At 41.0% G+C, this 67,768-nt stretch overlaps 1 protein-coding gene across 1 annotated transcript; it reads left to right on the top strand.

The window, feature by feature from the left end:
- Positions 1-7,776: 7,776 nt before the first annotated feature.
- On the top strand, positions 7,777-64,110 carry LOC145410610 (uncharacterized). Its single transcript, XM_080280723.1, has 31 exons — positions 7,777-7,794; positions 8,760-8,967; positions 20,374-20,550; positions 21,574-21,836; positions 24,242-24,328; positions 24,571-24,678; positions 25,302-25,397; positions 25,836-26,033; positions 26,905-27,191; positions 28,707-28,929; positions 29,544-29,672; positions 31,005-31,113; positions 31,455-31,600; positions 32,005-32,247; positions 33,270-33,455; positions 36,166-36,348; positions 36,772-36,915; positions 37,282-37,466; positions 38,984-39,170; positions 39,409-39,654; positions 40,950-41,129; positions 42,813-43,004; positions 43,408-43,566; positions 44,672-44,877; positions 48,689-48,818; positions 51,108-51,261; positions 53,948-54,099; positions 56,019-56,297; positions 56,653-59,044; positions 60,996-61,346; positions 63,989-64,110. Exons 1-31 carry the CDS (start codon positions 7,777-7,779, stop codon positions 64,006-64,008), a joined length of 7,638 nt encoding a protein of 2,545 aa, XP_080136849.1. The 3' UTR covers positions 64,009-64,110.
- Positions 64,111-67,768: the final 3,658 nt, after the last annotated feature.

Below are 67,768 nucleotides of genomic sequence, written 5' to 3'. Positions count from 1 at the left end.
CCTGGTGACTGGCTGGATTTTTTTGGTGTGATTCATGAGACAGTAATGTGTGTGTGTGCGTGTGTGTGTGTGTGTGTGTGTGTGTGTGTGTGTGTGTGTGTGCTATAATTTGCGTAAAAACTTGGCTAATTGAGAGGAAAAAATCCATTGTAGATCGACCGAAACGTGAGAGAGAGAGAGAGAGAGAGAGAGAGAGAGAGAGAGAGAGAGAGAAAGAGAGAGAGAATGCATACCAGTCATCATCGTTAGTGTAACAATTTCACAGGGGGACAGAGACAATGTTCGACTTTCTCCACTCCTTCCTGTTGGCTGTTTGGCTATTTTGTGTTCTTGCCTTGTTATTTAAGTTTGAGACTCATTATCGCGATCCATCTCTTTGCTTTCACCCTGTTATTATCTGGTTCATCGAGAGAGAGAGAGAGAGAGAGGGGGGGGAGGGAGGAATTATGGACCTAGTGACCGTAACTGCTAACCATTACGCCTGAATCACCACAAGCCACCCTAAGCTATAGTTTGGTCACATTAACTTGTCGGAGATTTTCGTTCCTTAGCAGCGTCGTTCCCATGGCTCAGTGGCAGAGTAAGATATCATACAGTACTACGGTTGTGCAGCCTTTCCATTGCACTTCTTTGTGTCTAACGTTGTATTTTAATATTAATATCTTGTTACGTCTCAGCGGCAAATTGAGACAGTATGATACTTCTTCAATGCAAAGAAGAAAGAACCAAAGGCTAAAAGCCCTCAAAACGTTGTTCTTTTTCAAAAAAAAAAAAAAAAAAAAAAGCCAGATGCTAGGTTCGCACATTTCAAGAAGCCTGGGCACATTGCGTTTAAAAGACTTGGGGATATAGGCAGGGAGGAATACAGACTGAGGAAGACGGTTTCAGAACTGACCTGTCATGAATGACTGAGAGTATATGTTAATCCTTGCATTGGATAGTAAGAAAATGGGTGAGAGTGTGTTAGCAGACGTGTACAACGTATCCGCAGTAATGGAGAAGGGATACAGGCGAACAGGTCAGTACAGCAGTCGCCAGTGAAATAACGAAAGTAAAGAGATAAAGATGCAGTTGCAACACTGTGGCGAAGAAGGGTGAGGTTGAAGGGAGTCATTAAGGAACGAGAGTTGATGAGACGAAAATCCTTTGACTCCACCCTGAGCGCTCCTATACATGAAAACTGTATCCCGCACAGGCGAAGAAGACCCCAGTACAATATCACCAGCTGTGCGTGGATAAAGAAAACATAGAGTCGGCAAAACACCCCAGTCTCTAGGAAGTGTATTTTGCAAGGGAGTTAATGTGATCTTTCCATGCTAGGTACCAGAAAAAAAGAAACCCGAATATTAAGAGATGACGTTTCAACAGCGTTTCTTCGTAACTAGTGCCATGTTCTAGTATTAATCTGTTGTTACAAATCACATATAAGAGAGAGAGAGAGAGAGATGGTATAGTCAGAGCAAAAAGAGCGTAGCGCCATATTCTAATGTTAATCTCTTCCTACAGCCCGGTGTTGAGGTAGAGAGATGGCCATTTTAGTCCAAGTTAGACAGTTGCCAGACCCACTCACTCCATAGACAACATTTTCTGGATTTTCCCTTTCATTTAGCCCACTGTACTCTTTACATCATTAAGAGGTGAATGTTGCTGCTAAGCCGGCATGATTGGGTGAAAGTAGTTTTCTTTACATTTAGATAATTGAAAGTAAGACAAGTTCTTTTTTATAGCCAGACTGACATTGTTCTAAACTGGTAAAAGTATTCACTGATAAGATGATGGCTGATTGTTCCATCTAACTTTGATCATGTCTCCACCAGCACGAGTTTTTTTTTTTTTTTTTTTTTTTGCCCTCACTAGGTTAGGATAGCTCCCTCGTGGTGAAGGGGTTATTGGAGTTTGTATATAAATTTTGCAGTTCGAAAAGCCTCATAAGCTAAATAAAAATCTCAAGATAGCGAGAATAATATTGAAAAAGACGTCATGATAGTTGAAGAGATTATACATTTTTTTACGCTAGCGACCTAAAATTAATATCTCTCCATCTTGAATGCTGAGTTTTTACACTATAATGAAATGCTAGCCACGAAGAAGTGCTATGGAAAGGATGTGGAGCCTTAGTACTGTCTTTTTCTGCCACTGAACTTCGCGAAACAAGCTACAAAAGGATGAAAATCTGGCCAACTTGAGGTGATAGAACTATGGGTGATGCTGAAGTGGGTGTGGCTGCATTGACTGGTGTAATATCCTTGACGGTATTATCAAACCCCAATATTATCCTTGATGGTAATGATAGTTTGTACCTTGAAGAGTGGGGTCTCAAATTAATATCATAAGTACCGGGTGAGTAGCATCAAATTACTACAGAACGCTTTACCGGGTACATTCCAAATGGTGTCGGTGCCTCAATAATTCTCGAGGTCAGTACTGCGTTATCATCATCATCGTCAGTGTCCTCCTCCTCCTCCTCCTCATCATCATCATCATCATCATCATCATCATCATCATCATCATCACTATCCTCCACCTCCTTCTCCTCCTCCTCCTCCTCATCATCATCGTCATAGAATTATCATCATTATCCTCCTCCTCCTCATCATCATCATCATCATCATAATCATCATCATTTCCGCTCTTACCATATGCACAAGAGGTGGAGAGATCAAACACACGGCTTTAAAATCTAAAAAATAATAATAATAATAATAATAAATAAATAAATATAAGCCGAACCAAAAGAGAAAGGATGTCATACAGTACAGCCTTCATCTCTGCTCTCCACGTCAACAGAAGAGGCTACTAAAGGCATTGGGTAATAAAGTCACTATTTAGTCTAGCTAATAAAAGGATACCGATTCCAAGCCCCCTCCAGCTCCCATACCTCACATTTTACGTTACGGAGGTTTTGTGACTGCTTCCTTGACTGTAACTTGGTCTAAAATTGCCATCCCTCCATCTTGAATGCAGCGTTATAACACTAGGTTAACGCTAGAATGTGACGCTAGTTGAGAAGAAGTGCTATAGAAGGGATGTAGAGCTGTCGTATTGTCTTTTTCTGCGACTGAGCTACGGGAGGTAAATTGCAAAAGGACGAAAATCTCAGCCAAGTTAAGGTGAAAATGGTATAGTACGAAATTTATGTTGTATGGTGTGTGTGTGTGTGTGTGTGTGTGTGTGTGTGTGTGTGTGTGTGTGTGTGTGTGTGTGTGTGTGTGTGTGTGTGTGTGTGTGTGTGTGTTCCCAGATATCCAAGAGTGACGTGGGTGTATGGTGTAAGTGGGTGTGGGATGAGTTATAAAGGGGTAAGGGTCACACTTAAATGTCCTCCTGGGATCATGTCCGTGGGAAGAGTTATAAAGGGGTAAGGGTCACACTTAAATGTCCTCCTGGGATCATGTCCGTGGGAAGCTCTGTTGCCAGCAGTAGTTCCTTTTCCTCTAATAATTTCATAGGCAAGAATTATTTTGCCTACTAGATAATTATAAAAAATCTAATGTATCTTTTTTCTCTGTCACTGTGTAAAGTTAATTAATATCATAAGTCCGTCACGATATTGCAATAACTTCGAAGTAGTAAGTTGCAGATAATAGGCCTGTTTTTTTTTTTTTTTTCAATTAACCCTCTCACTCCGATAACGGAGTGCTTGAGAGACGCCTTCATGTGGTGGCACCAATGTAGACGGTCGGTGGAGTGCCTGGTTATACAAATATCCCTCAACTCCTGTCCTATTAAAGGAGGATCGTGGACTGTAGGAGCAGGGCGACTTCAGCCTGCAGTCCACCGGGTTCACGTCCAGATGAGCCTAGAGTTGCGAATACTACTAGTCACTACTATCACTTACCACCACTACTACTACTGCTAACACCACCACCACTACCACTAGGCTACCGTTATTCATTATCAGTGGAACTAAATACAAGGGAAGTGTTAGTGGAAGCAGTGCCTAACCTCTCCATATCAACGTTTATCTGAAATGAAATAAAAATATATGTAGATAATATTAATAGATGAATGGAATGTCCCCTGATTTAAGGAGTTATCAGAAGGGTCATAAAAACTCAAAATTTATTGATATGTATGTATAAATTTACCACCTTTTCCCTCGATTTTTATTCTCTCTCTCTCTCTCTCTCTCTCTCTCTCTCTCTCTCTCTCTCTCTCTCTCTCTCTCACTCACTCACTCTTTTTATTACAATACTTGACATTTTCAGCGATTATTTTATTTTTAGAACTCATGCAAATTTTATGCTGGGGAAAATACGAGTTAGAAAGCAGGACAGATATACAAGTGCTGCTGTTTAAAGTCAGGGACACCAACTCTCTCTCTCTCTCTTTCTCTCTCTCTCCCTCTCTCTCTCTCTCTCTCTCTCTCTCTCTCTCTCTCTCTCTCTCAACCGGTTCGTATGCTAACCTTGCTCTGATCAAAACCTGATTTTATGCAAGGCTGACTTCATTGTTTCTCACTTGCCCACGCTCTCTCAACTCCCACTCACTTTCAGCGTCTCTCTCTCTCTCTCTCTCTCTCAAACACACACACACACACACACACACACACACACACACACACACACACACACACACACACACACACACACACACACAGACGACCCAGTGACTTCTGCCCGATACTAAGGAGGCCAGATTATAGACCCAAGCTGCATTACATACTCCTTCTGACTGTAATTTAACCCCCTCTCCCCGAGCATGCTTTTATTCATTTTCATTATCTCCAGACGATTTTACTAAGCTTAGGAGGGATTTTTTCTAACTGGGGAGTTATGTATAGCCGTAGTTAACGTTTTTCATCTGGTTATGGATTTTTCATTTTATTTTTGTTATATGTAACTCTCTTTGTTTGGGAAATCTCTACTAAGCTAAAGGAAAATAATATAATAATAAAGGAAATAATATAATAATAATAATAATAAACAGGACAACATAAAATTGTCCAAGGACAATTTTCATAATGAAAAACTTTCCACAGCCACTGCCCAACATTTTGTGCATGTCACCTTAGGTCATCAACAGTCTGTAAGTCCACCAACTGAGGTGGTTCTAACTTTAGTCCGTCATGGAATATTAGATTATAGTTGGAGTATCGGGAAAAGTCCCAATTTTTTAGCCTAAACGATCTCCGAGAATAATCAACCGATTGGAACTATACTCCTTTCCGCAGTGTGGCCGCCGTAAAGCTGTATTGCAGTAAGATTTCAACTTGGTAGCTTAAGCGGTTTCTGAGTTAGCGTCCCGGAATCCGGTTTCTACATCTGAATAATATCCGGTGATCCAGTTGATAGAGTGCCATCATATTTCACCAGAAAAAGTTGCCAGTTGGGCGATTAACCTGAAAAGGCCAGTTGCTTTTGAAGCAGAAAGAATGATAAGAATATTAACAAAAATAAGAAAGTTTCCTACGGGGATGTGAGAAGCTTTAATAATAAAAGAATAAAATAAAAGAACAGTTTAATGTGTAGTTTTTAAAGTAACGGCCTTGTCATCGCATGGGTACGATCCCCCACGCGGTAATTGGTGGTGTTCGATCCAGTAATAACCAAGAAAGAGAGTACCCTTAATTACAGTGGCTGGCAGTAACCCAATAATACAACTGTATTGCGCTTTTCGGGATGTGTTAGTGCTCTGGAACCTGGCTTGATTTCTTGTAGGCTAAGGAAGTCCCCTAACACCTCTCCCTTAGCGAATTATTTTTGGATATGGGGGTTTAATATCCTTTTGCACGTTGATTATGAGGAGTATAGCGATATTGCAAGGATTCAGGTAACAGACGAGTACAGTGAGGTGTAATAAATGAAATAAATTGCTTAGGAAAAGCTGTTACGGAACCTCCTCAGCCGACGAAAATACGGGCCCTACTTGTCGAAACCCAAACAGCGGTGGAGATCGAAACTGGGTGATAGTAGTATGTCCTTTCATATGTTTACACACGATGGGTTTATAATGATTGCATATACTGACTCTGATACACGCAAACACAGTCAAGCCAACATCGATTTCCACATGCGTTATTCTCACTGCAGACACTCCTTTATTGTCCGTACTTCTCCAGAATGGGAAAAAGATCAATCTGGCTGTCACTATCCCCCCGTTCTGGATTGCTTTAGTAGATTTGCCTTGAGCTATGATGTTGATGATGATGAAAAAGATAATGGTGATGATAATGAAGGTAATGGTGATGATGATGATGAAGGTAATGGTGATGATGATGATGATGATGATGAACAAGATAATGGTGATGATGATGATGATGATATTGTCAGTAATCTCTTCAATCCGATGACGCATTTTTAACTATGTTCATGCTATTTTCAGACGATTTTACTCACCTTAGGACAAACTTTTCGAACTAAAGGGGTTGAATTCATCCTTCATTAACCCCTTCAGTACGAGAGATTTTTCCCATGCAATCTAAAATAAAATCGTTCATTGGTAATAAGAACGATATTTAAATATACATCATCGAACTGAAAGGGTTGATTTAATGTTTTTTATTGTGATTGTGTGAGTGTCATTGTTGTCACTTTCACTACACCTGCCTCCACTTCACACCTGTTTGTGGCTGGTGGTGGTTGTGGTGGTGGTGGTTGTGGTGGCCTGAGGGAGGGGACGAAGCGTGGGGAATGGTGGTGTGAGAGAGAGAGAGAGAGAGAGAGAGAGAGAGAGAGAGAGAGAGATCCAGCGGCAGGAGGAGAATTCCACCTTATTGAGGTGTAGGTGTGTGTGGAGATCAGTCCCCCTACACACACACACACACACACACACACACACACACACACACACACACACACACACACACACACACACACACACACACACACACACACACACACACACACACACACACACACACACACACACACACACTTGCTGCTCAGAAATGGTAGTGGAAGATGATAATATTTAATAATGGTAAATGAGAAGGGTATTGCTAAAAAATAATTGTGGTTAATTGTGGTAGGTGAGGAAAAATAAAGATGGCCGATTGTGGTAGATGATGCTGGATTGTGGTAGGAGATGGTGGTGACAGGTGATTGTGGTCGGAGATAGTGGTGATGGTTAGTGGTGGATGATGGAGGTGGTAGTTAATTATGGTAGGTGTGTGTGTGTGTGTGTGTGTGTATGTGTGTGTGTGTGTGTGTGTGTGTGTGTGTGTGTGTGTGTGTGAGTATAATTATCGAAAAGGTTACGTAAAATTGTGCTAAACCCCTTCACTGGTATGATTTGTTTTTATTATTATTATTAGTATTAGTAGTAGTAGTAGTAGTAGTAATAGTTGTAGTAGCAGTAGTAGTAGTAGCAGAAGTAGTAGTAGTAGTAGTAGAAGTAGGAGTAGTACTAGCTGTAATTAACCCCTCCAGTTCGAAAAGTCTCAGCTGAATAAAATCGTTGAAGATAGCAAGAATAAAAATACGACGTCCAGGGGCTTGAAAGGGGTGATGGGGCTCATTCTTACCCCCCCTGAATTCGAGGGATTGATTCTCTGATGAGGAAAATCGTCTGAAGGTAGTAAAAATAAGATAGTAAATTTGTGGCAGTCCCCGATATAAATGTGTAAAGAAATATACGTAAATAAATGTATGTAAAAAAAAAAAAATAGAATTACTGATTGCAAAATAAAATCGTCTGGAGGCAGCAAGATGAAATTTAGTCTAGTCCTTTCACCTTAACTTGGTCCAGATTTTCGTCCTCTTGCAGCTTTTTTCTCGTAGTTACGGCTTTATATCCTTTCCCGTACACTTCATCTTGACTAGTATCATATCCTAGATGGTAATTTTAGGCCAGGTTAGTGTGAAAAGAGTGTAGTTTTGTGTATGTGAAATAGAAAGGTAGGAAGTGGTTACAAGGAAGCTTGGTAATGTTGGTAGTTGTGGTTGAGTTAGTAGTTGCGGCTAGGGGAATCCATAACACACACACACACACACACACACACACACACACACACACACACACACACACACACAACTTATTTTCTGGTATCTTCCTCTTCTCTCTCTCTCTCCACCACCTGTTTGTCATGTATTAATCTCACTCTCATGTGGAAAGCTACTTACTGTCTTGGAGGTAAATCAAACTTTATTTATTTATTTATTTTTCTGAGGAATTGAGCTGAAAAAATCGTAAAATATATAAATAAACGTTGAAGCTACATAATATTTTCACTGATAAAATAAGCGAGTTTTTATTAATAACGTTGAGATTAAGGTAATGTTGATGGCATACTCCTCTCGCTTAATCTTGGCCTAAAATTGCCTTCTGTCTATCACGAGTGCTGCCAAAATAGATTAGCGTTAGAATACGGTACTAGTCAGGAAGAAGTGCTATGGAAAGGACGTAGAGCCATAGCATTGCCTTTCTCTGCCATTGAGCTGTGTTAAATGAGCTGCAAGAGGACGGAAATTTGGGCCAAGTTAAGGTGAAAGAACTGTAGTAAGAATGACCATTATTGAATACCTAATGCCGAGGCTGAATTTAGGCTGTGAAGGATCATGGAGAAAGTATTTTGGGTTTCTGTGTGGTGTCTAATCCATCCCTTTCTTACGTACCGGTCTTAAAGAAGCTGAGACTCTTTTAAGGTGTCTTCTAAGGTACTTCTATTGAGCTGGAGAAAACCCTAAAAGCATCACCATCATCATCATCATCATCATCACCGCCACCACCACCACCACCACCACACCACCACCACCACCACCACCATCTTTCTTTTTAATTATACTTCATTTACACCAACACACTTTCCATATTTGCAGGGAGCCCGAGCTGTGACGTCACCCAAGATGGTGGGAGCGGGGTGGCTGGCCTTTCTTCCCCCCTCATCCTCCCGCTTCTCCCTTCCCCTCCCGCTGCCCCTCCTGTTCCTGGTGACGCTGCTTGGTGCCGGAAGATGCCTGGTGACCGATACATGTGACGGGAAGACGCACCAGGTCACCATCAACCCACAAGCGCAAGTTTTTATTGGTGAGCAGATTTTAGATGGATTGTTACTGTCCTGTTGAGATCTGTGGACAGGTGCTGAGGCAGACATGCCATACACCTGCCTGGGATCACTGTTTACTGTCCTGCCAACATCTCTCCAAAGGTCTTACGGCAGAAATTTCACGTCTCTGCATAGGACCTTTTCTTACTGTCCTGTTGAAGTCTCTCTACACGTCTTAGGACAAGTTACATATCTTTAAATCTCTCTCTCTCTCTCTCTCTCTCTCTCTCTCTCTCTCTCTCTCTCTCTCTCTCTCTCATACTTAAAAGGGTAGGACATCCTGCGGAGCCATGCATAACAAACAGACAGACACGCCAGCAAACATTGAATTATGTAAGTAATTATTAATGATCATAAATTTACACAGAGCATGATAATTTCCCAGTGTTTGCATTTTGATTAACTTCATCAACGTCTTTAGTCTGCTGATGGAAGTTGACGAAGAAGACGATTTTATTCACCTGAAGATTAACTTGAAGGTATTAGATGTAGCCTTAATTAACTCTCGACTTGGTAATTATCGAAATTCTAAATAAAATCATCTGGTTACAGCCAAAGCACAGTAGTGAAAAGATGTCATCGTACTGGAGGGGTTAATTTTCCTGTATATAATATCTTGAGGTAATACAGAAGAGAAACTAATCTTAAGGTGACTGCTGTTCAGTTTCACGAGGCAAAGTCGCAGAAAAAAGTACGTCAAATAGAGACTGGCACACAGCAGAGGGTCACCAGCAGCAGAGAGAGAGAGAGAGAGAGAGAGAGAGAGAGCGCTGTTGAGGCCATATTGTGTTACTGCCCAATGTCATTTCCTCGTACTAACCTTTTACCTCCGGGTGCTTTCCATCCGCTTCAGGTAATCGTTTGCCAGTAGCTATAACAAACTATATTCTGAAGTCGCGAATCGTCTGTTTTATGGAATTACCGTGACGAAAGATTAGTTGACGTTGATTGACTGGGTGACTGATTGATTGATTGATAGGCATAGAGAGAGGGAGGGTTGGCTTCTTCATTTTCATTTTATTTTTTTGACTATTACAGGCTGTCAGATTTGAGTTGTGTGTGTGTGTGTGTGTGTGTGTGTGTGTGTGTGTTTAATAGTCTTATACCTGTCACTTAACCCGTACAGCACTTTTTCACCCTTTACATATTTTTTTTTAAATTATTTCCTAACGATTCATTTCAACTTTGGAAATAATTTTTGAACTGAAATACTTATATATAACCTTCACTAATCCCTTCGTTGCTTGATGTCTGCCCGAAGCTGGATAAAATTTTTGTTGGTACGATAGAAAATAAAAGTAAGACATTGGATTCAAGAGCGTAATGGCTGCAGAAGAGGAAGAGTGTGTGTGTGTGTGTGTGTGTGTGTGTGTGTGTGTGTGTGTGTGTGTGTGTGTGTGTGTGTGTGTGTTTGTGAAGACAAGGAAGAGGTGGAGGAGTGAGTGTTGGAGAGTGGCATTTGAGGGCACGGTAGCCTCTATCTTGAAGCTGTTCTGTCACGGCCATCCCTCGTCACGGCGTTCATAGGAAGGGGGATAAGGTGTCGGAGATGGTGGTGGTGGTGGTGATAGAGTAGTGATGGGAGTGATGATGAGGATGGATGGTGGTGGTGGTGGTGATAGAGTAGTGATGGGAGTGATGATGAGGATGGATGGTGGTGGTGGTGGTATAGATAATAGTGATGACGATGGTGATGGTAATGATACTGATGATGATGATGGTGGTGGTTGTGGTGGTGATACAGATGATAGTGATAATGATGGTGATGGTAATGATACTGAAAATGATGATGATGTTGGTGGTGGTGGTGGTGGTGATGATGATGATGATGATGATAGTGATGTAGATAATAGTGATGACGAAGATGATGGTGGTGGTGGTGGGGTTATAATACAATTAAGAATAAATATAATAGTTCCAGTAAGTTTTCTTCTTTTTCATTTTTTGTAATGCGTGTAAGGTCACAGGATGTACACTATTAGCTTCAAGTATTTACGCACTGAATTAACTCGACTCGTTTCTTATTATTTGGTACTATTATTTTTTTCTTTATTCATGCTTGAGAGACTTTGTACTGTACCTAATAACTGTATAATTTTGGTATATTCATCATTTGTTGTTCTGCCCTAATGAACTGTGAGCCTATTAATTTTTCCATTATCTATCTCATAATTACTCCAATGTTATCGTCCTAAATTGATTATTAATAGACTGAGTTTTTTTTGTTTATGTTTTTTAATATTGTGTCTAATTATCGTCCAACATTAAGTTACTTTGTGGTAGTAATTTTTGAAGTTATTGACGTTTTTCACTACAATGGCAGTTTATTTTTTTCTATTTAATTTTTTTTTTTTAAACCTCCAGACGATTTTAGAGATTTCTCGAATTGGAGGGTTTAGATAAAGCCTTCATGAGCCACTTCACTCCAATGACTAATTTTGCAGTTTGTTATTGGTGCCACTAGACGATTTTATTTTGAAGAGATTTTGCAGTATTAATGAGGTAAGATGCAGCCATGATTAACCCCTTCACTACTAGAGATCTGTCCCGAGTTGAATTACATTATCAGGTGGTAGCGAGAATTTAGAAAAAAGATAATCGTATTTAAAGATTACTATAATTGTTTTTCTGGTCTTTGTATAGTTCTTTTTCTGTTGTCTTTTTTCCGTGTTTGGGGGGGTGTTTCCTTTTTGGGGGTGTTTCCTTTTTTGGGTGTGTTTCCTTTTTGGGTGTGTTTTCTTTTTTGGGGGGTGTTTCCCTATTTGGGAATGTTTCCTTTTTGGGGTAGAGTTTCCTTTTTTGGGAGTGTTTCCTTTTTTGGGGGGTGTTTCCTTTTTGGGGGATGTTTCCATTTTGGGGTTGGTTTCCTTTTCTGGGGATGTTTCCCTTTTTGGGGGTTTCCTATTCTGGGGGTGTTTCCTTCTTGGGGGGTGTTTTCTTTTTGGGAGTGTTTCCTTTTTGGGGGGTGTTTCCTTTTTTGAAGCTTTTCGTTTTGGGGGATTTCCCCCTTTTTTTTTTTTTTTTTTTTTTTTACGGAGTAATAATTTTAGGCATATACCATTATACGATGTGTAAACTTCCGCACTGTTGTTTGAACCCTTATGCCGTATCTCCTTCACCCCTCCCTCTCTCTTTGATCTCTCCTTCACCTTTACTCCCACTCTCTCACTCTCTCTCTCTCTCTCTCTCTCTCTCTCTCTCTCTCTCTCTCTCTCTCTCTCTCTCTCTCTCTCTCTCTCTCTCTCTCTCTCTCTCTCTCTCTCATCCTCTTTATTCTCATCTTTTTCCTTCCATTTCCTTCCCTATCCCTCCTCCTCCTCCTCCTCCTCCTTCTCCTAATTTCTTCAGCTTTGCCTCTCTTTCCTTCATTTTCTTCTTTCCTGTTCTTCTTTCACCTTTTTTCCTCTGCGTCCTTCGTTTGTTTATATTTTTTCTTTACTTCCTTGCTTTTCACTCTTCCCTCTTCCTCCTACCTCCTTCAGTTCTACCTCTTCTTATTCTTCCCCCTTCTTCCTCCTCGGGTCACTTCCTCCTCTTCTTCTCCTCCTCACCTTGGCATTATTCCCTTCTACATGTCATCCCCTGTACTGCATTCCTCTGTCCTGACCTTTGACATTTCACCACGTCACGAGTCATTTCTTCTTGCTGCCGACGAAGGGTTCTCTCTCTCTCTCTCTCTCTCTCTCTCTCTCTCTCTCTCTCTCTCTCTCTCTCTCTCTCTCCAGTCAGTTTCTCACATACTGTCTTTATCTGTGACCTCATTATTACTCCCCCCCTCCTCATTCTGTGACCTCTTTTCTCTCCCTCCCTCCCTCCTGGGTTTCCCTCCGGCTCTCCCTCCTCCGTCTCTCTCTTCCCTTCTTTCCCTCTCTTCACTCCTTCAAAAGTTTCTCTCCTATTTCTCATTTTTATCTCTTATTATCTTTCTTTCTCTAATCTCTCTTTTTCTGTATCTCTTGTTGCCATTTTTCTTTCTCCCTTACCCTCACTTACATAGTCTCTCTCTCTCTCTCTCTCTCTCTCTCTCTCTCTCTCTCTCTCTCTCTCTCTCACTGAAGGCCGGGTAGTGGTATTGTCTGACTCTCTTTGTTCATCCGTTCTGTTTTTGTTATGTTATTTTTTTCACGTGGTCACAACAACAACAGCAACAGCAGGATCGAGACAAACATTATCTCTTTGTGTTTACGTGTTGCTCTCGTTATTAGGAGTGATTGTCTGTCTGTCTGTCTGTCTGTCTGTCTCTCTCTCTCTCTCTCTCTCTCTCTCTCTCTCTCTCTGCCACAAGCAAACCAAATGTAACATACCCTAATCGTCTTCTTTTCCCCTTCCCTCAGGCCTTTTCCCTTCCTTATGTCCTCCCCTTCACTCTTTCCCCTAAATTCATTACCTTCCTCTAACCTCTTCCTGTAACCATTTTCCCAGCCCCTTCAACCCCTTCCCCTCACCTTTCCCCTCTTTCATGGCCCTTTTCCCTTCACTCAGACCCGTTCCCTTTGCACATTACCCTTCCTGTAGTCATTTTCCCACCCCCTTTTAACCCTTTTCCCTCTTTCATATCCTTTTTCCCCTTATTCAAACTCTTCCCCTTGCCCATCACCCCTCTCAAAACCCCTTCCATTATCCCATTCCTCTACCATTCCTCTGCCATTAATTCCTGGCCGCAGTCCATTCCATCCCTCCATCCCTTTCGCTTCCTTCACCCATATCCTGTTCCAGCCTCTCACGTAGCCTGTATTTAAGTGCCCTCCTTACCTCTAACCTTTTTGAAATTCACTAATCCCAGCCTCAACACCTTAACCTCTGCCTCATCCCCGTTTCCTTTATTCCACTGTATCATCTAACTTTAGCTAATTACAACTAGCTTTAATTATTTCACTATGATGATGTCTTCTTAAATATTTGGTCTCTTACCTACAGACGATGCTACAGAAATCTGAAGATATTTTCGAACTGGGAAAGGGGGGAGAGATGCAGCCTTCATTAACCCCTGCACTACTAGGACTGTCTCATAATTTGAATATAATACTCTAGTGACAACGAAATAAAAGAAATACAATATCATACTAAAAGGGTCATTGGACTTTTTACCCATCGACTCTTACTTACTTATTTCTGGCCAGTACAGACTTATAACCTATAGCCCTGTACCATTGTCCCACCCTAACCCCTGTCTCCAACCCCGTCCTCACCCTTACTCTGTGTTTGTGTCCCACCCTTAACCCCTAACACTTATTCCTACCTCAGCCCAGCTCCCTTCCTCGTTTACCTTATCCTTCACTTTTCTCCTGTCCTTCTCCATGGCATCGTCCCACCCCTAACCCCAGGCCCTAATCCTTACCCCAACCCTGCTCCATCCATTCTCCGTCGTCCCAGCGTAACCCCTAACCCTTGCCCCATACCCAAGTACTTTGTTCTTTCTTTATGGAGTATGTTTCCCTCTTCTGATGATAGCCAGAGTAGAATATCTAAGTAGGCTTCAACCACTCACAGGGTTAGCCTTCACTCTTCTAATCTCATTTGACACAGCTGAACCTAACCTATTCCCCTCTAATCTGACCTAACCTTTATATACTTCATTCCTTTATTCCACATCCCTATCATTCCTCGTCCAGTATTTCACTTCGTTCTTTACATTAACTTAACCTAACCTCACCTCCACCCCATCGTTCATGCTGCCGCTGCTCCCTGTCCCTACCTTCTTTGTCCCGTTCTTTGCGACTCCTTGATCCATATTTCCGTACTGTCTGCCATTTCAGAACCGCGCGCTGTGTGATTCTTAAGATGACTCCTCTGTTGGTACACCGGAAACCGTACCCTAAACTAGCCTAACCTAACCTAACCTAACCCAGTCCAGCCTAACTCATTTCTGTAGCCAAATCTAGCCCCAGCAGACTAACTCAGCCTAGTATCGCCCAACCTAACCTAATCTAATCTAACGTTGCCTTACCTGACCCTTACTCCATTCTTAAAATCCACTTCCCATACTCAAGTCTTATTTATGTTGTCCTCTAATATAGTTTGTCCTAACTTAACCTAACCCAGCATTGCATAACCTCTACTCAGTTTCTTAATTCTGCCAAACACGGCGACTCCTTACCCAATATTTCACTTCACCCTCTAAAGTTACTTAACCTAACGTCATTTATACCCTCATCCTTCATGCCGCCCCTGCCCCTTGCCCCCTGCACCCCATTGCCCCGTTCCGCACCACTCCCTGCCCCTAACCCCTGCCCCCACCGTTAGGAGAGAGCCGCCCAGGGAGGCAGTGGGTGGCCTTGAGTCTCTCTTTCTCCCTCTCCCCTCCCCTTCCTAGCTTGCTTCTCTCTCTGTCTCCTCTCCCTCTTTCCCCCTGCCTCCCGTTTCCTTCCCTTCCTTCTCCTCTCCTCTTGTTCTTCCTCTCCCCCCTTTCCTTCTCCCTCTCCCCTCCTTGCACAGACTCGGGGGGAGGGGGGGTGATGTGCACGCCGCTCTCTGGGAACTCGTGTCATGCAGGTTGGAAACGGTGCGTGTTTGATTATTGTGCTGTAATCCTTTGAATATGGCCACGTCTTTTGCAACTAATTTATCCTTGCTCTAGCCAGACGAGTCTATGTATCTTAGGAAATTGCCCTGGCAGTGAAGAAGTTAGTAGAGAGTATATCTAACCCCTGGTGTTGGAAAAATCTCTCCCTGGTTGAATATAATGGTCTTGAGATGGCAAAAATAAATAAGAGAAGACGCCATCGTAGCAAATGAATTAATAATGACCGTCAACACGCGTAATACCCTTTCGCAGTAGCTTTTGGTAAGAGTTCATTGACCCCCGTCCTTCGGAATCCTTATAAACCTTATCAGCATTAAGGACCCTCTCATAAAAATGAATGAGAGCAAGAAATACTGCACGCACATTTACCAAATTGAGATACCTGAGGCTTTCATATGCCCACCCCAATATTGAACTCATTTCTGTGTTGCAATCCATCTGCACGATACTCTGCAGTGTGACCTAGTTTCAGCATGATAACGTTGATAGATATTGTATGGCCATTCACATTTCATTAATACTTTCAGGCTTCTATAACTCACCTTTAACTGAATTAATTCGTTTGGTGTTACCCCAAATAAAACACTGTGGTTTACGCTACCATGAGAGGATTAATGGAGATGATATTAAAACTTTCAAGCTTCTGTGAATCATCCACAACTGAATACTTTCGTCTGGCAAAGAAATACACTAGAGGTAATGCGATCCTGAGACGGTCAGCACAAAAGATAATCACCGTAAGTAACCTCTTTACCGCGAGAAATCTCAGTATTTTTTGGTGGTGCAAAATGAAAATGAATTAAACGTTTGCTAGTGTCGTGAATGAGTGCTAGAGTCGTAAGCATAGACCTAAAATCAAGAAATGGGATGCAGGCCCCCAGATTTTGAGAGTTCAGTTCTCCTATAACTCTCGCACATTACATAATACTGTAGTTGCTTCATTCTTTAAACATAAAAAAAAAACACATCCATTTCTTTAAAAAAAAAAACTGTGGGCTGAAGAACACTGGAGTTTTTATTGCAATTTTATACCGAACATCAAACGACACGATGAAAATTTTTGAAGCGGTGTAAAAAGAATAATTGGTGACTGTGGATAGGTAGTAAAGCTTTTTAATCGTGGTTTTTATATTTTTGGTGTTTTTTATTTCGGTTCCAGTCTCTCTCTCTCTCTCTCTCTCTCTCTCTCTCTCTCTCTGATAGAGGTGTAAAGTTGTTTATTGTGGCCTTTACATTTTTGTTGACGTTTGATCTCTCTCTCTCTCTCTCTCTCTCTCTCTCTCTCTCTCTCTCTCTCTCTCTCTCTCTCTCATAGTATTTTAACTATTTTTTCCCGTTTCTTCCTTAATTCACTTTCCTTTAGTGTTTCTTGTTATACCTCATATTTTATTTTACTTTTGTTTCTTTCCCTTTCAGCTTTTCTTTTTTCTCTTTTCTTTAATCTATTTTCTTTATATGTCTTTGTTTTTTTTTTTACTCCGCTACCCATTCGTCTTGATTAATTTGCATCTTCATTATCTTCTTCACATTCCTCAGCTGTTTCTCATCTCCTCAACTCCCTTTTTCATTTCTCTCATTTTCGTTTCACCTCACATACCTTTCATCCTTCGTACTTCTTCATGTCCCAGTCCTTTATTATTATTATTATTTTTGTTATTATTATTATTATTATTATTATCATCATTGTTATTATTATTATTATTATTATTATTATTATTATTTTCCTTCTTTATGTCCTAGTGCTGTTTTCCTCACGTTATTTATGTTCATCTCTACACTTTACTAAGCATTCTCTCTCTCTCTCTCTCTCTCTCTCTCTCTCTCTCTCTCTCTCTCTCTCTCTCTCTCTCTCTCTCCTTTATTTAATTACTTCATCTGTTTTGTATTTCTCTTCACCTGCCCATCTCCTTTATATCTCTTTCTCCCTTATATTTATGCATCTTTTCACCTCATCCATATTTTCTCCATCTTTCCCTCTCCTTTTCGCCTTTTCATTCCTTTCTATTTCTTCTCCCTTCATTCCTCTTTTCCTTTTATTTCCCCGCTTCGCTTTGCGTCTCTGGTGTTCGCATGTTTTCATCTTCTCGTTTTCTGTGCTTCCCCGTCTTCTTCAGTCCCCCCTTTTTATAGATGTCAGGCGCTTTCCCTTTCACTCCGTCCTGTGTGTGTGTGTGTGTGTGTGTGTGTGTGTGTGTGTGTAAGAGATTGGGGTCAAAATATGAATGTCTGTGTTTGTATGTAGCCTATCTGGGAAAACGTGCTCTCTCTCTCTCTCTCTCTCTCTCTCTCTCTCTCTCTCTCTCTCTCTCTCTCTCTCTCGTACTTATTTTCTCTTCATTTTGGAATCAATTTGTGTGCATGAATATATGTGTGTAGGAATGGATGAGTGTGTGGATGGATGGATGGACTTTTGTATGTACTGTTTATATGTATGTATGTATCTGGTATATATATATATATATATATATATATATATATATATATATATATATATATATAGAGAGAGAGAGAGAGAGAGAGAGAGAGAGAGAGAGAGAGAGAGAGATACACACTATATATATATACAGTATATATCTATATCTATCTATCTATCTATCTATATATACTGTATGTATGTATGTATCTGGTATATATATATATATATATATATATATGTACAGTATGTATGTATGTGCTATGTACGTAATGAACTAATGCTGCCGCCATAACTGTACAAGGATAGAGCTTCCAGTATGACCTCCACCGCCCAGTACACTATCACGTACACACACTACTTCCTCAAGGTCTACACGTGTGCGTTTTAGTCCTGTGTACGTGTGAGAGGTGGGGGTCGGTTATGAATGTGTACCCTACGGGGGGAAAAGTGTGTGAGTGTAGGACGTTGTGTGTGTGTGTGTGTGTGTGTGTGTGTGTGTGTGTGTGTGTGTGTGTGTGTGTGTGTGCGTGTGTGTGTGAGCGCGCGCGCGCGCGCGCAAACCTGCAGCGCACTTATTTGCATATTCGCACCTTTGTGTGTGTGTAAAACTGCAGCTCGCGTATTTGCATATTCTCATATTTATGTGTGTGTGTGTGTGTGTGTGTGTGTGTGTGTGTGTGTGTGTGTGTGTGTGTGTGTGTGTGTGTGTGTGTGGCAGGACGTGACTGCATGAAGGCCGCTTCGAGGGAGTGTGGCGACCTCTCCTTGACTTCCCACCGGGTCATTCAGGAAAGTGGTAAGGCCAGGTGTAGGGTACTGTTAGGCGCTGGGGGGGTGGGGGTGCGGTGATGGGGATTGTGGTAGTGGTGGTATGTGGTAGGTGGGTGCGGTGGTACGGATTGTGGTGGTGGTGGTATGTGGTAGGTGGGTGCGATGGTACGGATTGTGGTGGTGGTGGTATGTGGTAGGTGGGTGCGGTGGTACGGATTGTGGTGGTGGTGGTATGTGGGTGCGGTGGTGGGGATTGTGGTGGTGGTGGTATGTGGTAAGTGGGTGCAGTGGTAGGGATTGTGGTAGTGGTGGTATGTGGTAAGTGGGTGCGGTGGTAGGTGGCTAGGGGTACAGTTAGGTGGTATAGGTAGGTGCAGTGGTAGGTAGGTAGGGTACAGTTAAATGATAGGCATTTCGGTACTGACAGGTGGGTTGTGTGGGAATGGATTAGGGGGTTCTGTTAGGTGGTATTGGTGGGTGAAGTAGTAGGTGGGAGGTATTTGTAGGTGGGTGAAGTGGTAGGTGGATATGGTACTCTTAGGTGGATATAGAGATTTTGGCAGCGTTGGTGTGTGGTAGGTGGGTGCAATGGTAGGTATTTGGGCGTACAGTTAAATAGTGGGCAGGCATGTTCTTATAGCTAACAAGAAACAAGTCAGTGAAGAGTTTGAATGAGATATATGAATTATACTTAAAAAAGGACATTGCTTTGGAAATCGATGCGAATGTGATGGGATGAATATGGGAGCAAGGGATGTGGATATAGTATAAAGGCTAACAGCGGAACAATGCTCACAAAGGAAAGAAAAACAAAGAAGACACAGAAAGGCTATTGTCGAGAAAGTGCGTTGGAGGATATTATTAACGATGGAAATAATGTGATCGAAATAAGTGCAAGAGTTGTTTGTCAAATGTAGTAAGATTGTATATGAATGAATATTTTTTGAGGTAACACACAATCGGTCCTGGGTTGTTCCTTTAAGGTTAGATCACATATTTTAAGTAGGCAGATTATGGCCAAAACATGCAAGAGCGAAAGATATTTAAGGCTTTTATGAAGAAGTATTACATGGCAAGAAAAGCAGGGAGGGATGATGGAATATTATGGCACTGAAAGAAGATGAGCTTATATTTTGTTTCTGTCATAGCAGTCACGCTTGTGCCTTAAGAGTAGGTGGAAATTAAAATGATTGGTGGTCGACAGGTTTTGTATAGCGACCGATTCTGGTAGGTAGTGTTCATGTGGATGGTATTACCTGAGATTTGAGCTGAGAATTGTGATGAATGAAGAGTGACTGGTGGCGTTTTCATCTTTGTTGACTAACCTGATGAGACATTAGTTCATGCGTTGAGTTTTCCGTTTTCCTATTTCTGATCTTACCGACCCCACTTGTAAAGATGACGAATACGCTGATGATGATGATGATGATGATTTATTACTATTATTATTATAAGTAGCAGTAGTGGTAGTAGCAATAGAAGTAGTGGTCTTGGTGGCGGTGGTGGTAGTAGTAGTAGTAGTAGTGACAGCAGCAGCAGCAATGATAATAATATTAGTATTTTTTTTTTCTTTTACCCTCAAGCTACCCCATTTATGGGTGGGAAAAGAGTTGGGTATGATAATGATAGTTTTTGTTTACTTACCCATCTTTTATATACAACAATGTCTTCCGTCAGGCGTGCTGGTGGGTGCTTCAGAACGCGGTGATGGCATGTATGGGTGTGGGGGCTGGCGTGGGCAAGGCGTGGTGGGCTTCGAGGCGCTCAAGTGGTCCCTGGCCCGCGTCAACCTTGGCGCGGGCGGCCTGGGTTCAAGAATTCTCAGCGACACGTTCGTACCCGGTGTCCAGTTCGGTAAGTGGAAGAGTGAGGTCCCGTCCATATTCTGTCGTAACTTGGATTTTTTTTTTTTTTTTTTTTTTCGCAGGAAGGACAAGGAAAGGGAAGTGCTTAATCTTCCCTTGTGTGTTGGTGTTTCTGCACAAACTGATCCTATAGTTCTTTTGCCTTAACTTGGTTCGGTTGTTGAAACAGACAGTAGTCCATTATGGCTCCAGATCCATGCCATAGCACAATTTCGTGACTACCAACTTATTCAAGTGTCAATTTTTAGGTACAAATAAGCACTGAACATAGAAAGATGACAGTTTTAGGCCAAGTTAGAGTAAAGCAAGTGTAGTTACGACAGGGAAGTAGACCGTTATGTGACTGATCGTTTTTATGTTTACTCCGACTGACAGCTTTGATAGCGTGACAGGTATGCTGGCTGAAATTTATGCCAGACCCGGCCCCTTTCCTCCCAAAAAGGATGAACTGACAGAGATAGAGATTTTTTTTTTCTATTCCCCATTTCTTCCCCTCTGCTTTCCTTGTCCCCATCGCCGTGGCTACCCCTCGTGTCTCCTCACACACCTAGTTCCTCTGTCCTCTGTTATCGAGCCGTGTTATCGTTGACTCGGGAGAATTTGTAGCACTTGTTATTTAGCGATTTATATTGATCAGTGCACCTTAATATCCCCCATCTCTCTCTCTCTCTCTCTCTCTCTCTTTCTAATATCGACACAATTTGCTCCAGTAACACACAAGGGGTAAGTAAGTTGTGATCAGTAAAAATACATCGCCGAGGTGTTACAAAATTACCTGTGCGAGCAAGAGTACGACACTATCACCAGCCATTCTGTTTCCCACAGTTCTTGTAATTGGTTTCCCACTTGCTGTTGATGTGCCACGTTCCGCACTTCTCAGTCTCTACCCGTATTTCTCACACACACACACACACACACACACATTCTTCTTTTTTTTCCACACAGCTCCTGATCAACACGTTTTCCACCATTTTCCCCAACAGTACGAAGCTGATAACCAATGTACCGGCAGGCCTCCGAGTGTACGATACCTGTTTGAGAGAGGAGCGGGCAGGAGCCAGCTTGGGCGATCTCTTCCCTATCTTGAGAGAGGGAAAATCATGCTTCTCTACCTCCAATTCCTCAACTTCCTCCTCCTCCTCTCTACTGGGCATCCTGGACCTGACGGGAGCCACCACCAAACACGCCAACCTCGCCAGTCTGATCAGAAAGTACGAGATACCTGTATTGGACATGGAGGCATCAGGCTTGGTTCCACCCGAACAGCGTGGTGAGGTGAGCATTGCGAAAGATGAACATAATGAGGTCTGGATTAAATACGAGTAAGTATAGTCAGCAATCTTCATCCATTATCATTCACGAGAAATCTGAAGACCGTGAAATTTTCCGCCGCTTAAGAACCTTCACTTGTACTTGTGAATTGGAGGTGAGGCAGCCGAATGGCAGAGGATAGGGTGGCTAGGATGCTAATTGCCTCTGGCCACTCCTTACGGGATTAAGACCTCTGCCAACAGATTATACACACTCACTTGCATATGTCAGTGTCACGTTATATACCGGTTCCTGGCCCATTCTCCTCGCAGATGGAATGAAAATGTATGTTGTTGCAGTATCTGATTACTAGCCAGAGGTATAGAAATTCAAACATGGCTACTTTATGTGGGGCAAGACTCATTTTTTTTTTTTTTTAATTCCTTTGAATATGGGAGAAAACTGTCGGTGTGAACTAGATTATGATAATCTTTGTTGGTGGGCTATACTCAGTTATGGTTGTGGTAGCCATGGTTATGTGAATTAATGAAAACAAATGATTTGCAGTGATAGCCAAACGATCAGTAACAACACAGACCATCAAAAGTGACAAATTATTTGTTGCCACACACTCGATCTAAACACTTATGCACAAAAAGTCAATACACTGACACACAAGGCATCTACAGTACATTGTTGCACAACCATCTACAAAGATAGACATATCATCTGCAAGAATAGAAAAAAAAACATTACAATGACACAGAACCATCTAGAGTGATAAACAGCCATTTAGTTACACAAACCATCTACAGTAACATAAACCATATGCTATATAGTGACAGTGATTTGAAGTAACAGAAAACATCTTCATAATACATATAACCATCTGTTTCATGTTCGTTTTTTTTTTTTTTTTTTTTTTTTTTTTTTTAAATAATAATAATGTGTCCGACTCGTGGGCACTGGCTTCACAGCCCGCTCCGAAGGCCCAGTAGTCCTCCTACATGCCATACACCTCTACATTTCGCCACTTCACACATAGCTGTCTGTAATGATACGCAATATCCACAATTACTTAGTGATAAATGATCATGCACAACCATCCAATCATACACAATCACACAGTCTACCAAATACCAGTACCATGCAAAACTACATAGCCATCCACAGCGACACAACATTTCACAACCAAAGTAGCTATACAGATACAGAATTACATACATCCACACTACCATGCACATTCATACATCCATACAGTCACTAATAGGCAGAAAGTCATCCACATGTACAGAGTCATGCCATGACACACATTCAGAACCTCATACCTTCATCTAGTCATCAGGAACCATCCAGAATCATTACCCACATCCAGACATACAACCATACACATCCCCAAGTATAGTCCATGGCACCATATATATTAACTTATTAAGTATTATCTTTCTTAAAATTTTCATCACTAACGATGAATATTCACAGTCTGCCCATTATCACCTTCTTTGCTGTTCTCAAGGCCCTGGAGTATACTGGCATGTTTCCAGTCCCAGAGGATGGTTATCTACATGAACTGGATGGTGGTATTCCACCTTAACATCTCTCCCAGGCCTCCCTCAATATGGCATTTGGTCTGTGATATTCAGGCCGTGTTCAGGCATCTTATCCAAAGTGGCTGGTTTGTCCACCTTCAGAGGATCCACTCCCACATAAGGATATGTGGTAGTGAGGTTTTTGACACCGCAACATGATGTCTTTGTCATCATCAGCCTCAGAGCCCATACCCATCACAGAACCAATCACCATCGACTCTTGGCCATAGTCTGCCAGGCAGCCTGGGATGCAGACATTGAAACTTACCTCCCTGCCACTACTTTGAGGTCATACTGATTAGACTCTGACTCACCTTCAGGCTCACACAACCTCCCGTGTCCTGAATCTGGCCCTCATCTGCCTGGATGTTGGACACACCATTCCATATCCACTGTCTGCGTCTAGTTCCAGATGTGTACTGTCAGTGGTACAAAGCCCAGGAGGAGACTGTGCCCCACTTCTGCATTGCCCACAGTTCTAAGCATACACTTTCTTATGGAATTTTCTAGTATACCTTGGAATCATAGACTTCTTACTTCCTTCTCCACTTGGAGGAGTGGACCAAAATCCACCAATGCCTCATCATGTCCTACTCCTTCTGAGTCTTCCTCAGAAGATTTGGGCAGCTCCTCTGCATGTAGCTGATATGTTCTCATCATGAGCCTTATGGAGGACAGATACAGAATCATTATCAGTATTGCCCTTGACACAACACCAAGAACCATAATCTTTCTCAGGCACTATCATCCCTGCCATACAAAACTTATTGTAAATAATGTTAAGAGCCCACACTAACCAAAATCTTGTGGTTATTTGGTAATACCTCTGATGTTTTACAGGCATTGGTGGAGTTCTTGGCCAAGCTGGGGTGGGAGGCAGTGAGCATCTTATCTGCAGATGACAATTATTCCATGCAGGTGGCCAAGGTAGGATGCATTTGATCTACCGAAATGGTTAATACAAGCTGGACAGATTCTGGCTAGATAGTACAGAAAATGCAATACTCATTGCACAGTTCATATAGAAGCTAAAGATGAGCACATATTTATACTGTAGTCACTTTTACTATTACTACATACTGTATGAGGTTTTTCAGGTGCTACTTAATCACTTACCATACATCAGATCATATCCTATTATGTGATATAATGATAATGTGGATGCATAGGTGATGAGTGAGGTGGCAGTTGGGCGGAATGTATGCATCAGTGGCGTGGTAAAAGTGCCGGCACTCTCAGAGGAAGACCTTATTGCCAGCCAGCAGCACCCAACACAGGTAAGGTCAGGTGTACTTTACTGTATTCTAAGTAAAAGCTGGAAATGTGTGCTATGGTCTTACATCATTACATTCGTCCACCGAATCAGTACAGTATTTCCAGTTCCGGCTCTCATATCTATTTAGTCTCGTAATAAACTTCAGAAAACATTTCAAAATAATTCTGTAAGCAAAGTGGAGTTACAGCACTTTTCTGTTCAGCTGTTGACAGTATCTGGAACAATCTTTCACACCGTCTGCACCTGTGTGTAGCAGCGGTGGGAAGGCAGTGACAAGAAAGATTTGTGTGTGTGTGTGTGTGTGTGTGTGTGTGAATCCTAGTTTTACCATTCAGTATTTAGATTTTCAAACAATATTTTGATACATATTTAATGTAGAATTTTCTTACATCATCCACAGTTTGATAAGCACGTAATAAGCAAATCAGTGAAAGTTTCAGGATTTCTTGCCCTTTTGACCTTACATCAGTATGGTCATAATGCCCCCAGAGCCTGGTAATATGAATTACGTGTATTTTAGCAAATACTCTTAGCTGTGTATAGTATTTAGGACAAAGTTGAGTTGTTTTGCACTCAACCGTTTTTCTAGTACTCATTCTTTTCCTTTTCCCTCCTTGATGGTAGGTGAATCTACAGTATCGTAACCTTGTACGTGTGGCTCTGGGCGAAGGACGGGTGGCAGGTGTGGTGGTGGTGGCAGCAGGGGACACCCTTCATCAGGTACACCCTCCCTTTTTAGCTCATGTCTTGCATACCTGGAAGGTAACATGCATTGATGAAATATATGCAGAAATGTTAATGTGTAATGGAGAGAGTGTGGGAAAATGCAGAATGTCAGAAAGCCCGGATGTGTAGAATTGAATCAGTGAAGTGGGACAAGGTTGCACTTATACCTGTAAAGTGGAACTAAAAGTGGCTGAAATGGAATGCAGCAATTATTATAGAAAACCATGTGCATCAGTTTCTTAACTGACTGCAGATACAGTACCTATAGCCAAACCAACAAATTGAAACCTAATAACTATTTACTGTAGTACACTTTAGTAGACAATTTTGTTGGTACATTTTCAATACTGAACTTGTATGGTACTGCTAAATCTGTAAAATGAATACAAGTTATAACACTTCTTCTTCTAACCTTATTCCTCCAATCTTCAGATCCTTTCAGCCATCAAGTCTGAGAGTTCTCTTACCCGTGATTTTCTGTGGGTGCTCTCAGACTTGCCGGAAGGGGACATTAACCAAGTACGTGAGGTGGCACGGGTCACAAAGGGGGTATATATACTGGCTGGGTCACCACGGGAGTATGGCGAGTTTGAGGTGCACTGGAGTGGATTGCAGGATGTCAAGTTGAAGGCAAGTGTCAGTGCTGATGAAAGTTTGGTTACATTACAGGAGATTAGAGTAAGTCAGGTAGATAATGAATGGTTTGGTTGAGTTAAATAAGACTAAATTAGGATAAGCTCATGTAGGTAGTGAAGGTTTACATTGAGTTACATTAGGCAAGGTTATGATAAGTCAGATAGACAGTAAAAGGTTAGCTTAGAGTAAATTAGGCTAGATTAGGATGTCAGATAGGCTTGTGCAATGATGAGGGTTGAGTTTTCAAGAAATCTGAAAAGTCTTACACTGATACTTAAGATATCTTAGTGGATCACAGGATGTATTGAGAAGTAAAATATTGGTATAATTAAGTGGTGTTGATAGTACTGTAAGTTGAAAGACATACTGGTACTAGTGAACACCACTGTTTTTTTACAACAGATACATTCAATTGTTCTTGTTTATGCAGAATTTGCACAGTAATTACACACCCTCATGTCTTCTAAGTAATAGCTGTAGACTGTCATATGTGTCATCTGGCACCAGCTCGAAGAAAACAGTCAGGGGTGACATCACTCCTGAGTAGATTATTTTAATCATTGTGTACCTGTATTCTGAATATTTTCTTTTCCAACTTTGAGAGGCAAAGGATTATTTGAACTGAATGAAAGTGTCCTATACCTGCTAGAAAAGGACACAAAAGGATGACACCACTTCTGAATGGATTAATTTGGGCATCCTTTATTCTGAGTGCAGTATTTTCTCTTCCTGCTGAGCTCCTCCATGATCATAGTTTCTTACATATCCAGTACACTGTACAGTACTGTAGTTATAAGTATTAAATTGGATGAAAAGTGAGCAACAAGAGAAATTTAATTAAATGTAATACTCTCACAATAAACAGGTAACCACAGAAAACAAATGGGCACTGAGCTACCTTCAGCAAGAACAAGGATGCCATTTAGAAGGCCTTCCAGCTCCCATTACCACCACTACCACACCCTCCACACCCACTGCCAACACCACTGATGAGACAGCACCTAGGCTTCTGCCTGTCTGTCGCTCATTTCGTATGAGGGACGATGATCTGGATGTGTTGTCTCGTACACACTCAGCTCTCCCTTCAATTCATGGCTTGTTTTCATTCTTCTCTGCCATGAAGAATGCCTGGAGGCTCAAGTGTAGAAACAGGTATGTGGTGATGAATGAGAAGTAATAGCTAGGAGTTGAAAGATGTACAGACAGTAGAATAGAAGAACAAAAATTCTTAGTAAACAGACTGTTTGTAGGAAACAAATTGATATAATTAAGAGTTTGAAGTAGAAACTTTCTTTTTATTTAGTTTCATTTCATTTAGTTTATATACAGTAGGCTCCAACATGCTTGCATGTGTCAGCCCTGGTCACCTAATGGCAGCCCATCATGTTAGTCTCTGGCTGCCTCCCTATTCAGTTCCTTATTCCTGAGATCACATTCTATGACCTCATCCCAAGTCTTTTTTGATCTGCCCATGACAACCCTACCCCCAATATTCACACTTCTCACTTTATTGTTCATCTGTGGAGGTATGGAGATTTCTAAAAAGAAGAATGCCTGTTTGGAGAGCTACAGTATTGTCTTGATGAAGAGAATGTTTAGTTTGTTAAAGTGAAGAAGGCACTAAAGGACAATGTATTCTTTAACTCTTGGTGCTGGAGAGGGATGCCTTCATGTGGTAGCACCAGTATAACCAGGTGGCTCTGTTGCCTGGTTGTAGTGTATATATACCCATCAGCTCTCCTCATCACCTGGAAGGAGGAAAGTAGACTGCAGAAGAAGGTCATGTTGAGCCTGCAATCCACTGGGTTCGCATCAAGATGAGCTTGGAACCTCAATGGCAACAAGTAACTCTTACATGTAGGTGTGACATATAGAAAATGAGTGAGGGAATAATGTCAGAGATTAGATGGTTTGAGATGGGCCTCCTTGGAACAACAGCAGAGGTAAGAGTTATAGACTGAATAAGCAATTGCCAAATACAGTACAGTGTTTAAAAGGTTTGGCCTTGAGGAAAGAACTGAAGGTATGGATGTAGTGTTGTGTAGCAGAAGTGCTTTGTGGTGGAGTGAACATGTAGGTACGTTATTCTTCACTCATGTTATTTTCTATAAAGCTCACATTTAACTGCAGAATTATGAACCATTCTGCAAAGGTGCCATCTTCATTTGATATGCAGCACCACATCATCTGCATGCCTAAGATTTGAAAAATTGTATTTCTCAGCATCCATCTCCATTTTCATTATTAGTTTCCCATGCACTCTTGTGCTGATAGTTGTCATAATCCCATCAATGCATATACACTAAATTGCCATGCGGGTGTAAAGTTGTGTTAATCAAGAAATTGCTGTCTAGGTAGAGCCACTGAAGAAGTCTGAAGTTGGAGAGCAGAGGGTTGAAGAGTGAACTGAATATGAGTGAAAGTGGGCTGTAGGGGAAAAAAAAAATTACCGTAATCACCTTGGAGAGATAAGGGGGAGTGGAAAGAAGGATTTTTGGTAGGTGGGGATTCCATCACAGAACAGTTTTCAAGTTTACTTATACAGTTGGTCCATATTTTTCACTCAGAGTTAGTAATGTTATTTGATTCAGTTCAAGTTGTTAAATTTGTTTGGATTTGTACTTTGTAATATTTAGCAGCCTGATCTAACCTCACCACAACTGACAGACGTGGGGTGTGTCCAGCTCTAGAGGAGATGCGGCCAGAGGAGTTCCTGTCTGATTACTTGGCACCACTTAAGTTCCGCCACAATGGACCAGGTAGCCGCAGCCTTCCAGGCTTGAAGGGTGGGAAGCAACGCAATGACCGTGCTGGTAGGCTGTCTGAATCTCCCTTGGGACTCTATGGTGTTGATACTGACCCAGGCAATACCACTGTAGCTGTTAGACAGGTGAATACAGGAGCCATTTACCCTGCATTGTGTCATATGAATTTTATGAAGTATTTTTATAGTGTAGTGTGCATTTGTCACCTATCTTTTGCAGGGTTTGTGATAAAGTTTAATTACGTATGAGTGTTTGGCTTTGTTAGCAAAGGAAGCCAAAAATTTATCTTAGTTATTTAACTTTTTTGTTTAATGATAATTTTTGTTTTATTTTGACAGTCACCAAGGAATTTTGTTTAGCTTATGGGACACCTTTTATGGTAAACTACCATAAAAGTCTGCCTATCACCCCTTCCCCCCATGTTTTTTTGTAGAACATTTTCAACACAGATCCAGTCATTTACTGAACTGTTTCCTGTGACACAGTAGGTGCAGTTTGTTTTTACTGTACTCGCTCCCTTGTAATTCTACAAACTAATTGCCATCTTTCCATCTTGAATATTGAGCTGTTGCAATAAATTAACACTATAATATGGTTCTAGTCATGAAGAGGGGCTGTGGAAAGAAAAGAAAGTTATAGTACTGTTTTATTCTGCCAGAGCTATGGGAGATTTGCTGTAAAAGAATGAAATCTCTGCCAAGTTAAGGTGGATGAATTATAGCCATTTCCCTTCCTACAGATGCTTGCTGTGGACAATGCGACCTTGACTGTGACTGACACCTCATTACTTCGGCATGCCACCTCTGCCACTGCCTGTCACCATGCCTCCTGTCACACCTGCACCAAATTGCCAGGTGCCCAGATACAGGTGAGATAGGCTTGGAAACAGCAAAGAACCAGAAATTCTCCTTATGAGCCAAAAGCTGAATAAGAGGCTTTGTAACCTGATAGGCTGGTGGAGTACTCTTTTTTGCTCATTGGATATGTCACAGATTGAGATCTTGCAGGAATCAGGTTCAGTTCCCACCCCTGAATGTGACTAGTATATCATGTTACTTTTTAATTATTTACATTGATTGCCAGTGGTGTGGGATGCGAGATAAGGCTCAGTTATTGGCAATATCTCTCAGCAGTAAATTCCTAGGGTAAACTGGCCAGAGTCTTTTTACCTACATCCAGGGGATAGGCTGTTGGTTCCCTCACCAGGAATGAGTATCCTTAGTAGTGGCTTTCCATTGCTGTACTGCCATCACGAGGACCACGTTCCAAAATATCAAAAAATGTTCTGTATCCGGGACTAAGAGTTGTTGAAGCTTACAGTTCAGCATTAAAAGTAACAATTGAACTTCCATCTGCACTATTTCTGTATTGTAATGTAGACTTAAAAGAAAAAAATGCAACTTATAGCATAGACTTGCTGTAGAGGAAAAGGGAGTTAGGGGAAACATAAGATGATAAACTGCTTGGAGAGAGGTCAGAAAGGATAAGGGAACTTGGGAAGAGAGGGATGCAGAAAGAGAGGCATATCACTTTTATAGTTCCCCACACATTTGCTATAGTTGTATACAAAAAAATTTAAATGTTGTGACTACTCATTTTGTAATTGTACCTAAATCATTTGTAAGATCATCATGCCAATCCAATTTTTCCACATTCTCACATGGTGTGGAGATTGAGAACATTTTGTTTTCATAAATATCATTGAGGATGTAGATCACTCTCATCTTAAATGCCAGGACCAACTTTCCTAGCCCCAGGCTCCTATGCTCCTCATGGGGCAACGTAGGATTAGATGATGGATGGATGGATGTAGAGCAAAGTTAGCTTCATGTGCACTCCCCCTTCCTGCCTCAATCTGTATGAGATATGGGGTTGCTTTCAATTCAGATGCTGAATAATGGAGTTACATCTTTATACCATTACAAAGAGAAGTGTACTGCCCCACTCCCACACCTTGTTGCCACCTTTTTTGATATACAGGGAGTACATGGTTGCCAGTAGCACTCTATCTTCCCAGTTCCAAGTCATAAGAGACCAAACCAAATGAAAATAATTAAAGAAGCAAGTATGTATGATGTATAAAAAAAAAAAAACACTTTGTAAATATCAACGTGTAATATTATAAAGTTAACTTGAAAAGCTGAATGACTTGTATAAATTTTGATTGATGCTAATGTTAAGATATTTATTTCCTCCTCAGTTTGAAGATGTGCAGACAACAACAGAGGCTCAGGCCCACATCCTCCTGCCATCCCCTGACCATGTAGTGTTGGTTGGAATGTTCCCTATCCACCATCCCTCCAAAGATGGTAAGTTATGATATATAACACCAATATTCAGTTAACAATAATGTGACCTAAAACTGTCATCTCTCCATCTTGAATGCTAAGTTGTTACAAGAGCTTAACACTAGAATATGATACTAATCACTAAAAACACTTTATTGTAGACAAGATGTGGAACACTAGCATTTGTTAGGAAGCTGTGAAAACAGTAGAGAGACTTTGCTGAGGGTTAAGATTACCTTGTGAGTATTTTTCCTATCAGTAGCCTTACAGAGAAACAATATTTACTTGTAAACGGGACTCTAGTTCTCCTCATTCAAGCAGTATTTTATAGTAAGTGGGACTCTGGTTTCTTCTTCTTTCAGGATTGGATTGCAGTGAGGGCATCAATGGAGAGGCACTGCAAGAGGCAGAAGCATTCCTGTGGGCAGTGGACCAAGTAAATGCCCACTCCCACCTACTTCCTGCCACCACACTTGGGGCACTTGTCCTTGACACATGTGGCTCCAGGGTAAGTATTTTGTGTGTGTGTATTTCTCTCTCTCTCTCTCTCTGATTCTAGGTTTATACTTGACAGCCCATTCCCTGAGGCCCAGCAGTCTTTCTACATGTCATCACCTTCACATGTCACTTTGGCACTAATACCCACCATCTGTCATATATTGAATATATGATATAACTTTCATTCAGGACAGCTGTAATGGTATTAGTGGGAGTGCTTTTATGACACACTAGTGAGTCATGTGGAAGATTAGTAAAGTCTGTTTACTGTACATGTCAATGCTCATGCAGTTTTTTTGGTGAATTTCTTGTTTTTCATAGATTCAGATAGAGGAAGATTACTGTATCTAAGCTTATTTGATCTTATAAATATTCCAGTGGTAACAAACACTCATAATCTTTGTACATGGCTAGATTCGCACAATGAACCAAGTGACAAGCTTAGCCAAGAGTGCATTGCCTGGGGTCAATATAAACATTGGTGACGTTCAAGCCCTAGTGACCTCACTTGACCCAGAAACAGCCAGGGTCACAGGGGAGGTGTTGGCATCCCTTAACCTGACCTCCATCAACACGGGCCCCTCCCTTGCACATTATTCACCCTTCGCCCTGCAGATGAGTGCCCCAGTCAACACCGAAGCTGAGGCAATGGTGCAGGTAAGGTGTCTCTCCTGACTGTCGTTGATCTTAGCATAGAAAACATGAAAGAGAAAGTTGCAGGATTTTATGTATGACACCCGGGAGAGCATTTAAACTAATACCATGCTATAATACATCACTTATACACCTACTAGCATGGTTATGAGAGTGATAACTGTGTGGCAATATGTACTCAATACCTCGTAATTTACCTGTAATTATACTGTATTGGACTTAAAATTAGATGTGAAGGAAGTATTCATGTACTGTTGTTCCTCTTTAGCATCAAGTTCTGTCCTAAATAAAATGGATATCCTAGTCAGTCTGACACAAGCCAAAGTACCTGGAGTAGGGAATACATTTAATGTTGTTAATGTGGACTCCACTTGGCCGCACAGTAAATCTGTACAGTACAGCACACACTGAGATCTCACATCAGTACATGCTGAGTATATCATGAGTAGCCAAACATTATGCTCATACACTCTTGACTGGGCAGTATAGGATTTGGATGATGGATGGGTGAAAATCTTCTGTCTTAATTAAAAAAAGAAAAATAAAGCATGAATTGATGAAACAACTGCATGGTGTGGCTATTCAAGTTCTCATAGCTGTAACTACTTGTCACATTAGGCAAATGAGAGTACAGAACAGCAGTGACTAAAATGTCACACCCATTATATCCAGATAGCATACTGGTACAGTAATGCCTATAATATTTCTGGTAATGAGGAGAATGAATATATGTATGTAACATCAAGGAATTTTATTGTCTTTCAAAATCTTTTTCTTTGAAAGCAGCATCCCTACACAGTACTAATGAAAAGCAAAAAAAAAAAAACTTTATTCCTTAGCATTGTGATATCAGGGACAGGCCTAATTACAGCATTAAATGAGCAGTTGCTATAGCTTGTTAAGTGTGCAAATTTAGAGAGTGACTAATGTTGAAGTACTTGACAGAACTTTGAGAGAACTGAGACTGCTGTACCAGAGTTACCATCCACATCCAGTCTTTATCATGCTCTAATTTTTACTTCTAGATCCTACGTTTCATGGGTTGGGACTACGTGTCACTGGTGTGGGCACCAGGAGATGCTGAGAGTGTGGCAGGAGCAGAGAGTTTTCGCACAGTGGCCCAAGCTTCCCGGGTGTGTCTAGCTCTCGACCTCAAGATGCCACACCCACCACTTCCTGACCCTGCAGCTACTGAGACACTGGCTGATGAGGTGATGGACTGGAGCAGCTTTGTGTAGATTATAAGATAGCTCAGAATGTTTGTTTTTGGAACTGATTGATAGAGATGTTACATTTTTTCCCCAGATTTATGATAGAGGTGTTACATTTTTCCCCAGGTTTTGTGTATGTGTGGGTTCATGCTTTGTAACCAAAGGTACATTTAGAAAGTAAGAGGGTAGACTTTAACCCTAGTGACTTTCCGGTATTATGAGCATCAGCATAAGACTTTCCTCCAAGATTTTGAAATTAGTGACATAAAAGTCAACTTAGTTAAGTCAAGTGAAGTGAAGTGAAATAATCTTCATGGCTGGGTGGTTATATGGAGAACTGAGATCGTGTAAGGCCTAGGCTGAGTTCTGCCTTTAGACTATGATTAATTTTGCCAAGTTTTATATCAGTCGTAATTGGTTGTTAGTAGTAATGGTATGAAATATGAGGTAAGGCTTAATGATGGCTTTGTGTGCTCTTGCATCCCGTGGATAAACTGCAGGTCCAGTATGGCTTAGAAACAGTATCCTCATAGGTGGCCTTTTTTGACATATTTCCCACAGATATTTCATATGGCTTTTAAAAAATTATGCATGTTTCACATTTCACTTAGGTTTTTTAGTTAGCCCCCAGACTGAATATAAACAGACATCAGTTTGTATGTGCAGCCAGCATCTGCTTTTATCACACTTGGTATATATGTATGTGAAAAAGTAAACTGAGACATACAAATCTGAATAGCCAGAGAATGTAGTTAGCAAAAAGGATTAATGTACGGTAGTAAGAACCTGAAGTAATTTTGGTCTCTCAGAACTGCAATATATCACATAGAGTTGAGTTTACTCGACATATAAAGTGCCACTGTAGGTGTTATCAAGAATGTCATCTACCCTTTTCTTGGGGTTGCAGAGGGATGTATGAGGTCTGTGCGAAAAAGAAACTGAGCTTTTTAAATAATGCACCAACTAGTCAGCGTAGCATGATCATAACGGGAATGCTGTGTAGTGGTTACTTTGGTCCAACACTAACTGCATCAAGCCACATCACAAAGTCATCGAGGTACATGCACTTGTGTACTTGTGTTTAGTGCACTTGGCAATTTGTTGAAAGCTGGACAATGAAGGATCTTGAAGAGTAATGTGTTTGTGTGAAATTCTGTGTCAGATTGGGAGTATCATAACAGATGATGAAACTTGGGTGTACAGCTGTGAAGTCAAAACAAAACGTTAGTTGTCGCTTTGGGTTGGAACATTGTCACCACAACCAAAAAAAGCACATCAGAGTCGTTCAGATATGAAGATGATGTTGATCATCTTTTTTTATTGCAAGGGCATTGTTCATAATGAGTTTGTTCCACATGGTCAGACAGTCAGTTAGGAGTTTTACTTAGATGTCCTGAAGCCTTTGAGGGAGACAGTGTGAAGGAAGAGTCCTGAGGAGTAGACCCCCAAAAAAACTGGATGCTGCACCACGACAATGCACCTACCCACTCGTAACTCCTTCTCCACAACTTTTTGGTGAAGCACTAGACAAATGTCATCCCCCAGCCATCCTACTCTCTGGATTTGGCCCCTGCAGACTTTTTTTGTTACGACTGTCATCCTCCAGCCATCCTACTCTCTGGATTTGGCCCTTGTAGACTTTTTTTGTTCCCAAAGTTGAAATGCTCCCTAAAAGGTTACTGATTTCAGATGATAGAAGAGATACAAGACAATCTGCCAAGTGCGCTAAACAAATGTTCACTCAAAGCATGTACCTTGATGACTGAGTGATGTGGCATGGTGCTGCTTTTGTTAGACTAAAGCTCAAAATCACCACTGTATAACACTCCCATCACAGTCATACTATGCCAGCTAGTTGGTGTGCTTTTTTAATAGGTTTGTTTCTTTTTGGACAGACCTCATACTTTATTATTATTATTATTATTATTATTATTTTTTTTTTTAGGAATTGACTGTACAGTGCCTGGTTGGGGTTTCTTTTATTTAGTAGGAGTCATCCGAGATGCAGTTGTAGCTGTATTGGAAGATAGGTTGTCAGTACTGTATTTTTGATTAAGTTAAACTCTACATTGATTTAATATATCTGTCACAGCCTGCAGTTTTTAAGACAGCTTGATATCTGAGTTTAAAGAGACTACATATCACTAATTCAGAAAAATGACCACTCAAGACAAGTCAGTTTCCCAGGCATTTACAGTAACTAATGTCCCACTGAAACAATAAAGTATTGTTTAGTTTTGTAGCAGCTCAAGTACAGACAGCAGCTCAAAGGGCTGTGTTCCATTATCTGTCAAAACTTTTTCTGTATACAGTAGTTCGAGCTGTTAACTTGGGGAAATGTATAAAACAGCTGTGTAAGTATCACTGGAACTTCAATAACCAGTTTTTTTGTAATATATTGTTAATTTAACCCCTTGGATCAGAGGACATTTTTTTACATTTTATTCTTGTTACTACCAAATAGTTTTATTTAGCTTATAAAAGTACTGGTACTGGAGAGGTTAATTAAGCCTTTTTATAACCCTTTCACCTCAAAAGCCCATCCTGATGTTAGTAAAGCTGTCTGGATATTAAGAGATTAAAACACAAAATACATACCCAGCCTAAAGCATTTAATGACAAGTGGTACAACAGAAAAAGTTTATTAGTGATGAAAACTTACTACTGTATACAGTTTTATTTGATGGTATTCCTTCTGTCTCCCCTGCAGCTGGTATCACAGTTAACTGAGAAGTCGATGACAGAGGGGTCACGTGCCACGGTTCTCTTCCTGCCACAGGCTGCCACCACCTCATTGTTGAAAGCAGTAACTCGAGCTGTGAACTCGCATCGCCTCCTTCGCCACCAATTGGTTTTCGTGGCATCCACTTCCTGGGGCCATCACAAAGACAAGGTATGAGAGTAAAGTTAAGAGCAAAAGTTTGATTTCTTTTCATCACATCTACTTCACCCTGAGGGCATGTCTATCACATTCCACTAAGTACATCATAATGACAATCATGTATGGGCAGAGTTATACCAAGCCTCTCTCAGTTTAGGAATCCTGGTCAGGAGAGGAATGTGAGAAGCAGAAGAAATGAAATATTAGGCAAACTTTTGTGCCTGACATTACATGCATTGCATAGTCATGAGACGAATGGCAGTGTTGCTGATACAGTTCTTACGGTATACAATAAATTTAGGAGTGCATTGGTTTATTAGAAAACAGGAGTGACAGACTCTGGTGGTTCAGTCCTTTTGTTCTCATCTGTGGATGCTTCAAATTAGGAAGAACAAAGTAAACTCACAATTTCCTCTCAATCTCTGCTGGTCACAGCTGGGAGTGTGGGCAACTGGTGTGGGGGGAGCACTGGTGTTAAGGGATGGCCAGAAAGATGTTGGTGACTTCACTGCCCACTATCGTCTACTTCAGCCAGAGACTAATACCCGCAACCCTTGGTTCACCAAATACTGGCGGCAGGTTTGTAGAGCTTGTTGTAGAGTTACGTAGAAGACATAGAGTAATGCAGTTTTGCTGGATAATAGTGCTTAAAAACTCATTCTCTTTTTTCAGTGGATTCCTTCTAATTATAATGTCAGAGGATATGAAGGAAGTTGAGGAACATTTGCATAATCAGTCAACAGAGCCTCCTAAATATATTGGTGCCACAGTAGAATGGTATCCTTCCCCAGATATACAGTTCTATGGGTATTTACACCATGGCGATATTGATTCATAGAAAAGAGCTTAGATGTCAAAGGAACTCTCACAGAGTTTTCCATATTTCAGAAGTTTGGGATAAGAAAATCTCTCATACCACTAATCTCAAGCACTCCACCTTGGCAGGAATTTGGTTGTGTTGGATCAGAGTGTCCCCCAACTTCTGCCCTTCCTCCAGTGGTTCCCTACACCTCTGCACCATCCACACCACGAGTTATCCAGGCTGTCTTCTCCTTTGGGGCTGCCCTGACACAGCTCCTTGACCATCTCTGTCCCCAGTTTGATGGAGCATTGTGTCCAGGCTTGCCTAAGTGCGTATCATAACACTGTCTGGCTGAGATCTTGTCCTGTTCTTTCATTTATGTACTTGTGTTTATGTTTCTTTCTCTCTCCCCTTGTTTTTTTAGATTGTATGTCACCCCATTCTTCTATCTATCTATTGTCAGATGCCATAATCCCACAAGGGGTGGCCATTAGACTTTGAGTTATTTGTTTTACGGGGAGGGGCACTAACCCTCCACCAACCCACTTGTTGGCACGTAGGGAGCACGTATGGGTTGGTTATATGGTTACCACCCAGCGTTGTAAATGGTTTCTTGGCTTACAGGAAACCATTAGGCTTGTCACTCAATGTAAAGCCACCTGTAAAGGAAAGAAAAACAATAAGAAGTGACAGGAAAGATGGGAGAAATAGGAAGAGAGGAGGACAGACACAGAAAAAGAATGATAAAGGCTAAGGAAGAAGTAGGTAGCACTACATCAAGTGAGTGGATGATGGTTGCCACCACCTACCACAAACCCCATTCTTAACTGGAAAAAATGTTCAGGATGATGTTTGCCAAGGTTACTTCTTAATCTCTTCAGCCTGAGGATGTACTGTATGTGTTTTTGCATCATTCAGACTGTTTTATTCAACTTTGGAAGAATGGTTAGTAATGAAGGGGATAATGATGACTACATTCAGTTCCTCCATGTCAAAAAGTCTACCCTGTGGTCAGTAATATCATAAGGAGGCAGGATAGCAAGCAGGAATATAGAGCACAGCACTGTATGTCAGTGAACTGAAAGGGTTAAACTTATCATGAATTATAGTTCATGCTTGAAGCACCATTTCAAATACAGTTCCATTTCAAGGACAGTACTATTCTGCATGTTTGTTACCTGCCTCATATTTATTTAGTTTTGAGTGAAAATTGTTATAACAGACAGCTTTTAAAATTGTTTTATCATATACAGTATTTACAGCTGCAGATGAGTAACATTCTCCGTCCATTTCTCCCTTTCTGTTTTCCAATCCCTTTCTATCCCCTTTCTTTTATTCACTCTTCTTCCTTTAATTTATTCCTCTTCCTTTCCATCATTCTACTTCTTCTTTATATAGATTTTGTCATAATACTTACCAGTTGTACAACTTTTCTGTTCAGCCAAACAGACTGTGGTTACCCTACTAATAGCATTAGTTCTTCTTCATCCATCTATTCATTAATGCACTTTACATCCCTTGACTGTTATCCATCCTTCCATTTCATCCTTATGTGCATCAGATTATCTCATTGTTTTCCATCCTTACCACCTTCTATACTTACAGTTCAATTCCCTTTCTTAATCATCCATTCTTCCAGCCAGTTTTCATTCTTTTACTCATCCACTTTGCCAAAACTTTTCATTTGCAGTTCCTGTCCAGTCTTTCAGTCCCTCTCCAATGCTAGACACACCTATATTCAGCTTGTTTGTTTCCAATCACCGAGATTTTCTTGTTGATATAAAAGTTACATTCCTGCAATACCATTTACATTTCCCATCATTAATGCCTTCCAACATCCCTCAGATGGCGGCAGAGAACTGTGCTTAATGAATTTCTGCGCAACACAGAAGTCTCACGTGTGGACCAACCTTCGGAGTACTTCCAGTTTACTGAGAATTTCCATGGTAATGCCCCATTAGAAGTTCTCAGTCTTGCACCACCACATCCAAGGGAGTTGCCCCAAGACCAGTTGAAATACCGCTATGAGAAGGTATGTGAGGAACAGAAGTAGTGTTTGTGAGAATATCTGTCTATCCATTAGAGTCTTGGTGGCATGAGGGTACAGTCCATGGTCAGAAAAGGCACTGTATTAATGCACTTCCTTTCAAATTGATGACATGGCTAAAGGCGTGCATGCATGTGTGTGTGTTTGTTGGTATATGGACAGTATATTCCACTGTACAGTATTCCAGTCATTGAAGACAATTTGTCTCTTTCTTTCTCAACAGGTGGGGCGATATGTAGCCAACACAGGACTTACACTGGGGAATGCCATGGTACAGCTGCACAATGGAACTATGGTACGGATGGACCAGCTGCCTTCCACATGCTTCAGTTCCTGCTCCACCTGTCAGCACAGGGAGACTGACTATGCCTTCCTAGACTCCCCCGATAATCTGTACATCATGGCTACCTTAAACGTGCACGATAAAGGTAGTCGGCCCCTTGAATGTGGTGATCTAAATGGGGACAAGGTTAGTAAACAGCCAGGATTAATTCCTTAAATTCATTGGCATCTTTCCTGTCACTTCTTATTGCTTTTCTTTCCTTTACAGGTGGCTTTACATTGAGTGACAAGCCAAATGGTTTCCTGTAAGCCAAGAAACCATACGTTCTCCCTACGTGTCAACAAGTGGTCGGTGGAGGATTAGTGCCCCTCCCCATAAAACAAATAACTCAAAGTCAAATGGCCACCCCTTACGGGATTGTGGCGTCTGGCAATAGATAGACGTTTCTTTGTTTATCCCTTCTTCCTAACAATTTTATTCAGCTTATGATAGGTCTCACATATTCAAGGTTTTAATGAAAGTTTTATTGGACTCCTTTAGTATGAAAAATACTAAAAGTGAATAAAAGCATTTGAATGTAGCGGAAATTAATCAACAAATGTTCTTGGGTTGCAGACATTAAGTACAGTATTTTCCTTATTTATTGAGCAGTTGCTGTAACACCTTGTGCTGTTCTCAGTTTTTTATAGATTAGTTTGAGAATGTTGTACTATATTGCACAACTAAAGATGATATCCCCAAGTACCATTATGTAGTGCTTCATAGAATTGTTTCACATTTTGCTGTAGTTAATTGCCCTCGAGTTGATCATCTTTACGAATTTACTGTGGCATTCTAAATACAGTGGGCTTGCATGACATACACATAATTGGTTCTGAACATGATACTCAAATGAAGTGCTTTGTAAAGAAGGTGAAAATCAGAGTAATACAAGTAATCGAACCATATTTTAAAGTCAGCAGTGTGTCTCTTTAGAGCCCTCTGATATGATCATTTCATACCAAGCCTTATACATTAATGACACATTTCAGTCTCAACTGGCATTTTATTTATTTATTTGTGTGTGTGTGTGTGTGTGTGTGTGTGTGTGTGTAGCAAATATGGAAGAGTCACATAACCAGTACAGCAGGGTAGGCAAGTAATAGGAGAGTAGCCTGCAGCTGCTGCTAGTCCTGCACATCTGCCAGTGACATAAGATTTCTGTCTGTGACAGGATAACTGTGTGTGTTTAAGTTAGTTTCCTGAGGATGAGAAGAACTTTGACAGAGAGTAGATGAAGTTGGTTTATAAGATACTTTCTGCCAGATAATTTGATACTTGGTGCATCCATTGTATAACATACAAGTATTATCTAATTACATGTATTAATATATTCCCCTGTTTTGTAGCTTCCACTTCTTGAATAGCAATTTTGCCTACTTTCGTCTTACTTTTCCCTCTTAACCTTCATCCCCATTAGCTTCTGTATGTCTTTTCTACAGGGAATCCAAGAGGTGGAGGCATTATTGTGGGCACTGGCTGGCATCAATGCTGACCCCAGAATCCTTCCTGGTCTCACTCTTGGGGCTATAGTGCTTGATGGCTGCATGAGCAAAGAGAAAATTGTCCGTGATGTGACCAACATAATGACGGGTCGCATTCCAGACAGACTGAAGAAAAAGGTAACAGGCTAGGATTTCATCATGAGTTTTATGCAATGTATTTGATATATAAGGATGAATGGTATCTAGAGAAAGTTCTTTCATGATTTCATGAGTATATGCTCGGTTAAAGATGAGGGTAAACTTAGAAAAGGTTATTCATGCTCTTGTACGCTTACACAGTTTGAAGATAAAGAGCAGTGATCATACAAATTGTGAAGGTGGTCATTGACCTCAACATAAATCATAATTATCCTAACCCTGTTTCCATTAAGGGAATGAAGTGGAGAGGATCTAGAAATAGGAAAAAAAAAGCATAAAAGCCACAGAACTATTGACAGAGTGCACAGTAACACGGACCACACATTCCAGTAATTTCTCTTCCTGTCAGGCATGTATGCAAAAAAATCACTTTTCTATAAAACTGGGGAAAAATGGTAAATCAATTTATCTGGTAGCAATGAAATTTTAGCAAGCAATCTTTCTGCACTTTACAGTGGCAGTGATTGCATAAAAGGACATACAGTAGCAACATATATTAAGAACTTACTGTAATTGACCCACCATCCATACATTTGATATCCTGGGTCCACCTCACAGAAAAAAAAAAAAAAAAAAAAAAAATCACATCAGGCCATTCATCTATCATACTATCTAGAATTGCTCAATCATGAGCATAGAGGCCTTGGACCAGCCTACTTAGTCCAGATATTAATGGTGTGAGGCACCAGCTGCTCACCCCATGGCTGCAGTACATGAGCAGTGAACCCCAACACCCCTGGAAAGTAGACCCTCATGGACCACATCTATTTGGGGTGCCTAAGCTCACTAGACCACCAGGCATATAAAAACTGTGTAAGGACAATGGGCTAATCCATTATATCAGTACACAGCAATAAGGTTCGTCTTGCTCTTTCTGTATTCACAAGAGAACGGTCCCAGAAAAGGGAAAGTATGGTAGTCAAGTGCAACAGAGGAAAGAAATACATCATGTACAGATATGAAACTAATGAGATGTTGCAACATTCAGTTTTGAAACAGTGATTATTTTTGTAATATAACTAAAGAAAAATTTGTGTACAGTAAAATGAGAAAATACTGTTGATGATTACATCATTAAGCTTACTGTTGTCATGTTATAGAAGGGGTGGATCTTGGCTAGGATAATTACTTTTCTATTGCTAAATTGATAATCTTTGACAGACACTACTGGCTGTTCATATTTATTCATAAATTTCATGCTGATCTTCCATGAATCTCAGATGGTGTCTGAGAGGGTGCAGGTTTACAAACAAGGTGTCTGGTCATAGTACTGTATAGGGTCAAATGGCACTGAGTAATGAAGATGAATTTGTGATGCCATCTGTTGGTGCATGGTTAAAGAACACAGTTATATTCTTACTGTCTTTAGTCAGATTACTTTTTTCTTTCTTTCTTTCTTTTCCAGATTATGTCATTCAGTGTAGGTGAGATTTTTTGAAGTGGAGAAGTTAATTGCAACCTTTGGTAACCTTCTTACTACTTGATGGCTCTCCTTATATGAATAACCAGTCTGGTAGTAGCAAAATTTAACTGAGAAATTCATCATCAGATTGAAGGGGTTAATATAATTTTTATATGGTGGTATGAAATGTGCTGCACCATATAGTACATTGTACCCTACTGTGTATAAGAGGTTACAATATTTTCCTTCCTCTACTCCAGATACCATCTCCAGCCAGTGTGGTTGGCGTGATTGTGTCAGATGGAAGTGATGAGGTAGCACGGCAGGTAATTGATGTAACGCAGCCATACGGTATTGCTACTGTGGCTGCCACTGCTGCAAGTGACACTGTTTATGGCAATACCCGCCGCTTCCCTGCCCTCCTGCGCTTGGCCCCAGCAAATGATGTGACTGTAAGTATTGTTCAGTGAATGTCCCTACGGTGTGACGGCTCACTCCCAACTGCACATTGTATAATGGAAAATCATGATATGGAAAGCATGTGTTTACATGTTAAAAGGGATATGTTCCAAGCCTCCAGCCCAGAGTCCCCATTTTGACCATAGAACCCCTTCTAACTGCCCTCAACTCCATCCCAAGTGTAACATGATACCTAAATGTTCCTCAGAAGCTAGGTTTCATATGCTATCAGTAATGTTATGAATTGAATGCAGTCTGTAATGTGCAACAGTATGTATGAGCAAAGAAACAAATAATGAAGTGCATTTTTTATTTATATAAAGCCTTGCAGAATATTATGTGTATTGTTGTAAATATATGCTTTTCTACCTCGCTTCCTGTACCCATCAATGGCAGGGCCGAGCAATTGTTTCAGTGCTGGAGTACTACCGCTGGGAGGCTTACAGTGTGGTGTACTCTGATGGAGGTTTACAAGGTGATGTACATAAGCACCTAATGAGGGAAGCACACACACATGGCATCAAAGCTGTTGTTTCTGAACCTGTCCCAATGAAGGTAAGAGGTGTGCTTAGATTGATCAGTTTGCAGTACTATGCAGTAGTAATGCTTCCCATAAAGTAGTCACATACAGTAACTCAGCAAAAGCTGAGAAGTCAGATGTTTCATTTTAAAAGATAAAACTGAAATGCAATATACCTATCCCCTTTGGTTGCCCTCAGGCAGTAAGATATAATTCTTTGGTGTTCTCTTTCGTTTGATGGCCACTGAAAAAGTCTGTTTATACACTGTCAGAATTGTTCTGTGGTTTTACTTTTACTGTGTGAGGAGGATCAGGAGTGTTACCATACTGTATTTGGATGCCTCATTTTTCCTTTCATCATCCAGTCACATGGGTTACAGAGATCGAGAACAAATCTCTTTGATCCCTTGTGAGACATAAATCATTGATAATAAAAGTCTATCTCCCTTTCCTATACTTTAAGTATTGGTTGGTGGGCTAAGGTCACCATAACCTTTTGCAGATTACAAGTTATAAATCCTCTCATTTCATGACCTTATGCTTGCCTTTTACAACACAGGGAATACATTTACAGTATTTCTGTCTGTCTGTCTCTGTCTCTGTCTCTGTCTCTGTCTCTCTCTTTGTCTATCCCATTGGCTGCCAGAGTTCCTGGGCTAGGGACTGTGCTGGCAGGGTATTAAGCGTACTGTCCTCCGCCTATCAGCTCATAGTCGCAAAGCTCATAGGTCCCTACCCAGGGGTTCCCTACCATTTTAACTTTTGAAAATTCCCAGTTCCATCCTATATTGAGGATACTGGGCTCCAATGGGATATATATATATATATATATATATATATATATATATATATATATATATATATATATATATATATATATATACAGTATATATATATATATACAGGATATACTGTATATATATATATATATACAGGATATACTGTATATATATATATATATATATATATATATATATATATATATATATATATATATATATATATATGAATGTCTATATCTATATGTATCTGTCTGTATCTATTTCAACATCTACATCTATATCTGTCTGTCTTCCTCCATCACCAGGTATAAATAAACACAAGAATCCAGTAAGTATAATAGCTGTCATCCACCCTCAGGTAAACTCAGTAGAGCACATGATAGACGTGTGGGGCCGTCTGGCTGGTGTTGGTGGGCAAGGGCGAGTGGTGGTACTGCTGTTGGATTCAGGACACACCACTCTCTTCCTCCAAGCAGCCTCCTTACTCCGTGCCCGGGCTTTGCTTCCTCCTGGCCACTTTGTTCTGATCATGACTGAGTCCCCATGGCCGTATATCAAGCAAGAGTGAGTCCTGCTAATAGTCTATCTGTCTATTGCCAGACGCCTTAATCCCATACATGGTAGCCACAAACAGATTGCCTCCACGTTGCCCTGTCCCCCGCCATTTCACTGCCCTGCTCCCAACTCACGCCCCCCTCTCTCATATACCTCTCCACTCCATCCCTCCATCTCATCCTTGGCTTCCCCCCTCCCTCTTTCCCCCTCCACCTCACTCACATACACTCTGCTCATCAGTCTCTCACTCTCCATCCTCTCCACATGGCCAAATCACCTTATTGTGTTTCTCCTAATGCTTCCTATCACATCCACACCACAATGCTCCTTTACATCTTCATTTGTCAGTCTGTTTCTCCATGTGATTCCACAGGCTCCTCTCAGATAACTCATTTCCACTGCTCTCACTCTTGACTTGTGTCCCTCCAACAACATCCAAGCTTCACATCCATATTTTAGAGTTGGTATCACAATACTGTCATGTAGTAACTTTTTCACTTCCATGCTCACTTCCCTGTTACTTATCACTGCTTTCAAGGAACCAGCAAACTTTTTTCTTTGTTTTACCCTTTCAAGCACTTCTCTCTCCAAACTTCCATCCTTACTCATCACACTGCCCAAGTTCTTAAACGTACTCACATTTTCCATTTCCTCATCACCCAATTTCACTGTACATTCACTGACTTCACTTCTCTCGAAGACCATAACTTTACTCTTCCCTAAACTCACCTTTAGATTTCATTTCTTACACGCTTTCCCAAACTTGTTCACCAAGCCTTGCAGCTCCCCTTTGTCTTCACTTAAAAACACAGTATCATCTGCAGACAACAGGACAGGGAGTTTCCAAACACTGCCCTCTCTCACTAGGGCCACTTCAACATCCACTACCCTACCTTGTATCTCTTTTATAACCCCATCCCTGTACAGATTGAACAACCATGGAGACATGACACATCCCTGTTTCAGCCCAACCTTCAAATAGAAATATTCACTCAGTTCACTATCCACACACACTGCAGCCTTAGCACCCTTATACGTACTCTTCACAGCATTCAACAACTTCTCAACTACTCCATATATTCTTAATACTTTCCACAATCCTTGTCTATCCACCCTGTCATATGCTTTCTCCAAATCCATGAAGGCTGCATACAACTTCTTTCCCTTCTCTAGAAACTTTTCCACTAAAGATCTAAGAATGAATATCTGATTTACACAACCTCTTCCCTTTCTAAAGCCTCCCTCTTCTTCTCCAACTAATGCCTCTGTTATTTCCCTAACTTGTTAATAAGTATCCTACCATATACTTTTCCTGTTACACTGTGAAGACAAAAGCCCCTATGATTACCACACACTTCTTTTTCCCCTTTCCATTTGTACAGGGGAATAATTATACCTGACTTCCAATCCTCTGGGACTCTACCTTCCTCCCAGGCCAATCTGCACATCTTCCACATCCATTCTACTACTATCTCTCCCCCATGCTGCAGCATTTCTCCACACACTCCATCAATTCCTGGGGCTTTCCCCATTTTGACTTTCTTCATTGCTTCCACAACTTCCATCCTACTGATTTCTTCCTGTCTTCTCACCTCCCTCCTTCTCCCAGCCATTCCCCAGCCACTTATACTCGCATTACTTTCATTCTCTATGTTCAGCGGTTCCTTAAGGTGTTCTCTCCATCTGCTCACTTTTTCTCCCTTCTCCACTAGTAATCTACCATTTTTATCTTTCACTCCCCTGCTAACTTCACTGCCACCCTGTCTAACTCTACCTCTTTCCAGAACATTTTGTTACAGTCCCTCCACTTTACACTCAAATTCCTCATCCACTGTCTTCTTACTCTCTCTTAATAATCTTTTCACCTCTCTCTTCCTTTCTGCATATAACTCTTTCTTCTGCCTCTCAGCTTTTTCCCTGCCTCTATTTCTCATCCATTCTTTATGTGCTTTCTTCTTTTGTGCCACAGCCTGTCTCACCTCTTCATTCCACCAATGTTCCAAGCACCCCCTTTCATCTCTTCACCCCACACACCACCTCACATGTTGCACATATTTCTCCTGTGAATATCTTGCACACACCTTCCACGTCCCCCATCTGTTTCAATTCATATTTACCTGTTCGTTCCTCCACTTCTCTCTTATATTCTGCCTTTTTCTCATCCTCTTGTAACCTTTCCACTCTCCTTGCATCTACTCCTTCCTCCCATCCTTCCCTTCTTCTATTTCTCCATTTTACTTGTACCTTGATTCTGATCACCACCAGAAAGTCCACTCCCCTAGCCTCTATATGCTCCTGTATCCATTACACATCTTCGCATCCATTCATCCACACACACATAATCAATCATTGCCCTCCTTTCATTCAGTTCACCACCCACCCTTCTCATCACTCGCCATGTATACCTGTGGATCATTTTGTGCCTGAAGAGGGTATTGGCTATCACCAACCCTCTTCCGGCACAAATGTCCACTAAAGCACTGCCATTCTCATCTATCTCAGCAGGCACACCCCACTCGCCAACTAACAGTGTATGGTATATTTAGGTTTTTGGATTTCAGAATAGGCAGGGCTACCCTTAAATTCATGGCCATGCAGATACTTCATTCCTTCATTCACCTTCCATGTTCTTTATCCCTCACATGAATTTTGCTAAAGATAATGGATGTGCAAAAAAAAGTATAGGGGCACAGCAGTTTACTGCAAGGCTGCTATGTCTAGTGTCATAAACAAGGGCAACACATGTAACATCATCAAAATTATCACCATCCCAGCTCTAACTCCCACCTACAGTATGGCATGAGTTAGATACAGAAACAAAGAAAGAAACAATAAATGTAGGACAACTGTGAAACAGCATGCCAAATGAAATAGTGTTGGTCAGACAGATCATTTACACATCATTCAAGCTTTTGAAATACCTCTACTAATTTTGTCTTATAAACAAAATTATTTGTCAGCATTTACTTTTTCTTTACACTTCACATAAAACTGTTATATAATTAAAGCTGTTATATAAAGTCATCCTTTTGATGACCAAGTATATAAAAGAAATGGATACCAAACCCTTGGCAAGTGTTTCTTCATATGTATTTCACAGTTCATTTCAATTCCTTGTTAGTTCCATAGCTTCCCTAAACCTCCATGCTCCACTTTAGGAAATTTGTTTACCAGTACCAAACTTACCCTCCTTGGCCCACCTCACCACCCCTCAACTTCAAATTCATTCACATATACCTAATTGCTGCCATATCTATACTTATTTCATTCTCTGTAAACAGAGAGTCTAAGCCTACATCTTTCTTCCTTTTGATCAGTAAGCTTCTTTACTCTCTCCTATTACAGTATGCAACACACCGCATGCAAGAGTTAACCAGTGTTGTACTTAGTTTTCATATACAGAATTGGTTAACTCTGAAAATGTCTTCCTCACTTTGTCTTTACCACTGTCTATGATGCCCAGTACAGTATTTTGAATTTGAGGTGCCCAGGCAGTTTGAAATCAATAGATCCTGATTTTGGCTTTTTGTTCAGGCTTCTTTGGAATGGTCAAATTTTTTAGGCTTTCGCTAATTAGTTTTTGTAAAATTAACAGGCATTTTGGTCCCTTGTCTGTGGGGACATGAAATAGAAGTTAATCACAGCCTCCAACATAGCTCCTCCTTTTGCATCATATGAGATAATTATGAGGTTGTTTATGACAGAATTGTTAAGTGTTATGGTTATTTCTCTGTACCAGTGTCCCTCTGTTAAAATCAACCTTGAAAGAAGTATCAATCTTCCAGTTTCATCTTTGTGCTTTCTTTTTTGTCTCACACAGAAATGAGGGTTTGGGAATGGTGGTGGTGCAGGCCATCAGTCGAGCAGTGCCAGGATTCCAGCAGTACTTCCGCTCCCTCTCCCTCGCCAACCACACTGCCTACCCCTGGTTCCATGAGTTCTGGTCACAGGTTGGCCAAGTTGAATTTCATTGATTCATAAAGCTTACAAGTATAGGTTGCCTTTGTTGTTTGTCAGAGATGTGTGTGTAACTGGTAACACAAATTGTTGGAAACTGGCCAGACAGTTTTGTAGGTAACAATGAAAATTTGATAGGTAATTTTTTTTTAGCAATTTTTTGTTGCTTTAACCCGCCCAGTCCCGGCCACTTTTTGACCACTGGTACCCCCCAATCCCGGGCAATTTTTGACCTTTTTTTTTTTTGCTAAAACTTTCGCTTTTGGTGAGAAACATCGAAAATTCATAGAGAAATCGCTCACCTGAGGTTTAAAATACTCATTACAGGTAGGAGAGCCTCCTTACTTTACTGGGTTTTCTATCAGGTTGGCGCCAAAGAAAACGAGTTCTATGGGAGGATAACTATTTCACACCACTCATAAACGGTATTTATTTATCTACTGTTACGAATTTATATGTAGTGCAAAAGTATATTGGTTTTCAAGCAGTAATATAGGCATTATAAGCATTGTTTCACTCGCTAATACCTGACCTTTTTTTGCCACATTACCTGATCATCATTTCTAACTGTTTCTTCCTCTAAAGCTATGTAAAGTTTGTCCTCCACATTGTCATTGATTGGGGAATCACTCTGGCCCTGAATTTCGTACCGTGGCATGACATGGCTATACTGGCCAGGTCACTGATAACAGGTGAATTGCTGAGAAAAGGGCATGCAGGGGGGGGGAGGAGGTCATGCTGGGTAAGGCATTGTCTCTGCCTGGCATCTTGTTGAGGCAGGTGTCCCGTGTATACATACCAAAAATGACTCGCGAAAATTGAAAATTGTGGAAATTATGAACCTTGCAATTGCAGGACGTTGAAGTACGTCCTCGGGATTAGCTGTGACAAAACGTGAGGACGTGGAAGTACGTCCTCGGGACGGCACGGGTTAATACAGAAAAAAGTCACAGTACTGTAACTGAACGGAGACAATGAATGGAGACATTTCAGTCATTTGAACAGGACCTTTCCACAGCCTCTTATCTGTTGAGCAGAGGGAAAAGTCCAGGTAGGCACAACAAAGATGTTATTCACATACATATTTAACTGCACCATTTAGGAGTGGACATGGCACAAAAACTAAATTTGTATAATGAGAGTTCGCTTACATTATTCATTACATATATATATATATATATATATATATATATATATCTCTCTCCATCCATCCATCATCTAAACCTGCGTTGCCCCATGAGGAGCATAGAAGCCCGGGGCTAGGCAAGTTGGTCGTGACATTTAAGATGAGAGTAACCAGTCTCACTCATCCCTGAGAGTCATTGTGTGAGCAATAAACCCCAACCATCCCTTGGATATAAACTTACGCAGGCTCAATCCAATAGGAGCACCTTAATTACCCACTGAAACACCAGGCACCATAATTTAGTTATATGGTTACCACCCAGCATAGTAAATGGTTTCCTGGTGTACAGGAAACCATTTGGCTTGTCACTCAGTGTAAAGTCACCCACAGACAGAATGAAGAGGAAAGAATGAAGGAAAGAAAGACAAAAGAGGGAGTGTAAAGTCATCTGTAGGCAGAAGGATGATGAAAGAATGAAGGAAAGAAAAACAGAAGGCGATGGAAGGAAAGAAGGATGGAGGAGAGGAAAGGGCATACACCCGAGAGCAGCACTACATCGAGTGAGTGGATGTGAGCACCCCCACCTACCACCGTATATATATATATAAAATAACAGAACAGAGGAAAGAAAAACAAATTAATAAAAAAAAATAATCCATACACCACATTACTGGTATCCTCCATTCATAAAGTATCTGTAGCAATTGGACTTGAACAGCTGTAGGTTGAAGTTTGGGGGGAAACAACTCCGGGGAAGCGAGTTCCAGAGAGATGCAGTTTGGGGAATAAAAGAATTCTGATAGGCTGAAGTTCTGCAATATGGTTGTGTGGCATTGCAGTCATGAGTGCTACCAGATGCCCATTTAGCACGAGGGCGGGCATGGATAAGTGGTACATTGGATGCAACTTTGTCTGAGCATTTGCCATAAAAGTGTCTGTAAAATAATGCAAGGGAGGCAACATTTCTTCTTACTTGTAGGGGAGGTAGTTTATTTATAATAGGAGGTTTATTAATAATTCCAACAGCTTTGTTCTGAATTTTGTCTAGTTGTTTTTGTACAACCTCTCCACATCCAGTCCACAAGGGTGAGCAATATTCTAGGTGAGAGTGCACATCCTCATCCACTGTATTTTAATCAACTCCTCTATCCACCAGACTTTCAAGTGCCGTGGAGCCAGTTGCTTCACAGGAGGGGCACATAACTTGTCCTCCTACCCATTGCACCAAGCCCCTGGAGTTGTGGGAACCATCAATGCTGTTACGATTTTGGCTCAAGGGCTGGACAGGTGGCGCCGAGAGGCATGTACAGGTAGGACTCTGTGTGTGTGTGTGTGTGTGTGTGTGTGTGTGTGTAATTCACCGGGTTGGTCAGGATCACCTGATGGTCATGATCGTCAGCTTTTACCCTCCCGGAAGGGAGCTGAGAGCTCATATAGTCCGATCTAAGGGCAAGGCTGTGACCTTCACACACGCACACACCCGTCCCCTTGCTCGAGGGGGACAGTAACCACCCACTTCGTCAGTGAAACTTCTCGCAACCTGAGCGAGGCGTGAACTCCCATCTACCGGATGGCAAGCGAGAACGTTACCACTGCACCAGCGAGTGGTGTGTGTGTGTGTGTTTTGCAATGTGTGAGTGTATGTATGTGTTAATGTGTGTATGCATGTATGTGTGTAGGCTGTGCATGTATGTTTGTATGTATGGTATGTATGTGTGTAGGCTGTGCATGTATGTTTTTATGTACAGTATGTATGTTTGAATGTATGTGTGTATTTTATGAGAGAGAAAAGGTAACTTCTATGTATGTGTTCAGAATAGGGAGAAATTTCCAAAAAGAAACAGTTGTGATCTTTATGTAAGGGTCAGTACCATGAGTTTTTGTCAGCATTTATACCAAGTATCTGTTTTGTGATGTACAGCTATAAAGTTAAATGGTGGTAGCCCTGGTTACCAAAACAGGATTGTTGGTGTTGCTGATTGCTTTCAGTAATTTGTCTCATTGAGCTGTCTTCAGGAAAGATGTTCCTGACTAGTCTCCTACATGTAATTGTACTGTATGTTTTTAGATCTCGTGACTGGTATTATCGGCCTGGCTACTGGCTACAGAATATATTTATGCCTTTGTCTGTGCATATGTAGAGGACTGCCTGTTAGACAGTAATTGTACTGTATATAATGTACAACTGTGGTAGGTGGGACAGTAATTGTACTGTATATAATGTACAACTGTGGTAGGTGGGGGCACTCATCATCCACTCACTCAATGTAGTGCTGCTCTCGGGTGTCTGCCCTGTCATCTCCTCCATCCTTTTTTCCTTCCATCTTCTTCTGTCTTTCTTTCCTTCATTCTTTCCTAGTCCTTCTGCCTACGGGTGACTTTATACTCCCTCTTCTGTCTTTCGTTCCTTCATTCTTTCCTCTTCCTTCTGCCTATGGGTTACTCTACACTGAGTGACAAGCCAAATGGTTTCCTGTACACCAGGAAACTATTTACTATGCTGGGTGGTAACCATATAACCAAGTTTTGGCACCTGGTGGTTTAGTGGGTAATTATTGTGCTCCAATCGGATTGAGCCGGTGAAGGTTTATATCCAAGGGGTGGTTGGGGTTTATTGCTCATGTAATGCCACTCAGGGATGAGTGAGGTTGGTCACTCTCATCGTAAATGCCAGGACCAACTGCCTAGCCCTGGGCTTCTACGCTCCTCATGGGGCAACGTAGGATTGGGTGATGGATGGATGGATGGATAATGTACAGTAAAACCTTGACATAATGGACTTCAATAGACCAGAATTCACTTTTATCGGACTCAAGGAGGTACCGGACTAAATTCCTATATATCGGAAAAAGTCCAATAAAGCCAGAAGCAGTCCAGACTGCCTGACCACTTCAGCTATGTTCACCACAATAAGGTAAATAAAAGACATGTTTATCAGTGTACAGTACAGTATTATTATATATATTATACTATAACACAGTACAGTACCACAGTGGTAGTCAAAATAGTTTAAAAACTATTCATGCAATCCAGAATAATGTCTGATATATCGGAAAAAGTCCGGATTAGCAGGGGGAAGTCTGGATGTCGTTTTTATCGGCATTTTGCATTTTTTGGAATGGTTTGGGCCCCAATTAGGCCGTTATAATGAGGTCTTACTGTATTTAAAAAAAAAACACACTAGAAAACTTACAATATATATTTACTATCCAAAGAAGTGATCTATCTATCTATAGCCAGACACCACAATCTCATACTGGGTGGCTGTTTGACTTTGAGTTAGTTGTTTTATGGGCAGGGGCACTAACCCTCCACCAACCCAATTGCTGACACGTATGGAACACGTATGAGTTGGTTACATGGTTACAAAGAAGTGCTGAATTACATTAATATTGAATGCAAAATGCTTTCCCTGCTCACTGTCTGACTTGTTCAGAGATAAACATAGCATCCCCCCCCCCCTCCTCTTAAATTTTAATGCATTTGAGGCCTGGAAGATATACAATCATTTTGAGGAAATTACTTTTATTGCTGTCACGTCTAAAAGATACTTGATCTACAGTAATTTGCTTAAATACCTTTATTTTTATATTTGATGGAAATTGGTGCCTGCTAGTTGATGTAGCCCTAGGCAGTCACCTCGTTTGCCTAGTAGTAGGACTGGCCATGACAACAGGACATTGTTGGTCATAATATGTGACATATTAAGCAAAGTCCAACCACAATGGACAATTTGAATCAAACATCTGCTTTTTTCAGTGGAGAGATCTCAAGGTCCTAGAAATTTTTCACGGTAACCAAACTGCGTCAACATTGTAAAAATGTGTAAGTTGAGCTTTATGGGCCCGTAACCTGTATGCAATGGATTCTGAGTGCAGTATACCTTACTTCCCATTTCTCCAGCATTCACAAAGGTATTTTCCTCTTCTTGTTCCCCATTTTCTTTTCTGGTTTTCTTTCATGCATTCTATGACTTCCTTTTAATTCTCCACTTAGGTCAGCTCTCAGGCTCATGTGAGGAGGTAACAGTGAGCCCAGAGTATCGTGGGAAGATGTTCCAGTATGCCCGGTCAGTTGCACAACGAGGGGCTGATGGCCAGCGTATGGCCTTCACAGTGGAGGGTCTGAATCGTGCTGCAACACTTCAGGTATGGCTGAGGCTAATAGATATTGTCTCCCTAGTTTTAGATGAAGTTTGAGACCCGTGGAAGTTGCTCATTGGCCAGCCAACAGTTACTAGCAAATATTGTAGGGTTTAGGGGAACATATCAGACCAGTCACTAAGACAGAGAGTAAACAAAACTGTTATGTGTAAAAAAAAAAAAAAAATCATACAGGTCCTTCCTCAAGGTTTTGTGAAAGTGATAGTTTTCAACTGCCTGGGGATTTCCGAAGTCCAATGGCAAGCATGGATATTTTGTAGGAGTATTAAAGTATTGCTAGTATAATATAGCTGATTCTTCTACAGAGTCAAAGAACATTTTTTTCATGTCTACATGAGCTGAGCATAGAGACATATTATAGTCTGTGGTCTTACTGATTAGTTGATATTCATGCATATACAGTCATCAGTTGGGTCTGTGTCTGCAGCAGTCCATATGTGGCCTGTTACAGGACCAGGCCTTATCCTCAAAGGGAGGGTGATAGCTAGAAATAACCATTCCTCATAAGTATAAATAAGAAAGGGGTGTCTGTTTGAAGAATGATGCAAATGAAAGTGGAACTGTTATTGTAATGGCTATGTTTGTGTATGTCAGAGTCTACATATGTTGTCAATAGAACCGACAGGGTGCAAACACATACAGGGTTTATGAATGCACGTACTGTGCCAGAGTATCAGTATCCACTTGAAATGTCTGACATGGCATGGACCTAACCTTAGACTTAGGGCATAAGCATCTCGAGTTCACCACCATTGAACCAATTCACTTCCAAGAGCTGAGTAAGCATTTCCATATCCTGCTTGTTCTTGCTGGTGGTTTTTACCTAATGTATAACCTAATATCCTTGTTAAAAATTTTGAGGACAGTGTATATGGGTCAGTATCTACTAAGGTCTTTATGATCTCCCTTGTCAAGTAAGGATACTACAAGAAGATTGCATGAATGTCTGTTAGTGCTCAGGTTGGTTTGAGACTTTGGTACATCATGGGTGTTCAGAAAAAGAAGAGCAGTAGAAATGGGACTGTTCAGAAATGTACGTTGAGTGCATAGAGTAGTTAGGAAAAGAAATGGTGATTCACAAAAAATGTGAAGTAAGGAAGTCAGTGTATAACAGTGTAAAAGAGCATGATTAAATGGTATGGCCATATGGACTGAATGAACATACTGTAGCAATAGGGTGATGAAATGGTTATACAGTATGTGAGTATGAAGGTAGGAAAAGGTGGATGCACATGGTGAATTGAAACTATGTGAAAAAGCAGTGTATGGGATTTAATGAAGCTTAAAAATTAACAGATCAAACCGATTAAATGAAGTACGTATGGAGTACCACATGGCAAGGGTTTATTACCCTATTTTTAACATGATAGCTGACAGAATGACTACCTGGCAGGTGTATGTGAAAAGAGTGTAGTATATAAATAAAAAATAATTGTCCAGGCTGCTAGCTCTATGAAGTGGAATCACAGTTCAGACTTCATTGGGCTTCCACAGAGGCCCCATGCCTTATGATGTACAGATCCCTGGCAGCATCTCTAGGCCTATGTCTATGCCGTTTTTTTTTTTTTTTTCCCCACTATGGTTAAACCAAGCAAAGGAAGATTGTTTGAGTTGGGATTATTATCATTGTTCTTTTTTAATATGTGAATCAGTTTCACATTTACTTCTGTGTGTACAGGTATATGTAATGCAGCAGTTCTGAAACTTGCATTGGAGTAGAACAGGACTGCTTGTGCTGGTTAGTTAATGATAAACTGTATGTTATTTCCTTGCCTTGCCTTACATGGATTCAACTCTGGATACTTGCCTAACCAAAAGATTGGTGGAGCTGATATGGTCCCCACTGTGGGTCATACAGCAAAGGATGCAGCCATATGATGTTTTTTTTCCCTCCATCCTCACAGATCTTCAACTTCAGACACTTGCCAAACCAAAAGAGTGGTGGAGCTGGCTTGGTGCGTGTTGGGTCGTACAGTGAAGAGTCTGGCCTCTCACTGAATGGTTCTATGGTGGTGACGTATGATGCAGGGGGGAAGGAGGTGCCCATGACAGAAGTTACATCTCGATGTGATGATGCAGAGGCATGTGATGACAGTGGTGTTATTGTTGGTCCTGTTGGTGGAAGGGAAGAGGCAGTGACTGGAGATATGAACAAGCCACCCAAGAGAACCAACTATTTACAGGTGAGATGGAAAGCCTCAGTGGTACTATACTTGATAATTTTGAATATACTGTATATAACTATATATATATATATATATATATATATATATATATATATGTGTGTGTGTGTGTGTGTGTGTGTGTGTGTGTGTGTGTGTAGTATAAATATTGTATTTATAAAAATTATCCATGTATTGTGCGAAGTAATGGTATTCGTATGCTGAAATAAAAATTATGACATACTGTTAGTTGTATTAACATTATTATGAAAAACTGGTATTTCATAGGTACAGGTATTTTACAAAAAATAATAGTAAATTATTACACGTTTTTATATTGAATACACAAGTCACTTACAATGCTGCTGCTTCTCAGATATTTGGCCGAGAGAGATTTGGCATCAGCGGCCTAGTGCCGTATCACCGACGAGGCTCTACCTTCTTCTCTTGTGGAGGTTACTGGGGTGAGGCAGTGTTCCAGAATATAGCAGCTGTTGCCTATGCTCTCACCCGCATCAACACCAATGATGCAGGAGTAGGACTGGGGGCCATTCTGTTCGATTACTGTGATCGGACCGAACGTGCACGAGAACGCTTCTTCAGCTTCTTCTCTGGAGAGGCATCAGAGACTGATCCTGGGATTATATTGGGGCCAGGGAAGGTTGTAGCATCCATATCATTTGCTGATGAAGCAGCTGATGCAGTGTCCAATATTCTTTCAGCTAACTATGTGCCACACTTTAGCTCCCCAGTTGCAGGGGTAAAGCTTTCCGATCGAGAGGACGCTACCATACTGACAAGTGTGCCATCACGAACTGCTGAACTGAGAACGATCTTGGCCATTGCCCAGACATATAGTTGGTCCTTCCTCAGTGTGATTTATGACAATGATGAAGAGGGGAGATTCTTGATGGAAACTTTCCGTAGCCTGGCTCTAAAACAAGATATTTGTATTGGAGATTCACTGGGGATGCCCAAGCGAGTGTCAAAGGAATACGCTCAGGAGGTAGTGGAGACTTTGGCTGTGTCATGGAAGCCACAGGTAATTGTGATGCTGGTCAGTGCAGCTGATAACATGCGTAGAATTCTGGAGGCAGCTGATAAACTGGGTCTTGCTGAACACTTCACATTCTTGGCAGGTCCAGCTTGGGGGAATAAACCATCTGTGACCAAGGACCTCAACCGAATGTCAGCAGGAGCTCTCACCTTCACCATGGAAACCTATGACTTACCAGATTTCAGATCATTCATTGCCAACCTTACCTTGGAGAATCATGTCCCCTTCCCTGATGAATGGTTTGAAGAATACTTCCAAGACAAGTTCCAGTGCCGCTTGTCCTCCAGTACCCGAGTCCAGCGCCGCTATGTCAATGAATGTCAAGGCACTGAACATACCCATGCTGATGATATTGTCCAAGATCCTTTTGTTTTCCACACCATCCTGGGTATCAATGCCATTGCTCATGGCCTTGATGCATATATCACCAAGCAGTGTATTAATGCTAAGACCATTGGTGACTGTAGCATTGTGCAAGCTGAGCTGTTATTGGAGATCTTACACCAGAGTAGGCTGACTTTAAACAATACAGACACTGATGATCCAGATTCCTATGACCAGGCAAATGCATATGGTTATCATATCTGGAATTACCGCAAGTTGGGAAATGAGTATGGCTACGTCAATGTTGGGAAATGGGAGAACAGCAAGTTGCGTCTGGAGAAACCCAGCATTGAATTCAAAATAGGAACATATGCACCAGACTCTTATTGCAATGAAGGGGTCTGTCTTGAAGTTTGTTCATCTCAGTCTACGATATATGCAGCTATGGCTCTCCCCAAACCTCTGCCTATTGATGCCAATTTTCATTCTGTTTATGGTATTACCACAGGAATTGTCAGCCTGCTGGGAATTGTTGTGATCTTGGTCACTATGGTGTACTTTGCCATGGCCTTCCCTACAGCTGCTGGCACATCAGTGCTGGGGTATAAGATTTTGATTGGCTGCTTGATGCTTTATGCTGTGAATTTCGCCTTCATCTTCCAGCCAACCATTGGGACCTGTGCTGTGCGAAGGTTTCTGATGGGTGTGGCATATGCTGTTGTATTCTCTGCCATGTTGGTCAAGGTGATCCACACTTGGCGGATCATTACCTACACCAGCGCCTCACAAGATGACCCTGATGTATTGACCAGACCTGGAGGCCTCCTGTTGGTGTCCTTGGCTCTGGTTCTGGTTCAGGTCATCCTTGGGGCAGCATGGCTCATCCTGTATCCACCAGAGATTGACTTGGAGGGGGATCATTGGCGCTGCACCCCAACAGAGGACTTTGAGACAGAGCTGGTGATATCCCTAGTGTATGTTATGGTCTTAGTGGCAGCAACTATCCTCTTCTGCCTGGAAACATGGCAGGCAGACCAAAGCTCAAGGGAGACACGTTGGATCCTCTTGGCCTCCCTCTGCACAGCCATATCATGGTGTGTGTGGACAGTTGTAGCCACCCAGGCAGTGATTGATTTCCGGGACCCAGCTATAGTCATCGGTAATTTGGTCTCGGCCACATCTGTCCTCCTCTTCCTATATGCCCGCAAGATGTATCTCTACACACAACTGACCCAGGATGTGAAAGATCTTGAGATGAGGTCCCACTACACTGCTGCCACATCTCTCTACAATGCCTCCCTTAATGCACAGAAAATATCTGAAAGCCTTCCCCGGACACCACCAGGTCTGGAAACCAATGCTGGTATGCCTGGCAGACAATTTGTTGGTGAGTTACCTCTTGTTTGGGGGATCTTTTATCCATTCTTAGCTTCTTTTCAGTTTTATTCCTTATTATCCAGTAAATCTTATTTTTTTTGTAATTCCCTCTTGATATTTCTCTTCATTATGTTTAATTGTATTGGGTATTTCAGGGTTGTATAATCAGATTGTATATTTCCAAATCAAAGATCTGGTAATAGTACAGGTACTTTTTTTTTTTTTTTTTTTTTTTTTTTTTAACTGAATTTCAGCAGGCTAGGCAGTCTTCTGTGCTTCTCAGTAGTTACTTTTTGTAAGCAAGGATGTTAATGCCCTCAGTGGATCCTTCTCATTACTAATATATATTTATATCTGTTTTAATATTTCTCTTTTAGACTGTATATTTATGCATATATCTGGCTCACCATAACTTTGCATGTCTTCTTTCCTCATACCCCTTTGCCCTTACCTCGACCTTGTGGACGACGACTACTTGGGATGGCCCTTTATTCTGCACTCTTCTGTATCACCAAAACTCACTTATGACTCCTTCACCCATTGCTGTGGTACCTGATTTGTGGATCTTACTGGGTTCTTCATGTTGCACCTGGTGTATTATGTGGAATCTTCACCCTTATCATATGGCACTGGACTACTGTGACTTCTTACTGTGGCTCTTCTATTGCACCTGATGTGCTCTGTGGAATCTCCTCCTTTCCCATGTGGCACCTGATCCCCTGCGGTGTGCCGTGGTTGTGGTAGTGGTGGGTGATACATTGCGGCTGCACCATAAAAATGGCCCTGTGGTGGGGCGGGTGTTGGGCCCCCCCCAGCCCTGGCCACTGGTTGTCCACAGAGGGGTGTCAGCCTCTTCCCTTCTCCCACCTGGTGCCAGGAAAAAGTGATCAGTGACCAGCTGGCATCAGGCTGGACACCCATGCGGTCCCACAGGTAAAATGGCCAGTGTACATGCTGCAAGTATACAGTACCAATTGCTTATACTGTTTATTATTGAAGTTGCTTGGAAATGTGTGTAGATGATGCAATATTGATAAGTATATAAAGTGTATGAGAGGGTGAATAGCTAAGGATTATGTAATATTGTATATACTCGTATGTATAGTGTGGATGGAAAGTTGTTGAACACTGTATGTTATTATGATGGTAATGAAGTACAGAATGTTCAAGTGTAAGTGCATGTCTAAGTGAGTTGTTCAGTATCGTTTTTGGACTGAGAAAAGGGTATGTGGTGTCCCTGTGGATGTTCAGTATGCATATGGATAGGGTTATGAGAGAGAGGCTAAAATTCAAGTTGTGAAGAGAGGATGGGGATGGTTACAAATAGTTAAGGACTGAATATCTCATCTGATGAATGCAGATGATGCTGTATTACATGCTAATTGCGATCATGATCTTCAGATTGCCGCAGAGTTTTGTGGATGTCTGTGTTATGTTTTGAAAGTAAATATAGAAAAGAGTAAAGTGATAGTTGTTGAGAGTGAAAGTGATGCTCAGTTTACTGTGCTGGTGAGGGGAGAGGAATTTGACTTGGTGAGGGAATTTAAGTATATTGATGTAGTAATAGAAAAGAGGTAAATATGCTTTCTCTTTCCTTGCTTTCTGGACTCAACCTCACCCCAGTGTTTGGTTGGAAAAAGAAGTTATCATGATGATTGATAGCCATTTTGTATATGTATTTATCCAGTGGATAAATTATCCATGGTTACTTTTTCTGTCACAGAGGCACTTGTTTTTAGATTCATATAACACTGCAATTTAATTCATATTGTTTCCATACATCATACTTTATGTAGCATTTAATTATCTGCACTGCTTCAGATCAGAAAGCTTATATTTTGTTTTTGGTAAGACTGGTTAATCTTTACTTTGATACTGTATATCAGTTAAATTAATGACTGATTTGAACTGAGCTCTTGATACAAAAACCATTGTCTTCATCTCTTCGGAATGCATCACAGGTGGGCAAGAAGTGAGCTTCCGAACAGTGACCCTTCCTCCAGATGTACCTCATAGTCGGCCCCCTTCCTCCTCCCGCCCCTCCACCACCACCACCCCCTCTCTCCGACGTTCACTTCACTTGTCCCTGTCTGATGACCTCCCAGAAGATCTTACATTTGACGCTTTTGAGTCCTCGGAGGAAGAGTTTCCTATTGATGCACACCATCTCAGTGACACGGATGACACAGAAGGGTTAGGGGCTGTGGCAGGACGGAGTGGGGCTGACTCAGGACAACACAGCCGCATGCCTTCCATTCGCCGTGTGGGGTCCAGACAGATGCTGGTCTTTCTCACTGATGGTAACACTATAGGTGAGTGAAATATCACAACAGTTACAGTATGATATGTTAGTTTGTTATATACTGTCCTAGGTGAAGATAATTAATCTGAATGCAGTATATCAGTAGTCTTAACCTGTGGATTATGCAGTTACCTTTTTTTATCCCACCCTGTGGTGTGCAAAAAAATGAAGGATTTTTTTTTTTTTTTTTTTTTTTTAATAAACTTGGAGATAAACATCATCTGGTGAAAAGAAAAAATCTCTCTCTCTCCGTCTTTGCGTAGGGCCGTGCGTAAGTTTACATACAGGAGTAGTGAAAAAACAAAACAAAACAAAAAATATTGTTTCTGTATATTATAAACGTGAAGATAAACATCCAGGGCATCATCTGGTGAAAAGAAAAAAAATCTCTCTCTTTCTCTGCATTTGTGTAGCACCATGCACAAGTTTGTGTGAGGGTTGAGTTGGTGCACGGTGATGCACGGCCAGCACAGCCTGAGCCGTGGCACACCATCCACAGACTAAGAGAAGAGCCCACTGCTGAGCTCGAATGTATTCAGTACTACATTGTAGGAATGAGTATGCAAAGAAGCAAAAATGTAAGGGATGTGAGTGGGAGAATGCAGGCAAGTGAAAGAGAAGTAAGGAGCAGATTGAAAACTGAAAACTGATGAATAAGATTGTTGAGAACAGAGTGGTGGTAAACATGATTGCTTTGATGGTGAAGAAAGAAAAAGTAGAAAGAGATAAAAAAAAATACAAAATAATTCCTGATAATGTGACTGTGACAGATGTGAAGCATGCTTTGTGGAAATTGAAGTAAAGGAAGGCAGCAAGTTTTGATGAGGTATTTCAATGATGATTAAATGTAGTAGAGAGTGTGGAATGAAAATTAAGTGTGGAATTTACCAGAAGGTTTAGATGAGTAAAGTTGTACCAGGAAGGATGAAAAAGGTTATTTTGCCTTTATGCAAAAATAGATGTGACAGAATTGAGTGCAAAAATTTTGAGGGATAAGTTTGGAGAATTGTAGGCATGGTATATAGAAGAATGATAATAGGTAAGGTAAGGCAGGATCAGAATGTTTGGTGAGTGAAAAACAGAGTGATTGTTGGACTGGGAGATGATGTAGGAATCACATACTATCAGAATGGCAGGAAGTGGGTAATGCATGTGAGAAGGACTGTAAGGTACAGTATTTCTTTGCATCAATGGATCTGGAAAAAGCACATATCATGAATCGGTGGAGATTGTAGAAGATTTATATGTGTATGGTAAAGACTGAAAACTGTTGAATTTGTTAAATTACATGCAGATAGTTTTGCTTAGAAGGTGGAGCAAGGTTTTTTAAGAATTCTAAGATGTGTGAATGATTTTGTACATGAGGTTTGATTGTTCTACTTCTACTTTATTTTTCTTCTGGCTCCTAACTCTATCTATGTATCTATCTATTGCCAGGCACCTCAATCCCGTTTGAGGTGGCCGCAAACAAATCGCCTCCACGTTGCCCTGTCCCCCGCCATTTCACTGCCCTGCTCCCAGCTCACACCCCCCTCTCTCATATACCTCTCCATCCCATCCTTCCATCTCATCCTCAGCCTCCCCCTCCCTCTTCCCCCCTCCACCTCACTCACATACACTCTCTTCACCAGTTTCTCACCCTCCATCCTCTGCACATGGCCAAACCACCTCAGTGTGTTCCTCATAACGCTTCCTATCACATCTACATCCACACCACAACGCTCCTTTATATCCTCATTCGTCAGCCTGTCTCTCCATGTAACTCCACAGGCTTCTCTTAAATAACTCATTTCCACTGCTCTCACTCTCGACTTGTGTCCTTCCAAGAACGTCCAAGCTTCACTTCCATACGTTGGAGTTGGTATCACAATACTGTCATGTAGTAACTTTTTCACTTCCATGCTCACTTCCCTGTTTCTTATCACTGCTTTCAAAGAACCAGCAACCTTTCTTCCCTGCTGTACCCTTTCAAGCACTTCACCCTCCAAACCTCCATCCTTACTCATCACACTACCCAAGTACTTAAACATAAGCACATTTTCCAATTCCTCACCATCCAACCTCGCTGTACATTCACTGACTTCACCTCTCTCAAAGACCATCACTTGCTGGATAATAAGGAATAAAACTGAAAAGAAGCTAAGAATGGATAAAAGATCCCCCAAACAAGAGGTAACTCACCTGGAAATTTGTGATGGAATGATGATGATGACTGTTATTTGTTTAACCTCTTCACAGCAGTTGCCTTTTTTCCCTTTAGTCAGACAACACCAGACAACAGTATTGGGGTTAGATAGGGCCTGAGATAGTGAAAGGGTTAGTGAAAGCTTTATCCAACCCCTCCAGTTTGAAATGTCACCTCTAAATTAAGTAGAATTAAGTGGAGATAGAAATAACCAAAAAAGACTTCCTCATTGTGAATGTGTTAAAATGGAAGGTGATAATCAGTTGACCAGTAAATATATGACACAGAGTTAATACTTCATATACAGGCAGCCATTGTTTTGAGTAAAGAACAAGTTTTGAAATGTCACAACAAATAATAATAAAAAAAAAAAGTTAAAAAAAGGACTGTTTTCATTAGGACTTTGAGTAGGCAATTAGAAATGGAAGACCATCAACTACATGCAAACTTGTGCCTCTGTTTTTCAGGTGATGTGTCAAGAATATAGAGTTTTGTGTTGGAGACGTACCTCAGGGAGGGTGATGGCTGGTGCTATAGAAATTGCTTAACTTTCGTCTCCAGTGCAAGAACATTATCATATATACTGCAGCACATATTGCAACTGTAGCTGTGACTTGTTTTTGTAGAAAGTGTTATATACAGTTATACAATAAAAGACAACTGTGGCTGATGCTATTGTCTGTAGTTATACTTTACTGCCAGTATGTACAGTAAACTAATGTATGTAAACTACCTGTTTAGCACACCATAAAAATTAATTTTTGTATTTAATGCCAGTAAATAACTGATTATAAGTATACTGTATATGTTACATAATATTTTTCTTAAGTTTCATGCTGTATTGATACAGTACAGTACTTCAGAATTCCTGTGCTAAGTTATATTTCTTTGGAGTGCTGTACTTAGTGCACTCTAAATGATTGTGATTATGCATTTAATAAGTAAGAAATAGTATGCAGGAGATGGTGAGCAAGAAAAGTCTTGACCATCAATTAACTACCGATAGGAATGCAAGTCAGGGACACATTATATGATGTTCTGTGATGGCTGTCTCTTGTATTTTGTTTTTCTCTTGGAGGGAACAGTTATTGTGGGCTCGTGGCCTTGGGTTCCTTCTTCCTCACAAAAAAAAAAAAAGTGCTGTATATGCCCACTAGTGTCAAGTCATCTAATTTGCTTCTATACTGGATTGATGCTGGAAGTAAAATCACCATGTGAAGAAGTGTTTATATATATATATATATATATATATATATATATATATGTGTGTGTGTGTGTGTGCAGTATACACACAGTAAAAGTCCTCTAATCTGACCACCAATAATTCAAACATCCCAATACTCCAAATTTCTCAAGGAAAAAAAATTTGAAATTTTCTTTTTATTTTCTGGGCTTTTTTGGAAATTTTCTGGACTTCATCTAAGGATTTATCTGGCTTGGACATGCTCTTTGACTTGGATGTACCTGCCTGCAACTGCACCATTCAGCTACACTTCTATGCATTTCCAGTGAGTAAAACAATAACCCATATCATCTGAAGTGTTTATTTAATGATCATGTACACATTTTTAATGTTTTCAAAGGTCCCTCCTAATTTTCCGAAAAACCACTGGTCCGAAAGACCCTCGGTTCCCTGTGATTCGGATTACAGGACTTTTACTGTATACATTATATATATAGATAGATATATATAGTATATATTGTAGTATGGTCTTTGATAACCATCTGCCAGTACATAGCTGTTTTAGTCATTACTAAGGCTGTTAATCATTGTGTCAGAGGTGCTGTAGTCTGCAGTATATTATTGTTGTTGCTCATTGTGTACCCCTGGGTGTTGAACTTTTATTTATGCAAACCAGGTTGCCAAAAGTGTGTTATGAACAGTAACCAGAACTTTATATTACAGAATTACCTAAAGTCTAGAAGGCTCTTTATACTTTTCTTGGCTAGGGACACCTGTGGGAAAGAGAAGTTTACCCAGCCTTGTAATCATCATCAGCAAAATAAGCTGATGCTAAGGTACTCATGGCTGTGCTATTGCCTTAATGGTTTAGCAGCCTTTCTCAGTGTTTTTGATAAAATGCCTGCACTTCACTTGGAAGGCTGAGAGCAGAGTATTACTTAACTCATAGGATCAGGTGCTGCACAAAGAATGTGTAAGTGACAGAAATTAAAGAGTTGAGGAGTGGGAGAGTAGTAGATGACAGTGAAGTACATTAGTTTTTTTTTTTTTTTTTTTTTTAATCTGTGTCCTCTTCTGTCGATCAGGGCTAAGGTGTTGCCCCTGGGTAGAGGACCTAGGTTTTGGAGCATGTAGGATTTTGTGACTGAATGCCCTTCCTGATGTCTACCATTGACCCTTGGGTGGACTCGAACCTCCGATCCGTCGGTCACAGTGCTCAAACCCACAGAGCCACAGCTGCTACAACCAGCTGGGTGACAGGAGAGCACTACCACTCCTAGCATGTCAGCTTACCCAGGTGCGGTGCGAACTTGACTCTTCGGTCTCAAAAGTTTGGCGCTCTACCACTGAGCCACCATGTCCCCAAATATGCATGGAGGATAAGTTGTTGTCAAGAAAGCATGATGAACTGTTCAAATGTATTGGTGAGAGAGTAGGAAGAAGAAAAAGAGGAGAGTTTGATAAAGCTATGAGGGGATAAAGTAGCCTGGAGGTAATTCTGTCATGGCCATCCCGTGTTGAGGTTCCCAAAAGGGATTGCTCAGGGAATGAATGTGATTAAAAACTGTTATACTACAGTACTTAAAAATTATCCCTCATTCATGCATTGTTCTGATTATGGGATCAAACTAATTTTACCTAGAAATTAACATTTTATCGATTTTTTTTTTTCACATATGGGATTCATAACTAGACCTATTGCCAACATGAAAGGAATAAAACACAGAAGGAGGAACCTGCCAACTGTCACCCATGCTCTTGGAGTATGCTTTTATTCCTCTCTATTGTCTTTATAGTTTTGTTTAGATAATTAGTTGTACCATACCTAGGTTTATGTGCTGTAGTTACTTCAGATACAGAGTTGTTAGTTTTTTAGTATTCTTGAATATGACATTATTTCATAGATTGTAACAGTATTGAGATGATAATTGTGATGGATGTGTGTGTGATGTGGGAAAATCATATTCCTGTAAATAGCAAATGAAAGTTATTATGTTGTGATAGAGTGTTGTTTGTCATGGTCTTGTGTGTGGCACATGTGTAAAATTATGAGTATGAGGCACTTGTAAATACAATATGAAGTATTTATATTCAAGCTCTTCCTTGTTTCCACAAGTTACAGTATTTAGTATGTATAAATGACCACTTGTGTTGTTGATTACTAGTTTCTGGTTCTGCTTCAGGGTGGAGTGAAAACTATGAAAGGCATGGCAATGATAGCAGGGGATTGCAAGTGAACTTTTGCTTCTGATATTACATTTCAATCTACAGCATAGGAGGAGGAAACTGGAACATAAAAAAAAAAATAAATAATAATTGTAGATATATCTGGTGGTAGGTGAGGGCACTCACCATCCCCTCACTTGATGTAGTGCTGCTCTCAGGTGTCTGCCCTTTCCTCTCCCCCATCCTTATTTCCTTCCATCCTCTTCATTCTTTCCTTCATTCTTTCTTCATCATTCTGCCTATGGGTGGCTTTACACTCCCTCTTCTGTCTTTCTTTCCTTCGTTCTTTCCTCTTCTTTCTGCCTGTGGGTGACTCTACACTGAGTGACAAGCCAAATGGTTTCCTGTACACCAGGAAACCATCTGGGTGGTAACCATATAACCAAATTTTGGCTCCTGGTGGTTTAGTGGGTAAGTACGGCGCTCCAATTGGATTGAGCCGGTGAAGGTTTATATCGAAGGGATGGTTGGGGTTTATTGCTCATGTAATGTCACTCAGGGATGAGTGAGGCTGGTCACTCTCACATCTTAAATGTCAGGACCAACTTGCCTAGCCCTGGGCTCCTATGCCCTTCATGGGGCAATGTAGAATTGGATGATGGATGGATGGATGGATGTAAATATATCTCCAGAAACATTATTGCAGTAGTGAAGATAATGTACAGTAATTGGCTGTGTAGTACATTAACCCACCACTTGCCAGAGCCATTTTAAAACGGTCTGACATAATTCCGTGGCCAGTGCCAGTGCTGTAGTAAAGTGGTTTAAAATAAGAAAATTCACTGTGACCGCATTTTTCAAGATTTGCGGGTAAAAATTGGCAGACATGCTTGGTAAC

Source organism: Coenobita brevimanus, chromosome 86 (genome assembly GCF_032717465.1).
Source record: "Coenobita brevimanus isolate Jiangsu-jjx chromosome 86, ASM3271746v2, whole genome shotgun sequence".
NCBI lineage: Eukaryota > Metazoa > Arthropoda > Malacostraca > Decapoda > Coenobitidae > Coenobita > Coenobita brevimanus.
Note: the sequence above shows the minus strand (reverse complement) of the source record. Positions and strands in the feature narration are given on the sequence as shown.

What these genes read in the sequence shown, in the direction of transcription:
- LOC145410610 (XM_080280723.1), top strand. An exon ending in TTGACACATGTGGCTCCAGG is followed by an intron (nt 31,601 to 32,004) that starts GTAAGTATTTTG and finishes GTACATGGCTAG; the next exon opens with ATTCGCACAATGAACCAAGT. An exon ending in GCGCCGAGAGGCATGTACAG is followed by an intron (nt 51,262 to 53,947) that starts GTAGGACTCTGT and finishes TTCTCCACTTAG; the next exon opens with GTCAGCTCTCAGGCTCATGT.